This window comes from Hordeum vulgare, chromosome 3H, assembly GCF_904849725.1.
Source record: "Hordeum vulgare subsp. vulgare chromosome 3H, MorexV3_pseudomolecules_assembly, whole genome shotgun sequence".
NCBI lineage: Eukaryota > Viridiplantae > Streptophyta > Magnoliopsida > Poales > Poaceae > Hordeum > Hordeum vulgare.
In genome coordinates this window covers 524,912,584-524,984,672 of record NC_058520.1, presented here as the reverse complement: position 1 = coordinate 524,984,672, position 72,089 = coordinate 524,912,584, and the positions used below count along the sequence as shown (strand labels likewise).

Below are 72,089 nucleotides of genomic sequence, written 5' to 3'. Positions count from 1 at the left end.
TAGTTCTTGACGGGGATTGATCCCTAGTATCCACTATGTTCTAGATTGATGTTGCTACTACTTGGCTATGCTTAATGCTTGTCACTAGGGCCCGAGTGCCATGATTTCAGATCTGAACCTATTATGTTGTTGCCAATATATGTGTGTTTTAGATCCTATCTTGCAAGTTGTAGTCACCTACTATGTGTTATGACCCGGCAACCCCGGAGTGACAATAGCCGGAACCACTCCCGGAGATGACCATAGTATGAGGAGTTCATGTATTCACCGCGTGTTAATGTGTTGGTCCGGTTCTTTATTAAAAGGAGAACCTCAATATCCCGTAGTTTCCATTAGGACCCCACTGCCACGGGAGGGATGGACAATAGATGTCATGCAAGTTCTTTTCCCTAAGCACGTATGACTACATACGGAATACATGCCTACATTAGATTGACAAACGGGAGCTAGTTACTTATCTCTCCGTGTTATAGCTGTTACATGATGAATCACATCCGTCACACTCATCCATCACCGATCCACTGCCTACGAGTCTTTTACTACTGGTTATCACTACGTTACTTTGCCTAGGCTTGTCCCTTGCCACCAAAGGGATTGGGCCACTTTGTTGCTGTTGTCACTACTGTTGTTACTTGTTACTTTGCTGCTGCTACTACTACTGTTCCTTACTACTCCGCTGTTACTTGTTGCAAGACTTTGTTGGCACCGACATCCCGTCAACAAGGCTTTTTACTGGCGCCATTGATACAACAGTTGGGAATAGTCTGCCTTGTCAACAGATCGTTTCTGGCACTGTTGCTATCATACTACTTTGCTACTGATACTTTTCTTGCACACACTAATCTTTCAGGTGTGGTTGAATCTGACACATTCAGCTTGTAATACTTGAGAATATTCTTTCGCTTCCCGTCGTGCGAACCAACAAATTTGGGTTGAATACTCTACCCTCGAAAACTGTTGCGATCCCATACGCTTGTGGGACATCAGCTAGCCCCTCCCTCCTCCTATATATACTAGAGGTTTTAGGGTTTTTGAGACACAACTTTAGCCACGTGCAACTCTACCCTCTAGTTCGTAGTTCTTCCTCTAGATCGGATTCCTGCGGTGCTTAGGCGAAACCCTGCACGAATAGATCATCACCACCACCGGCGCGCCGTCACGCTGCCAGAGAACTCATCTACTTCCCCGTCTCTCTTGCTGGATCAAGAAGGCGGAGATCGTCATCGAGTTGTACGTGTGATGAACGCGGAGGTGCCGTTCGTTCGGTGCTAGGTCGGGACGGATCGAGGGGTTGCAGTAATTTGAATCACGGAGAAAGTTCCACTACATCGACCGCGTTTATTAACGCTTCCCTCTTAGTGATCTACAAGGGTATGTGGATCTGATCTCCCTCTCGTAGATGATCTTCACCATGATAGGTCTTCGTGTGCGTAGGAAATTTTTTGTTTCACATGCAACGTTCCCCAACAGTAGCTTGCGTTGTAGCTCTACTGTTTTCAATATGTTCCTAGAGAAAATATAGTTGAAAGATGATAGTAGCAATTATGCGGACTAGGTCCGTAAACTGAGGATTGTCCTCATTGCTGCACAGAAGGCTTATGTCTTTAATGAACCGCTCGGTGTGTTGAACCCCAAACGTCGTCTGTGGATGTTGCGAATATATGACATACACGTTTTTATGACTACATTATAGTTCAGTGTGTAATACTTAACGGCTTAGAATTGAGGCGCCAAAGACGTTTTCAAAGTCACAGAACATATGAGATGTTCCAAGAGCTGAAATTGGGATTTCAGGCTCGTGCCCACATCAAGAGGTATGAGACCTCCGGCAAGTTTTTGGCCTGCGAAGTAAGGAAGAAAATCTCAATCGTTGAGCATGTGCTCAGATTGTCTGAGTACTACAATCACTTGAATCGAGTGGGGGTTGATCTTCCAGATAAGATAGTGATTGACATAGTTCTCCAAAGTCACTGCCACCAAGCTACAGAACTTCGTGATGAACTATAATATATCAGGGATAGATATGATGATCCTTGAGCTATTCGTGATGTTTGACACCGTGAATGTAGAAATCAAGTACGAGCATCAACCGTTGATGGTTAGTAAAACCACTAGTGTCAAGAAGGGCAAGGGCAAGAAGGGATACTTGATGAAACGGCAAACCAGTTGCTGCTCTAGTGAAGAAACCCAAGGTTGAACCCAAACCCGAGACTAAGTGCTTCTGTAATGAGGGGAACAGTCACTGAAGCGGAACTATCCTAGATACTTGGTAGATAAGAAGGCTGGCAAAATCGCCGAAAGTATATTGGATATACATGATATTGATGTGTACCTTACTAGTACTCCTAGTAGCACCGGTGTATAAGATACCGGTTCGGTTGCTAAGTGTTAGTAACTCGAAATAAAGGCTACGGAATAAACAGAGGCTAGATAAAGGCGAGGTGACGATGTTTGTTGGAAGTGTTTCCAAGGTTGATGTGATCACCATCGCACACTCCCTTTACTTTCGAAATTAGTGTTGAACCTAAATAAGTGTTATTTGGTGTTTGCATTGAGCATGAACATGATTGGATCGTGTTTATTGCAATACAATTGTTCATTTAAATAGAATAATGGTTATTTTATTTGCTTGAATAAATATCTTCAATGGTTTATCGAATCTCGATCGTAGTGATATACATGTTCATAATATTAATGCCAAAAGTTACAAAGTAGTAATGATAGTACCACTTACTTGTGGCACTGCCGCTTGAGTCATATTGGTATAAAACACATGAAGAAGCTCCATACTGATGGATCTTTGAGCTCACTCGTTTTTGAAACGTTTGAGACATGTGAACCATGTCTATTGGTGTAAACGCATGAAGAAACTCCATGCAGATGGATCGTTTGGACTCACTTGATTTTGAATCACTTGAGACATGCAAATCATGCCACATGGGCAAGATGACTGAAGGCCTCGTTTTCAGTGAGATGGAACAAGATAGTAACTTATTGGAAGTAATACATTTTGATGTATGCAGTCCAATGAGTGCTGAGGCACGCAGTGGATATCGTTATGTTCTTCCTTCACAGATGATTTGAGTAGATACTCGTATATTTACTTGATGAAACACAAGTCTGAATTATTGAAAGGTTTGAATAGTTTCAGAGTGAAGTTGAAGATCGTCGTGACAAGAAGATAAAATATCTATGATATGATCGTATAGATGAATATCTGAGTTGCAAGTTTGGTACACATTTAAGACAATGTGAAAATTGTTTAACAACTAATGCCACCTGGTACACCATAGTGTGAAGGTGTGTCCGAACATCGTAGCAACACCCTATTAAGATATGGTGCATACTATGATGTCTCTTATCGAATTACCACTATCATTTTTGGATTATGGATTGGAGACTACAACATTCACTTTAAATAGGGCACCATGTAATTTCGTTGAGATGACACCGTATGAACTATGGTTTGGAGAAACCTAAGTTGTCGTTTCTTAAAAGTTTGGGGCTGCGATGCTTATGTGAAAAAGTTTCGGCCTGATAAGCTCGAACCCAAAGCGGATAAAAGCATCTTCATAAGATACCCAAAATAGTTGAGTATACCTCCTATATCAGATCCAAAAGCAAAGTGTTTGTTTTAGGAAACGAGTCCTTTCTCGAGAAATATTTTCTCTCGAAAGAATTGAGTGGGAGGATGGTGGAACTTGATGAGGTTATTGAACCGTCACTTCAACCAGTGTGTAGCAGGGCGCGGGAAGTTGTTCCTATTGCGCCTACACCAATTGAAGTGGAAGCTAATGATAGTGATCATGAAGCTTCAGGATCAAGTTACTACAAACCTCGTAGGTCGACAAGGTCACGTACTGCTCCAAAGTGGTACGATAACCCTGTCTTGGAGGTCATGTTGTTGAACAACAATGAACCTACGAGTTATGGAGAAGCGATGGTGGGCCCGGATTCCGACAAATGGCTGGAGGCCATGAAATCTGAGAGAGGATCCATGTATGAAAACAAAGTGTGGACTTTGGAAGAACTACTTGATGGTCATAAGACTGTTAAGTATAGATGGATCTTTAAAAGGAAGACATACAATGATGGTGAAAAGTTACTATTAAGAAAGCTAGACTTGTCGCAAAGATGTTTCTGACAAGTGCAAAGAGTTGACTATGATGACACTTTCTGACTCGTAGCAATGCTAAAAATATGTTGGAATTATGTTAGCAGTTGCTGCATTATTTATGAAATCTTATAGATAGGATGTCAAAACATTGTTTCCTCGACGGTTTCCTTGAGGAAAGGTTGTATGTGATACAACCAGAAGGTTTTGTCGATCCTAAGGATGCTAACAAGTATGCAAGCTCCAGCAATCCTTCTATGGACTGGAGCAAGCATCTCAGAGTTGGAATATACGCTTTGATGAGATGATCAAAACTTTTGGTTTTATACAAAGTTTATGAGAAACTTGTATTTCCAAGGAAGTGAGTGGGAGCACTATAGATTTTTTGATAAATATATGTGGTTGACATATTGTTGATCGAAAATAATGTATAATTTCTGGAAAGCATAAAGGGTTGTTTGAAAGGAGTTTTTCAAAGGAAAACCTTGATTGAGCTACTTGAAACATTGAGCATCAAGATCTATGAAGATAGATCAAAACGCTTAATAGAAATTTCAATGAAATGCATGCCTTGACAAAGTTTTTGAAGGAGTTCAAAATATATCGCTGAAGAAGGACTTCTTGGCTATGTTGTAAGGTGTGAATTTGAGTAAGACTCAAAGATCGAGCACGGCAGAAGAAAGAGAAAGGATGAAGGTCGTCCCCTATGCCTTAGCCATAGGCTCTAAAGTATGCTATGTTGTGTACCACACCTGATGTGTGCCTTGCCATGACTCTGTCAATGGGTACAAAGAGTGATCCGGGATTGAATCACTGAACAGCGGTCAAAGTTATCCTTAGTAACTAGTGGACTAAGGATTTTTTTTCTCGATTATGGAGGTGATAAAAGAGTTCGTCGTAAAGGGTTACGTCGATGCAAGCTTTGACACCAATTCGGATAACTCTGAGTAGTAAACCGAATTCGTATAGTGGAGCAGTCATTTGGAATAGTTCCGAATGGCGCGTGGTAGCAGCATCTATAGGATGACATGGAGATTTTTAAAGCACACATGGATCTGAAAGGTTCAGACCCGTTGACTAAAAACCTCTCTCACAAGCAAGATATGATCGAACCCCATAACTATATGGGTGTTAGATTCATTACAATCACATAGTGATATGAACTAGATTACTGACTCTAGTGCAAGTGGGAGACTATTGGAAATATGCCCCAGAGGCAATAATAAATTGGTTATTATTATATTTCCTTGTTCATGATAATGTTTATTATCCATGCTATAATTGTATTGATTGCAAACTCAAATACATGTGTGGATACATAGACAAAACACTGTCCCTAGTAAGCCTATAGTTGACTAGCTCGTTGATCAAAGATGGTTAAGGTTTCCTAGCCATAGACAAGTGTTGTCACTTGATAACGGGATCACATCATTAGGAGAATGATGTGATGGACAAGACCCAAACTATAAACGTAGCATATGATCATGTTATTTTGTTGCTATTGTTTTTTGCATGTCAAGTATACATTCCTATGACCATGAGATCATGTAACTTACTAACACTGGAGGAATGCCTTGTGTGTATCAAATGTCGCAACGTTACTGGGTGACTATAAAGGTGTGCTATAGGTATCTCCGATGGTGTCCTTTGAGTTAGCATGGATGAAGACTGGGATTTGTCACTCCGTGTGACGGAGAGGTATCTCGGGGCCCACTCGATAATACAACATCACAAATAAGCCTTGCAAGCAATGTGGCTAAAGAGTTAGCCACGATATCTTGTATTACAAAACGAGTAAAGAGACTTGCCGGTAACGAGATTGAAATAGGTATGTCGACACCGACGATCGAATCTCGGGCAAGTAACATACCGAAGGACAAAGGGAATGATATACGGGATTGTGTGAATCCTTGACATAGACCTCAACCGATAAGATCTTTGTAGAATATGTAGGATCCAATATGGACGTCCAAATCTCACTATTGGATATTGACCATAGAGTGTCTCGGTCATGTCTAAATAGTTCTCGAACCTGCAGGGTCTGCACACTTAAGGTTCGGTGAATTTCGGTATAGTTGAGATATAGGTCTTGGTGACCGAAGGTTGTTCGGAGTCCCGGATGAGATCCTGGACGTCACAGGGAGCTCCGGAATGGTCCGGAGGTAAAGATTGATATATAGGAAGTCCTATTTTGGTCACCGGAAAAGTTCCGGGCTCATCGGTAGTGTATCGGGAGTGCCGGGAGGGTACCGGGGGACCACCGAGAGGGGTGTGACGACCCAAGAGGCTTATGGGCTGTGAGAAGAGGTGGACCAGCCCCTGGTGGGCTGGCCGAAGCCTCTCTCAAAGGCCCATGCAGCTAGGAGAAGAGATAAAAGGTAAAACACCTTTAAAAGGAAGGGAAGGAGGAGTCCTCCCAAAGTAGTCCACCTTACCACAAGGGAAGGAGGAATCTTCCTTGGTTCGGCCGATCCCTTCTCCTTTGAGGTTTTGAGGGTTTTTGAGACACAACAATCAGCCACGTATTGCGCTCTCTCTAGATCCGTTTTTCCTCTAGTCTAGTTTCAGCGGTGCTTAGATGAAGCCCTGCTGGACTAGCTCCACCACCATCGCCGTCACGCCGTCGCGCTGCCAGAGAACGCATCTACCTCTCCGCCCCCTCTTGCTGGATTAAAAAGGTGGAGATCATGGTCGAGTTGTACGTATGCTGAACATGGAGGTGCCGTCCGTTCGGCGCTAGATCGGGACGGATCGTGGGATGGCGATGATTTGGATCGTGAAGGCGTTCCACTACATCAATCGTGTTTCTTAATGCTTCCGGCTTAGAGATCCACAATGGTATGTGGATCCGATCTCCCTCTCGTAGATGATCATCACCATGATAGGTCTTCGTGTGCGTAGGATGTTTTTTTGTTTCCCATGCAACGTTTCCCAACACATCTACTAGCAAATCTCATAGTGTCTCCCCTAGGCCCAAAGACGGTAATGTGTCATGTAGTCAACATTCACATGACACCACTAAAGAAATAATAACACAACACATCACTAAAATATTGAACGAAACCCAACTTCACATGATTACTTGTAACATGACTTGTCTCATGTCCTCAAGAACAAACTAAACTACTCACAATTCATATTCATGTTCATGATCAGAGGAGATAAGTACATGATTAATAATCTGAACATATAATCTTCCACGAAATGAACCAACTAGCATCAACTACAAGATGTAATCAACACTACTAGTAACACACATGTGACAATCTAAGGTTTGAGACAAACAATTAATAGAAGAGATGAATTAGGGTTTGTAGTGGGAGACGCATTGACCCAACCAGGGATCGATGCCTGGGGGAGAAGCGGGGTGCAGGCCGCCGACGCCGGTCTGGAGTGGGCGCGTATCGGTTGTTGCCGATTGAGGTGTGGGCGGGGTGTGGCATCCTGGATCTGGCCCACGGTGGTGTTGTACCGGGTGGGTGGGCGGTGGAGGCGGTGGTGGACGACAGGTGCTGGTCGGAGGCGGGGGAGAGAGTTTGACGACACTTCTAGGGTGATGGGCAGCGGGAGAGGTGGCGATGGCCATGGTGTGTAGGGAGGTGGTCGGAGCATGGAGGAAGATGCGCACGAGGAGAGAAAAGGTGAGGTAGTGCGATCTATGGGAGTTGAGAGAGGAGTGGTTGCATTGGACGCAGAGTTTCTGCTCCCAAGCTCAAATGGACCTGGTGAACAGTAAAATTGTAAACAATTCAAAATAAATTAAAAAAATCTGATTTTTTTGAACAACATTGAGAAAAGTTCTAAATGCGTGCAAAAATTCGGCGCGAAATAACATTCCTATAAGGCGTGGCAAAAAAAATCGATACTCTAAAAATGCGCATTTGTAGAACAACTTAGAACTTTTATTAATGTTGTTCACAAAAAAAATCAGAATTTTAAGATTTATTTTGATTTTGTTTCGAGTTTACTGTTCACCAAGCTCATATGATCTCGGGAGCAGAAGGCACTTTTCGAGTCGGATTCATTTTGTTTCGGCACGACCAGATGTCCAGCACAAGATCAAGATCCTACGGCTGAAAAGGGTGTGTGCTCATGAGCTCTAAAAAGTACAGCTTTTAAAATTTAGGTAAGAATTTATATACAAATATGTTCTTCTTCACTGCAATTTCTAATCCACAAATGATGAATCTCTATAATGTGTGAGTATTCTTCAACAAGAACTAATTTTGAATACATAGTCATGTAATATCAACAGTAATGTTATATCTACGTAAGTCTTATTACATACCTTACTGATGAACTCTTGTGAAAAGTTTTTTTTTAATAAAGACACCCATAAAGGCATCTTAGATCTGATTAATATCGAAAAAAACAAAGACCAGTACAATAGATAAACAACTAAACATAGAGCGACTAGTATAAAATAAAATTAGATTAAAAAGAATACTAGTCTTCTTCTTTCTGATGAAGAGTTTTGATTTGAAAAGAAAAAAAAGTAGTGAAACTGAAGGGTACGTGGGGATGGGGTGCGGGATTAATCACGGATGAAAAGTTTGATTTTAGTAACACGTGTACTCCCTTTATGTCTAAATAATTATACTTGAAGAAGCTAGTCTAGTTTTCTTTTATATACTACAATTATTTAGGATCGGATACCCGGCCCATTAGACTCTGGTTCGGTCATCTGTACAACCAGCGGAGTGGTGGAACCCTCACTTGCACCGTTGGTCTCTGAAGAAGGCAGCAGTCTAGAGAGATCTGCCATCCAGCCAGTCGTCTCCTTGAAGCCACGGAAGTCGACTTGCCGAAGAAAATCGAGGCGCAGCTTCTGCTCTCTCCAGTTGGCCGGACACTTGCACCAGCACACTGCTGCGTCCACGCACGCGTAATCATGCTCAAACCTCTGGAATAACAAATAACAAGTTTATGCTGTGTTAATTCATCATACCAGTCACATGCTAACTTAACCAATTGTGTGCTACGTACTAAGACTCAACTTAGGACGAACTTACTTTGTCACTGACAAGGATGGTAAGCCTCTCTACGTACTTGCACCTAGAGAGTAGACTTGCTATACTGGCTCCGTACGCGTGATGATCCATCATGGTGACCACCGTTAGTTCAACGACACTGCTAAGCTCGGGTACCGATACCATCAGATCCTCGTACTGTGCCAACGACGCCTCGTCAAGTACACGAACAGTCTCCATGGGCTGTCATGGACATGTCAAAGCATACACTTACTCATCTTTACACAAACGAGACGACGACAACAACAATAACAACAACAAATAATATATCATTAACTAATAACTTGGCATGCATATATACCATCGAAATAAGTTGGATGAGCTTTACCAAAACTGTTTTTCATACTTGATTGAGACTTAACTTGTGAAGTCGATCTGAGACCTAGCCGAACCCTTAGATTAGTACGTATGAATCTCAGGATCCAAACAAGTGCTACCGCAATAGTGGATTGATACACATGTCATTTGTGGAGGGTACTACTTACATCGCGGGCGAAATTCCATAGGCTGACATTTAGGCAGCGGACGCCGGTGCAGTGCCGAAGAAGCCATACGGCAAGTTTGTTGTGATAGCGGTAGGTATCGCCCACCCAAGCGTGGGTCACGAGCGCGAGGTCAAGGTGGCGAACCGTGGCCAAGCTGTCCGCGAATTCGATCCTGCTCGGATGCATATATGCGCTGCAAGTCCAGAAGAGGTGCTCCAGTCGCGGAGTGCGGAAGCTGGCCACCTTGCTGCCGTCGTGCACTTCATTGCATCTAACCTCCGGGGAGAAGATCTCGTGGATGCTTAGGCGGCGAAGGTTGCGCGACGACACCTGCAGCTGCCGGAGTCCGCCGGGGCTTCCAGAGGGCGGGCAGGGGAAGTGCAGATCAAGATCCTCTAGGGCGTCGTTGGAGAGCCTGAGGTAGTCCATGTCCCCGCAGATGCGCAGGAAGAGCTTTCTAAGGCGAGGGCAGCAGGATGACACCAAGTCCGAGAAGCGGCTACCGTCGAGGCGTAGAGACTCGAGGCTCAGCTCTGTAAGCGAGCTGGGCACCAGCGCAGCGGATACCGGCGGCACTCTAAGAGTTCCGATGCCGTATAAGGAGAAGTCGAGGGACAGGGCCGTCGTCCTTCCCCCGGACGGCAAATCCAGCACGACCCGGTCGCCGGCAGACGCCGACCAGAAATCATTCGGTGGGAAGACGAAGCTGATGCTGGTGCTTCCGTGGACACGCTCCATGGCCTGCTGGAGCCACACGTTAGCACGGGCAATGTGCAGAGGATGGCTGACGGATATCTCGAGTACATCGACGTGCACGTGCTGGTGCTGGTCGTCATGACTGCCGGCGAGCACCTTCTCCAGCGAGCCGGCGAATCCTGCGGTCGGTCGCGTGTCGTCCGAGAAGGCCAAGGTTGGGACCTCGATCCAGACACGCTGCCACCGCCGCGAGAGCACGCCCGTGCGGACAGCATCCTGGGTGGGGATGAAGCTCAGGATGTTGTGCAGCAGGTGGTCGGGGAGGGTGCTGATCCTATCCTCGTCGTGGCTCACGCCGGGATCGGCACACTGGGTTGATATTTTGGAGCCCATATATATGTATATTATACTGTCCAGCGCACAACTAGTTTCGTACTGTATATATAAATATAATGACTAGAGTCAGGGTATAGGAAGGCTTGCAGAGTCGGAGTACAATGCGATTTGAACTAGTTCTGCCTCCAGAGTTTGTATCAAATACGGAGTACACTATGTAATCGTAAATTTACCTAGATCTTAAAAGTCCAACGTCACTTTTTTACTGACTAGCAAAAGGGCCCGTGCGTTGCAACGGAAGAAACAATTATAATCTTTAATGATGCTGGACATATTATGTTCTTAAAATTTTAACACATTTCTTGAAATGCATGAACATTTTTTGAATTAGCAAACATCTTTTTCAATCTCACTCAAAAAAATATACCTATTTTTTTTTCAAAATCATGGGATTTTATTATTTTCACCAACATTGTTCTCAAAATTATGAACATTTTTCTGAATATGCGAATATTTTTACAAAAATCCCGAACATTTTTTGAATTCACAAACATTTTATATTTTCTTCAAACTTTTATTTCAAAATTCTAAGTTTTATAAATTACATAAATTTTCCAAAGTTCTAAATTTTTTAAATTAAAAAATGGAACAGAAAAATGAAAATAAAAAAGAGATTAAAAACAGAGGCACGAACTGTTTTTAAGATTTTTACACGGACTTTTGTTTAAAATCATTGACTTTTTTATTTTATGGAAATTTTCTCAAAATTTAAACATTTTTCAAAGCTCCTGAGTAGTTTTTTAATTCTCAAAACTATTATGTTTTTTTTAATATTTTATTTCGAAATTCTCAGTTTCTTAAAATTGAAAAAATTTATTTGAAGTTTTAAATTATTTAAAGTAGAAAACGAAATGAAACGGAAAAGAAAAATTTAAAACTAAACTAAAAAAAACAGATGCCCACGCATGGCCCGGCCCAAACAGGTGTGCTGCATTTTTTCCAATGCCCAGGGCGTAATATAGGAGACGCCTACATGGGCCGGCCCGGTCCGGTGATTTTTCTGTTTTAAACGTTTTCTGTTACTTATATGTGGCATTGGTGAGTAATTTTAGCCAACTTTAGGGGCAATTTCAATGACGTATGGCAGAAGCAATATTTGCTTTATTAGTAGGCAAAGATTCGGATCTGACGCTTTGTTTGCCTTCGGATCGCTGCTCCCTAATTCACCACGTCAAAAAGTTTAGTTGCGTGCTCTTGACGTCCACGCGCGAACGCTCCCGTGCTCGTTGTAACAGGAAAAAAGATTCATAATCTTTAATGATCATGATCGTATGTTACTACATCATCAAAATACACTATCACTCCTAATTTTACGTAAACATAAACATTTTTTTAACTCATCCACATATTTGAACTTCTGAACATTTTTCAAATTTGTGAACACTTACAATTTTCGAGCATTTTCTAAAATTACGAATATTTCTAAAATTCATGAACATTTTTTCAACAATTTCCTTGATTGGCGAAGATTTGTAGAATCGACGAACATTCTTTTGAAAATTGGTGGACCTTTTTTTGAAATTCGCATTGGCGAATTCATTTTTGATTTAAAAGACATTATTCTAAAAGCATGATCATTTTTCATATTAACATTTTATGAATGAATAACTATTTTGTAAGTCATGAACAGTTTTTGAAATATTTAGGATATTTTTCCATTCATAAACTTTTTTTGATTTGGCGACATTTTGTTCAATTTCATTAATATTTTTTCATACACGAACCATTAAAAAACCTATGAACACTTATTTATTTCTTGAGCATTTTTTTCATAATTTGGAACATTTTTCAAATAAGAAAACATTTTATTAAAAAATCACGAATAATTTATAAATCCACAACCATTTATGATTTACAAAAAAAAATACTTCAAAATGCACATTTAAAAAAATGAATATTTTCTAGTCCCAAATTATTTAAAATATAGAAAATGAAAATGGATTAGAAAAACATAAAATAAAATTTAAAATTTAAAAAACAGGACACCCAGACATGGGCCCACCCGAACAGCACATTGTGTGTTCTCCCAATGCATAAAGGCAGTTTAGGAGGTCATTACATGGGCTGGCCCAATCAGGGGATTTTCCTGTGTGAAACGTGTTTTGTCATTTATAGGTGGCATTGATAGGTAATATTTTGCAACTTTGAAGGTAATTTACAATACGTATTGTTAGAAGCAATAGCCCATTTATTATTATTTATATATTTAAGTGAGTTATAAGTAGGTGTAGCATTTTCTTTTCCATTTCCTCCAGAAAATCCTTGACCTACGGGTCTTTACGTGACTCTTAGGTGACACATAGGTTTTTTGTCTTCGGGCATGTGCAATGCTAACTCTTAAATCGTTCATAACTATCTGTACCACGCGGTCTGCTCTTGTTGTATTGATGAAGTAGTATAGAGTACATAGTTGATCTACATCGAGATTGGATGTTGTAGTCTAAAACCCTAATCGTGATGAACGTAATGTGCCCTACGAACTATGGCCCTCTGGTTTATATAGATACCAGGGGCTAGGGTTACCTAAAGTCGGTTGCATTCAGAAAGGAATACGTCGATTACTTCATCGCCTTGGATTGTAGCCAAGTCTTTGGAAGAGTCCGCCTTGATCTTGTTACCTCTAGGGGTGGTCGAACGGCCCGTGAATCTGGCCCAATGGGATAGATAAGTGGCCCGAGGACCCCCTAATCCGGGATGTGCGACTTGCGGAAACGTCTTACCTCGTTGGAGGGACGTGTTGCATGTTATATAGAGGGGCACCGAATCCCTGGATAGTGCATACATGTTTAAAGTACATCTTGAAGATCAAGGAATAGATATAGAGTCTAATCTAGTTACAACCGAAAGGGATAGAGAAGTTTTAAAAGTTTAAACTAGATTCTATCTTATCTCTACTAGACTCCTTGAGGTACAAGTCATGTAAGCCTGAACCTGATTCTATCATGTTCGACACCCTCCCTTAATCACAACGGTATCAGGTTGATATTATGTTTGAAGGCTTCAAAGCTTCTGGTAGGCAAGGCTTTTATGAACCCATCAGCCACTTGATCACTTGAACGAATGAACCGAATGTCCAGCATTTTGTTTGCCACTCTTTCTCTAACAAAATGAAAATCTATTTCAATATGTTTTCTCCTGGCATGAAACACTGGATTGGCAGATAAGTAAGTTGCACCAAGATTATCACACCATAAGCAGGGAGCTTTAGAGCTCTTTATACCCAACTCTTTTAACATAGATTGCACCCATATGATTTCAGTTGTTGCATTTGCCAATGCCTTATATTCTGCTTCAGTGCTTGATCTAGAGACAGTGGCTTGCTTTCTGGCACACCAAGATATAAGGTTAGGTCCAAAGAAAACTGCAAAGCCACCTGTTGAGCGTCTGTCATCTAGACATCCTGCCCAATCTGAGTCTGAGAAGGCACTCACAAGAGTAGAAGGTGACTTGCTGAAATTCAATCCAGTGCCCAAAGTATGTTTCACATATGTGATTATACGCTTTGCAGCAGTTAGGTGAACTGTGGTAGGAGCATGCGGAAATTGATAGACTTTGTTAACAACAAAGGAAATATTTGGCCTTGTAAGTGTTAAATACTGAAGAGCACCTACTAGGCTTCTATATTTTGTGTTGTCATCTCAACTGAGAAGTTGTCCTTCCATAAGTGACAATTTCTCTATACTAGACAATGGAGTGGGTGTAGGTTTACAACTTACAGTCCTGCCTTTCTTACCAAATCTGTAGCATATTTTTTCTGAGAAAGGTGAAGTCCACCATTGTGTTTCTTCACTTCAATTCCTAGGAAATAATGAAGTTCACCTAGATCCTTAAGAGCAAATTCAGCACTTAGATCTTTTAATAATCCTGAAATTGCTTCATCAGAAGAGCTTGTGACAATAATATCATCAACATAGATGAGAACAAATATGGAGGTATTAAACTTTGTATAGATGAACAAAGAGGTGTCTGATTTTGATGGAACAAACCCAAGTGTTTGCATCTTTTTACTAAGTATGGAATATCATGCTCTTGGAGCTTGCTTCAGCCCATATAGTGCCTTATCAAGCTTGCATACCAGATGAGGTGAGTTTTTATTTTCAAACCCAGGAGGTTGCTTCATATACACTTCCTCTTCTAAAACACCATGGAGAAACGCATTCTGTACATCTAGCTGTCGAAGGCTCCATCCTCTAGAAATAGCTATGGACAGAACCAAACGAATCGTGGCAGCTTTAACAACTAGACTACAAGTATCCTCATAATCTATTCCATACCGTTGTTTGAAGCCTTTTGCCACAAGTCTTGCTTTATAGCGATAAATGGTTCCATCAGATTTCTTCTGAAGACCCGTTTACACTCAATGAGATTTTTACCTTGTCGTGGATAAACCAGGTGCCATGTTTTATTTCTTTGCAGGGCCTGATATTCTTCACACATTGCCTTTTTCCATTTGTCATCAGCCAATGCTTCTTCAAGTGTAGCAGGCTCCTTTGATTCACCTGTAGAGCATACTAGACCATGTTTTGTCATCTGTTTATAATTAATTGGCTGGATTACCCCTTTTTGCAACCTTGTACGTCGAGGAGTGGAATGAGAGTCCTGCTCGTGCACAAAAGATCCACCGGTTCCTGCAGCAACCGATTCCGAGGCAGATCCTGTCGTAGTAGGCGGCTGATCGCTGCTGGGATCCTCTGTGGCGAAGCGCTCAGGTGTTGGTGAAGCAGCGTCCGTAGAAGATCCGGGGCGGTTGGGTTACTCATCATTGGCTAATGATGGCGTGGGTCCGCCCGCCCTTGCATCTGTGCATGCACGCACCGTGCGGCTGGAGGAGCGATGCGTGTAGTGCCGTGGTTGGCCCGAGAGGCGCCTGGTTGGAGGCGGGCGTGGTTCTGGCGCTCCTGCCGTGGGCGCGCCGTTGTCGCCTGGCGCGAGGTTGTTGTTGTCTCCTAGAATGGTACCCAAGGCAGATTCTCTGCACTGCTGCACGCCGGATCTCGAGGGGGGTGTGCTCCCTGGATCGCGACACATGCGATATAGCTCGTTTGAGCTAATTTCTTCATGGATCTGATAGCCGTTTTTGTTGCTGGTTGCTGCAATATCATCAGATAACTCATGTGTGGAGATAAGAGGGTCAGCCAATATATGATCATCATAGTTATTAATGCCCCCTTGATCATAGCTAGAGAAGATATATGGAAAAAGGAGAATTTCCTTTTGAAGGATAGCATCAGCGTTTGGGTGAAGATCAGAGAAAGGGAACTTAGTTTCATCGAACACAATATCCCCTGGAGATGTAGACACGACCAGTGGATATGTCAAGGCATTTTACTCCCTTGTGTTGAGCACTATACCCTAGAAAAACACATTGTTTGGAGCGGAACATGAGTTTTCTATTGTTATAGGGACGGAGGTTGGGCCAGCAGGCGCACCCAAAGACACGAAGTGTGGTGTAATCAGGTTTAGTATGGAGAATACGTTCTACTGGAGTTTCTTTGTTGATCACACAACTAGGAAGCATGTTTATGAGATGAACTGCAGTAAGAAAAGCTTCATCCCAGAATTTTAGTGGCATTGAGGCATGAGCAAGTAATGGCAGACCAACCTCAATGATATGGCGATGTTTGTGCTCAGCTAAACCATTTTGTTGGTGAGCATGATGACAAGATACATGATGGGAGATTCCCAAGGTTTGGAAGAAAGAATTTAACTTCTCATATTCCCCTCCCCAATCGGATTGGACAAAAATGATCTTGTTGTTGAATTTTCTCTCAACAAGTGCTTGGAAGTTTTTAAAAACTTGGAAAACATCGGACCTACGTTTGAGAAGGTAGATCCATGTAAATTTTCTATAGTCATCAATAAAACTTACATAGTAAGTGTGTCTACCAACCGAACTAGGGGCAGGGCCCCAAACATCAGAAAAGATTAATTGTAAGGGTTTGATGGAAACACTCGTAGAGATTGGATAGGGTAACAGATGACTTTTTGCTCGTCGACAAGAATCACAAATAGTTTCAACATTGCGCTCACCAACATGTGGGAGGTTATTTTTCCTAAGCAAAGTATTGATTAAAGAAAAATAAGCATGTCCTAATCTATCATGCCATCGTGTGGTGGAGAGCTTGGCAGCACCAAAGGCTTGTTTATTGAATCTTGGACGCTCTGGAATCAACGGATAGAGCCCTCGAACACATCTACCTCGATAGAGAATTTTCTTCGTGACCTGATCCTTGATCAAAAAGAAGAAAGGATGAAATTCAAGGAAGACATGATTGTCAAGAGCAATTCGATGAACGGAGAGAAGACTTTTATTGGCACGAGGAACATGCAAAATTTTCCTAAGATGAATTTTACGACGAGGGGTATTAAAAACTGAGTGACCTATATGATTGATCCTCATACCTTCGCCACTGGCAGTGTGGGTTTGATCCTTGCCGCGATATTTTTCCTTCATGGTCACCTTTTCAAGTTCATTAGTGATTTGGTTTGTGGCTCCACTGTTGACGTACCAATTTGTGTCGACCCCATAGGAACCATCGGCAGCAGCATCAACTTTGTCGTCGTCTTGAGATGAGGCATCGTCCTCATCGTAGCGGAACCAACACTCCTTGGCCGTGTGCCCTAGTTTGCCAGAGATCTGTCAACGAGGAGCATCCGGGCGAGAGCGATTGAAACCACCGCGCTGTCCTCGATTGTTGGTGGAGGGGGAACGGCCGCGGGAGTTGGAGTTGCTGGTGGAGTTTCTTCCCTTGCCACGAGGGAGTCCGCGAGGAGGAGCCTCCACGACTGCGGGACGCAGCGTTCGCGGAGGATTTGAATCTGCCCGAGTTGTGGAAGAGGGTCACGCGCTGGTCAAAGTTGCTCATCATGGAGAAGAGCTCGTCCAAGGTGACCAGCGTGACACGGGCGTCGAGGGCAGATACCACAGACTGGTAATCCATGTCCAGTCCGTGGAGGATGTACGAGACGAGTTCATCGTCTGGGATTGGCTTGCCGGCGGTGGCAAGTTCATCAGCAAGTCCTCGCATATAGGCGAAGAAGGTGGCGACGGATTGTGTCCCCTTTTGTGCGTTGATGAGGGCCGTGCGAATGTTATTCACACGGCTGAGCGACTGCGATGAGAACATGCTCGCGAGAGCCGTCCAGAGCACGCCTGCAGTGGTGATCGCACTCACCTGGATAATCACCTCTTTTGAGAGGTTGTTGAGCAGGTACCCGAGAACCTGGTGGTCCTCCCTGACCCATATTGGGTGGAGAGGATTTGGCGTGGAGGTGGCCTTCCCATCTTTGTCTGTGGAGACAAGAGTTGCGGCCGGCTCCAGCGAGGATCCGTCGACGTATCCGAAGACGCCGGCGCCTCGCAGCTGTGGCACGATCTGTGCGCGCCATAGGACATAGTTTGTGCGGGTAAGTTTCTCCGTGATCTGGTCATTGAGGTTTGGTTGGGAGGATCCGGAGGAAGACATGGCTATAGCACTAATGGTGTTTTGAAGCTAGATGCTTTGGAGGAGGAAGGGCTCTGTATACCATGTGCGACTTGCGGAAACGTCTTACCTCGTTGGAGGGACGTGTTGCATGTTATATAGAGGGGCACCGAATCCCTGGATAGTGCATACATGTTTAAAGTACATCTTGGAGATCAAGGAATAGAGATAGAGTCTAATCTAGTTACAACCGAAAGGGATAGAGAAGTTTTAAAAGTTTAAACTATATTCTATCTTATCTCTACTAGACTCCTTGAGGTACAAGTCATGTAAGCCTGAACCTGATTCTACATGTTCGACACAGGACTCCCTCACGGGGCGCCCCAATAGTACACACAAGCCCTTGGCGCCTCTCTCTCTCTCTCTCTCTTTCTTTCTCTCTCTCTCTCTCTCTCTCTATCTCTCTCTCTCTCTCTCTCGTTACTCCGTAGCTCCTCCGTTCCTCGTTCTAGTAGTACTTGGCGAATCGTGCTGGACTAGCTCCCACACTACCTCCACCACAACGTCGTGCTGACGGAGAACACATCTACTACTCTGCCCTCGATCGCTGGATCGAGGAGGCGGAGACATCATCGATCCGCACGTGTGTTGTACGCGGAGGTGTCGTCCGTTTGATGCTGGATCACGATCCGATCGTTATATACGCTTCATCAATTACGTTATATACACTTCTGCTTAACGATCTACGAGGGTACGTAGATACACTCTCCCCTGTCGTTGCTATGCATCTTCATAGATAGATCTTGGATGTTCGTAGATTTTTTTTTGTTTTCCATGCAACATCCCCCAACAGGTAGGTCGGTTGTCGATACGCCAAATACTAAGATGTCCTTGAAGTGTATGTCAAGTGTTTAGTAGCTTTCCATCTTATGCACAAACAAGTCCTGATACTTCGTCCGTCCTTCACGCGATGACAGCAAGCCCTAGTTCGGCCCGTACGGGTTAATCGCCCCAGGACGGTACCCCTAGTCCGGGACACCCTCACATAGGAGGACCCTCATGCATGTTCGTGTTATTTCGAATGGATTTACGGGCTACAAGAAGCTTATGCTCTTGGAAATCAAATTTGACGGGCTTTTGAATTTTCATACACGAAAAAAGGTTCATCTTATGTTTAGTACATTTCTTGTAAGAGCTCAGATGTGAAGAATCGGTGCATTAAAATGTCTCAAGATTGGGAATTCAAATTCTATGCCCGAGATTGCACAATGTGTTTGGGTTTCCTTCTAGACCTAGAGACATTGATGGTCACACAATTACTGCTTGTATTTATTTCTTGAAGACAAATATAGGTATGATTGAAAATTGTTCTCACAGCTTGAAGCCAACAGAAAAGCTTTTAGCCAGAGATATAACAGAGCTATGAAGTGAAGCTAAAAATACATGCTTTAGGGTGGCATGTGTTATATTTAATAGATGATGCCACGACGCGTTGCTGCAAGAAACTTGCTAAAAGAATCACGAAAGTTGTTGAAAACATATATAACTTATAAAAAGCAAATGTAATTTTAGAAATGAAAAATGAAATATAAAAGGTATAAAAAGAGAGAAAAAAATACAGTAAAAAGAATGTCATTTTTAACAAAAATGTGAATGTCAACTATATATGTATGGTACATGCGACCAACACATATATTATCAATACAAAATCTAATGTAAAAAGTAACTTAAGATTAACATGCATGAATTAATGACGTGGTGCTTGCATGCATAGAGTAATGAAAAAACAATATAATTTATGACTTACATGCATGAGTTGCTCATGTGGCATACTTACATGTCTAGGAAAAATAGCTAGTGGGTTGTAGCTATTTAGAAATAGAAGATTATGGATCATTTGGGAACACCTTCTAAACATGACTGCACCTTCGTTGATTATTGGGAAGCCCTTTGTAGGATATGGGCGGTCACACTTGGCAGTCGAGGTATTCGCTCCTCGATATTGTTATTTGAGCCCTCGTTTCTGCGCCTTGACTCCACAATGTAGCACTTGTAGGTCGAGGTCGACTGCCACCAATGTAGAGACATCACGGCATGTGGCCTTTTTGTATAAACTCGCCAATCTCCTCCTCCACGTGTTCCTCTCCCGATGGCTCTCTCGAAGATAAGTGTGGGATCTTTAACGTTGGGGACGAGATGGGTAGTGAGTGGGTTCAAAAAATGAACTTCTTCCGGATGCTCCAAGATCCGATCTGGCATCGAGATCGAGAGAATCGGCTCGTGCTACTCTCAGATCTGATGAGATGACAAACCTTGGAAGACCAGCTCTCTACGGGAATCTGTGGGGTACTCCATGCAGCTAAATCATTAGATTCGGCATGCAGGGAAAGTCTTGACATGGCCAAGGTGTCTAGTTAGGTCAGCGATGAAGGTGGCGACGCCAAAGATGAACATCTGCTCCAGCATGACGGTCACACCGGAATAGATCTGAGTGTTGATTTGAACTCCCATCAAGTCACGACTTTCACCTAACAAGACATGCATGGGCCACCATCGTCGAAGCTAAGTCCAACAGATCCCTCGGTAGGGTGTCCTATCTAGGCGAATTGGCTGGATGGTAACAAGAAGCAAGGATTTACCGAGGTTCTCACTCTCATGATTGAGATAATACCCTACTCATGGTCTTGTATATTGCGTTAGGGTGTGTAAAAATTACAAGAGAATACCAAGGTATTATGAGTTGTCATATCGACGAGCATGACCTCCGCCTTATATAAAATATCGGGGTTCCTAGGGCTACATATTCTAGTCGGCGACATCGATGGAGATAGAGTCCTCCACGACTATGGTATTACGTCAAGTCTTCGAGAGTCTGCATATAATCCGCCATGGGTCGACCATTGTGTCTCACGATGACCTAGGGGTCCTCAGCCTTGCCCACAAGGCCATGAACCGACATGGTGAGAGACCCCTCAACAGGGACACCATCATGTAGGATGGGAAAAATTGTGGGATGACTATTCTTTAGTTGTAACCTAGGCCATTAAGGCCCACTTCAACTAAAATACGAACCCAGATACAATTATCCATGCAACACCAAATGAGAGCAATCAAGTGGACACTAGCAAAAATACCCGTACTTTACAACAGATGATAAAAAATCATATGTGTCGAACATGATCAATTTCAATACGATGATCTCAGCCAACTGACGACCTGATTCTAAGCCATGCCAGCAAAAGAGAATGTTTAAACTTTGAAAACTAATCTTGTGGACTTGGCCATGAGGGGCACTCTCTCGCTCAGCCACACCTTACAAGACTTAGGGCCAGTTCTTTTGCTAGTTTTTTTGGGCTTCTAGAATAAGCTGCCCCCTACCCAGTTTATTCTAGAAGCCCAACTAAAAATATTTTTTTAGAAGCCTCAGAAAAATATTTTTAGTTGGGCTTCTAGAATAAGCTAGGTACGGGGCAGCTTATTTCAGCTTATTCTAGAAGCTACGAAAAGAACTGGCCCTTACCAGCTCACTCAAACATAGATGATGCCCACCCTTTAATTATGCATCATGCATGTCAACCAACAATTCCCATTCAATACGAATTCCTTGTTTAACTATGGGAGATGACAATCCCTCCTTTTATTTATGGATAATACACATTCTTCCCGTTTAAGCAATGCCCGTGTGTCAGACTCATGTAATCCCTCGTATTTAATTTCTTCATGGCAGCCCCACAATACCGTGGAATTAATACCTTCCGGATTTTCACATCGTTAATTCTCGAGATGGCTTGTTGATACTCCCAAGTAATTTGTGTACATATATAAATCGGTAGGTTTCAATGTAAATCAATTGTGTATGGACAACGCTAGTCGAGAATGCTTGCAGAAGGCCCAAATATATTATTGTACACGTTTATTGGGCCGATAGAAGTAGTATTATATAAAAAAACCTCTTTCCAATAAGAAACAGTTGCTAGCTGAGTTGGTTGCGCCTGCTTTTTTATTTATCTCATGTAAAGGGAGTCGCGAGTTCGCTTGTCCTCAAGGAAAATCCTATTTGCCGCTTGTTGCGGCGAACCGTCACGGCTTTGCACAGGGGGCAGCTATGCTCCCGACGAGATGGGTCGGTCCAGTTCCAGCAGATCGCCCCGGTTTTGGGAACCTTCTACAGGTTCACACCCGTTTCGAAACTTTTAGAAGGTTCCTTGAACTGGATTTTTTTTATCTATTTCCTTTTCTTTTTTCTTTTCTGTTTCTGTTTTCAAAAATGTTCTGGATTTCGAAAAAATGTTCTTCAAATAAAAAATGCTTTTCAGAAAATTTTGTTTTTTCAAAATTTGTTCTCAAGATGCAAAAAATGTTCATAATTTCAAAAATTGTTCACATTTACGACTTTGTTCTGTATTTTACAAAATTGTTCTCATTTCCAAATTTTGTTCTCAAGATGCAAAAAATGTTTGTGCTTTTAAAAACTTGTTTACGCTTCCAAATTTGTTCGCGCTTTTCATATTTGTTCTCCGTTTTAAAATTTTATTCTCAAGATTTTAAAAATGTTCGTGCTTTAATAATTTGTTCTATCTATAAAATTTGTTCTCCGTTTTAAAAAAAATCAGAAATGTTCGCTCTTCCAAATTTATTTGGGGGTTTTAAAAATTGTTCTTCCTTTCTAAATTTTGTTCTCAGGATTCAAAAAATGTCCGGGCTTTAAAAAATTGTTGCGCATCCAAAAAATTTCTCTGATTTAAAAAACATTCGTGTTTTAAAAAATGATTGAGAAATTCAACGTTTGTTCCTTTTGATAAAAAAAAGGAAAACAGGAAGAAAAACGAGTCAAAAAAGGAAATAAAGAAATAAAAAAAGGAAAAAAGAAACAGAAAAAATGGAAATTATCCAATTTTTATAGACAAAAAAATCAGGGGCGGCCCAGTCGAACGACCCCTGTGCGTGGGAGCGACCCACTATCGCAGCGAGCGGCAGGTAGGAGTTTCCCTCCTCGATGACACTTACTTTATTTTTTAATGGAATATATCAGATTTGTTAAGCCCATATATGGGGCCCTAGCCGAGGCTGGTAGACCTCCACGACGACGTATGAAATGATTTATCTTATTGGACCTCCACAGCGCATGGGCTGAGAATGACATACCAAAGGTTTAAAGATTACAGGCCACAACGCACTCGAAAATTGACGCAACATCAAGTAGTAACAACTCGTGCATAATCATCTACGACTTGTCCAAAGAAAAATCTAAGCGGAACAAAATCAAGAATATCACTTTGTTTTATTAGTAGGTATCTTTACTATTAAAGCAGGATGTGCCGTCGTGATGGTTCAACCTCCCGGATGGTTAGACCTCGTAGCGATCGATCCCACCTCGCAAGAAAGAAAGAAAAAACATCTCGTGGATCCACCTCCCACGTCTCCTCTCTTCTTCCTTCCCCTGACACAATCGCCTCCCACGTCTCCCCTCTCTCCCCCCCCCCCCCCGCGCTAGCCGCCGCTCGGTCGCCCGCCCCCGCCCCCGCGCGCTCTCGGCCGCCCCCGAGCCGGGCGGGGCGCCGCGCCGCTGCGCCCGTCCAAGTGCGTGCACCGGGAGGCCCTTGAGGCACATGGAGCGGAGGTTTGCACAACCAGCCGACTCGGAGGTTGCGGTCGCGTCGCCTCTTCTTCCTCCTCCTCCTCCCCCAGCACGCGGCGTCGAGACCCCGGCTCCTCCGCCCAAGCGTCGACCTGCAAGGGTTGCGCGACCATCTTCGCCCCCTTCGCCCCATCGGGATTGGAAGGATGTGAAGGCCATGGCTCCTCCGCCCAAGCCCGAGTACTCCGTTCCCCCTAATTGGCATCGCACCGCGTACAAACTTCACAACCGCGTCGTCAGGGATACCAGCAACCGCAAGCCCGCCCCGAGTCGCTACGGCAACGGGTAATCTACATCTTCTCCCTACTGTGTTGCATGCTTTCGATTGATTTCACTGATCGATGTATGTATTGTATATACTGAAATGAATCTCCCTAATGTGTTGCATGCATGTTGTGATTAATTTGGTCGATGGATAGTACTGAACCGAGGACAATGATGCTACACTGTTTCTGTGGAGTTTGGTCACATTGATTTTGCTATTATGCTGACCACATGAGCCAAGCATCAGAGATAGGACCCCCTTCCTTTGCCGGTAGCTTTGTTGAACAGACCAGCAGTAGCATTTAGTGATAATAATTGGTGTAAATGGGAGTTGACATAGGAGTAATTTCAACTATGCAATCAAATACTGCAAATGTTACCTGTATATATGTTGCGTGGTGATAGGTTCTGTCTTTTATCTAATGTAATTCTGTATTCTTGAACACTTGGTTCATTTGTTTCTGCATACCCTGCTTCCCCTGGCACAATGTACTGGCACGTGCTTCTCCGTCAAGATCCCCTACTACGAGGTGTACATGGAACGGTGCTATGACTTGCTCGAGCCCAAAGCAAAGGAGATCATGGCGTTGGACGACAACCTTGGCAACCTGCAGCTCAAGGGCTTGGCTTGGGTAATGCGTTGGCGCTTGGTCATCCTCGAATGTCCATGTTTGCTGATATGTAGCTTCTGCAGCACACTTACTGTTGTCTTTTCTTGGTTTCAGGCCCCTGTGCGATCAGCGGAGGAAATTCAGGAGGTCTACTCGATAGGTGTGTAGAGTAGAAAAGCCGCCCACACAGGCCTGAATGATGTCTCATGTAGGAGCCATGTTGTGCTCTCTCTCTCTCTCTCAAGGTCACTAACGATAATGTCAAAGGGAAGCTTAACTTCATCGACTTGGCTGGTATGACTCCCTATAATAAGGTGCATAGAACGTATGAAAGCTTTACATTTCCAGTTTAAGATCATGCCATGTTCAATATAAAAACATTTGTGGAATGTGCATGCAGAGTCGTCATTGTTGCTGTAAAAAGTGCAATGTCTTTTGAAGATTAATAACATATAATGTATTATATATTAACTAGAGTCTTTATATTTTGTAGAAGCATGTTATATTCAGCAAGTTATTTGTAAAACCGAAGTGAGAGAGAAGTGATATGGTAGTTAGGATAAATTAGCAATAAGAAATCAAGTATTCCAACTTCTTTCAATTATATTATGCTTTGATAACTTGCAAAAAAATATTATGCTTTGATAAATAAATTTCTAGCAATTTGGTTTCTACTAGAGCAAGTATGGTTTCGGCAAGGAAATTATGGAGCATCCAAGCAAGTTCTGATTTATACTGGATCTGACTAATTAAATGTCGTTAGTTGTTTACACTCTATTCATGGAATGAGAATTTGTTAATACTGATGTTCATAATATAATGCAAGTAAATTGGCCCTCAAGTATCGATGATTTTTTAGTTTTTGTTTATTCCTGTGGCCTTGCAATATTCTTGTGATAAATGCGTGGAGTTGTTGTCTGTACATGTGATTTCTTCATCTGATAGTGTAGAGATCATGCTGCCCTAGAACAACTCCTGATGGAAAGTTCTTATTCTTCCTTACCTATATTGACCTAGAACAAGTCCTGATAGGCAGGTGAATTTCTTGCCCTCAAAGTTTTGTTCTATTTAGTAGCATCCGGTGTTCAAAACAAATGTGAACTGGACAAGATACAATTTTATTTTTTCTTTTTGGATGAGCTGCACACAAGTATGTGTATACCTTCTGCATGTTGCATGAAATGTTCCCACTCCATTGTAACCCTTAGTATTATAAGATTATTGATGATCTAAATTAGTTTGCTTAAATCTGCTTGTACGTTTAGGGTCTTTTGATTGCCTAATAATGCACCTGGAACACAACTTAAAAAATAGAATGCATATGGAATTTCTCTCTATCAGCTAGCCATTTGGTTCTTTAATCCATCCATAGTTATATTTTTAATCCGTTTTTGTGCTTTAGCTATATTATTGATTTTTCTTATTTCCTGAATACAAGTCTTGTAACTTTTAGGACTACTACACATGAGTTTGAGCCATCGAATTGTACTGCTACCAATTTTGTGTCACTATATCATTTTTTATACTCTTGGTGTTCAACATGGCAAAGTTGGATTTTTTTAATTTCCCTTCTGGAGGTTTTTGCACTCTGTTCAATATTTTTTCATATAAGAATCACTTTAGCAGTACCATATCTAATACAATATGTAGCAGACGTAGAGTTATGCATTTCGTAGAGACTACAATAATAAATTGGTGAAATTAGTTTGTTCTCTGATGTATGCTAGCTTAACTTCATCTGCTTTTTAAATTATATCACATTTTACCCCACTACTTGCGGCGTCAATTAACACACACATGTTTCTCTCAGAGCCAATATCCTCGCATTGTTACTAAGGACTTCTTGCCGCTTCCAAGCAAAGGACAAACAGGGAAGGATGGGTGGTTAGTTTCTCTTAACTATTCTTGTCTTATTCTTGGAATACCAATGGATGGTCATTTCATTTTATGCCATTTTAAATACTAGCTTCACCTTTATGCTTTATTGATCCAACTATGTCAGACTTGACTATTTCATATAACTTTTTGAAGTCTAATGTTGTTATTTTTGAATGTGAAGGTACCCCCAAGCCACGGTGATGTGTTCCCCTCTTTGAACAACAGTGGAAAACTTGATACCTTACTGTCACAGGTGAGCACAAATGACTTCACCTTCTAAGTAGGTGAACAGATTAATTTGACAGATTGATTGGTCGCATACAACCTTAGTATCCAAATTTTGTTTTTGGACACAGATTAGTTTGCCCTTGTGATCGCATCTTCATAACATGTTTTATTTTTTAAGTTCACAAAAAATCTATGTAGTGTATGCTTCTTATGACTTAAATTATAAGGTCGCAAACCAGTTACAACCTGTACTGCTGTACATCATCTGTAGGGACTTGCTTAACAACAAAAGATAAATGAAGAGTTCACTTAAATTCTTAAAAAACTTCGATTACAGAATCCAAACGCTTTCGTATTATTGTGCTTACTATTTTGCCAATCTTCTCTCAGGGAAAGGAGTATGTCTTCGTGGTGAACTCAGACAACCTGGGTGCTATAGTTGACATCAGTGTCCAAATATGATCAGATTTATTGATTTCCAATCTGGTTCTTTTACCTTTTTAGTGTTACTTTGTGGCATAAATAGGATCCTTAACAACCATCACAGAGATATTAAACCACCTGATCCATAACCAGAATGAGTACTGCATGGAGGTTACTCCAAAAACATTGGCTGATGTTAAAGGTGGTACCCTCATCTCGTGCAAAGGAAGGGTGGAAGTACACTAATAATTTCCTCCTGGTTTGGTATTAGCTTTTAATTACCTTTGCTGATAAGCAAACATAGAAAGTAATGACTATAGTGTAATTTGCAAGATGCAATGTTAATTTTGAACCTTCGTGACATGAATCACTCAATGATTTATCTCTATTACATGCAGCTCTTGGAGATTGCCCAAGTCCCTGAAGAACAAGGCCAATGGTTGAACATATAAATCTTTTTGAATACATTCTTTTGTAACTCTCAATCAGTACTACATTGTCGATTTATACTTAAGAGGACCAGAGGGCAAAATCCAATGCAAGGCCCTACACATACCTGCCCATCTAGCGCATGGATGTGATTTGAGCAATTTTAGGCCATTAAGCATCATCTTCGCGCAGTCCCTACCCAAAAGGAGCAACTATATTTTGTTTTCTCGAATGTGATATAGTGATATGTATTCACATATTTACAGGCGCATTGATGTATTTGTATAATTTTAATTCAAAAACCACAAAATTAATCTAGAATAAGTTAATTTTTGTGTTTATAATCGTGCATCCACCTTGGAAAATACTTTTCCGTTCACGACGAATGAGTCTTCCATTGGGAAAGGCAGAGTCTCATTCTCAAGCCTCGCGGGAGGGTGTAGGCACATTTTTTTTCTCTCGTTGCAACGCACGGACCTTTTTGCCCATTTGACAATCTTTATAAAAGCTACAAAAAAAAATTCTTGAAATTTGATACTATACAATCAAATTAGATATCATCGTAAATTTTAATCTCTCGCGAGACACAGGGATTGGAGGTTTCCTCTCGAGAAGATGGATGAGAGAGGACGATGAGATGTATTTATCTACCACTTTAGGACCATGAGATATCATATGTGCATAGTCTATTCCTCATGTCACATTACATTTTTCTTGATACACACATTTTGTTATCCCGTGGCAACACACGAGAGGGATCGCATACTTTTAGGAAACCAAGTAAAGAAAGAGTGGAGAGAAAACTGAAGTTATATTTGGTGTCGCCAAATAACAATAGTTGAGATTACCTTCAGGAAGAAATTCCAAAGTATATAAAAAAGCAAGGAGTATCAAGCTTGTAAAGTTATATTTGATACTATCCTTTGCAGAATACAAGTCATATTCGTTTTGTCTCAACCCAAACTTGTTTAAGTTTGAGTAAGTTATTAGAAAAATAATATCATTCAGAAATTCAACTCGTCTCTTGAGAGCAGATGCTCCTGCCCATCAAATACGTTTCATTCAAATGTCAACCATTTTTTAAAAATCTGGATGTCCTCATTGTCACACCCAAATGCTATCTGCAAATTTTTAGGAGAAAAGATTAAGCATGTTGACGTTTGAGGAAAATAAAATCAAACGTATAATGTTACCTCCAAATGGTATGCTTAATTTTGTTTTTTACCGACAAAGCTCCGCTATCCTTTTTTTGCATGAGAACTGTCAAGCACGCTTGTTAGACTAACATAGACATCCAAAAAGAAATATTTATTTTAAATTTACTGTTAATTCGGGAGCATATGCTTCCTACAGCCAGAACGACCCTCCTCGTCGATGCCAAATAAAACTATACTGTAAGAACTTATTTCTTAATGCACGTGATGATATTGATCTGATATCATTGATGTTGATTTGTGTGAACTTAATTAACAAGTTGGAATTAGGACAAACCTAATATAACATATGATGCGAGAAAATATATTCGAGTGACGTGAGGTGGTTGCGCCTATAGGGAAAGTAGATGCAATGCTACACACACGCAGAGTCGCCACGCCCTCTAGCAAAGCTAGGGTTTCTTTGTCTCCTGCCGACACCGTCAGAGGTTTGCCTATTCTCCGATGGCCCTAGGGCCATGGGACGACGGTAGATCCTGGCACTTTCTCATGGGAGGGCTCCGCTTTAGATGTTTCTTTTCATTTTGTTTGTGAATGTGTCCTGCTTAGGAAGACGAGATGACGTCGGTTCGTTGAAGATAGAATAAGATGCTCCCCGCCTAACCCTTGTTCTGATGGCGTGTCTCTTTAGAGAGCATTTGGAGGGGTGTCTCGGTGTTTGCCTTTGGTGAATCTACTCGGATCTGTTCTTTGTTCGTCTATGTTTATGTGTCTTCAGGTTGGATCCTTTCAATCTACGCATCGCTTCATCGGTGGTGGTTGTTGTTCTGGTGCGCTTGTCCTATGAAGCCTTAGAACGATGAGAAATTAAAAAAATGCACCTTATATTATGGATTTTTATAAAAAACAAATACACCTTATATAGAGAAACGGAGGAAGTATTAATGAATATACATCATGTTGGATATACACTTCCAAATAAGAACAATTATTTGACTCATCTGTTTCTTTTGTCCAGTAACAACGTACGGGCATTCAACTAGTAGATATAGGTTATGTTTGCACCACATGGCATGCTCCAACGCTGCCATGTGGAGTGCGATAGGCACTTCTTGCACCGGGAAGTTTTATTCGGGGTTTTACTTAAGTTTCATCTTTATTTTAGTATTTTGATATTTTTCCTTTGTTTTTTTCCATCTTTATGGTATTTTATTGTTTCTTCATTTTTTGTATTTTTTTGTATGACATAAATGTAAAAAGCACATGGGTATGAACCACAGTTGTGCTTCCGCGTGAAGTACAATTATGCTTCGCAACTGAAAGCACAACTATGGTTTTAGAAAAGGTGAAGCATGAGAATTCAACATAGTTGTAAGCATAATTGTGCTTCTCTGATAGAATGAAGCACCCATGTCGTTCTGCGTGAAGTACAGTTCTGTTTCTGCATGGAAACACAACTATGTTTTCGCCTCAAGTACTTTTTTTTATGGTTCTGGTTTATCTTTTGTTTTTTCTGCTTTTTTCAGTGTCTGCTTTTTGATTTTGATTTTTTTTCAAGTTTCTGTATTTCCAGTCTTCGGTTTATTATTTTCATTGTATTGTTATTTATATTTTGTTATGCTTTTACTGTTTCTGGTTTATTCTGTCTTCGGCTTTTTTTGCGTGAAGAACACATGTGCTACATTTCTGATAAAATTAAGCACCCATGTCGTTCTGCGTGAAGTACAGTTGGGCTTCTGCCTGGAAACACAACTATGTTTTGGCCTCAACTACAATTTTTGTTTTTGTTATGGTTCTGGTTTATCTCTTGTTTTTCTCCTTCTTTGGGTCTCTGCCTTTTTATTTTGATGTATTTTTTTTCAAGTTTCTGTTTTTCCAGTCTTCGGTTTTTTATTTTTATTTTCTCGGTCTTCACTTTTTTTATGCTTTTTCTGTTTGTGGTTTATACTGTCTCCGTTTTTTTCACGTGAAGCACACATGTGCTACAGGTGTGAAAAAAGCACGAATGTGCTTCCCAAAAAATAAGTGAACTACACCTTATTATTGTTTGAAGCACATTTTAGTCAGTTTTGAAGCACGGATTAGTACATTTAGGGGCACAGATTTTCCCAAAAAATGTTCACCGAAACCTATCAACATTGATCTAGTTTTGAAGACCTAGACGCAAGAAACACAACGGTGAAAACGATTTGTAATTTTGACATACGGGTCGAGTGATAAATCATTTTGAAGAAACGAATTTAAGAAGATAGAAAAAAAAGCACAGACATGCAATCTACCATTCTCAAACGCAAGGTGTGAAAACGCACCAAAACTCTAAGGTTGCGATAAGTGGTGTACATGCCCACTCGTTACCACGAGAGGAGGTGGGATTGACCCAAGGGGTATCCCCTAATTAATTAGTGATTTCAAGTCTGAAACCTCAATTTTGTTTCTACTTGATAAATCATGCTGAATTTGCACTTTATAAACTTGTGATAAATCATGTACTACTCATTTCAATAATAACAATACGTTAGGGGTGACCATTCGCTGCGTGATTCAAAAACTACATGGTTCTAGATGGAAACTACTGAAATGATGTCAAAATAGCTATTGGCAAAGAAGTGGATGTAACTTGTGAAGTTTCCAGAGTACCATACTTGAGCATGTCAAGCCAATGCAATCACCCACCGTTCACCAAAGTAAAATCAGTTTGAAACGTCAGGTGTGCGTTGGAAGAACTCATCAAATTCGTGGAGAAAAGAGAAACATGAACTGTCTGCTATGTACACAAACAATCTAGCGACATGATTTCACTGATGCTATGTACACAACCTAAGCGATTCAGTCCTGGGTCTTCAGAATGTGTAAAGAATTGCAGCCAGCATGGTTATTGGTCCTCTTTAAACAACATTACCTACAATGGAGTGGAGCAGTTCAGCAGTTAAAATGTTTGACAAGATTTTTGCCAGACCAGATCAAATACCAATTAATGCTTCCCTTCTCAGGTGAAAATAAAAAGGTTTTAGGTAGAAGTTTAATACCTTGGCACAGACCGCACAAGATTGACTTCTTTCCATCCACTCATAAATGCAACTAAGATGAAAATTATGGTTGCACTGAAGCACTATCTTTGGATTCTCGTAATTATACTCTGTAAATAAGAACAATCAGAAGACAAGAGCAAACAACTGTGCACAAAGTACAAGGATATTACTCCCTCCGTTCCTAAATATAAGTCTTTGAAGAGATTTCACTACGAACTACATACGGATGTATATAGACATATTTTAGAATGTAGATTCATTCATTTTGCTTCGTATATAGTCCGTAGTGGAATCTTTAAAAAGACTTATATTTAGGAACGGAGGGAGTAATTCAGAGTTATGGAATGCTACATTTGTTTTCCTTTACCATTGCCAGAGTAGATGTATTCACGTGGCAGCAATTTGATAAAATGGTACAAACTACTCCCTCCGTCCCATAATATAAGAGCGTTCATACGGAGGGAGTAGCTATCAATGAGAACTGGTTAATTAAGACATATTCATTAACAACAATGATTAAATATGTATATTTTTGCAACTGATACAAGAATGTTTCAGATGCTCTCTTTCTCGTGTACTAGTTTATTTAATCATTGTGGTATCATATTCATTGTGTAGTCCTAAAAACTGTAGTATTTTCAGAATACTTGGAAAATAGTGAGCTATCAAAGAGGGCTTATATGCGAAGAACTGTAAATTGTAAATCCCACTGAGCGAAAAGATAAGATGCTTCAATTCTGAGTTGAAGGAGTTGTAAAACAGGTAATTGTTTTCACTGACCTTCTAGGCATATTGGACAGTCATCCTCACAATCAGAAGGAACACAGACTTGAGCTCCCCCGACTTTTCTACCTCCCAACTCAGCTTTCAGGGACGGTCCAGCAGCCTTCTCATTGGCACAAGTTGATCTAGTATCAGCATCATTGCTTTCTTCAGGTAGATTAGGTTTCTGGGACTGCGTTGAAGCTTTGTCATTTCCTGACACCAGCGGGTGGTGCTCCGTTTGATGTCTGAATTGAGGATCATCGTAAGGCAAAGGCCTAGGAGGGCAGCGGAAGGTGTTCATTGAATCATCCTGCCGTGAACCTGCAGGAGGAACCCTTCCCTGAACAGGCGCAACCCGCGAAGGCGCTCTTGGACGAGCAGGAGCGCCCTGTGGAAAAATAGAACATTTAGATGATATACTAGTGCATAGCAGCTGATTGAAACAGAAGGTCCAGACAGAACATGCAATTATAATGAACAAATGTGACACCATTTAAGTATACCAAACTGTATAATAATACTGTAATAATTTTCGAGCTACATGGACCGGCCATTTGTAGTTCGGTCTTTATAATATCTTACTTATTCAGTACCGAGTTGTCCAGTTCCAACTTCTGAGAATAGCAGCTCTGAACTGACTGTCAAACAAGTCCCAGTGTAATAAAACTGGATAGGCTCCATGCACTCTTTAATTGTGTTGCCACATCAGTTTTCTGTCTATGTGGCACTCTTAGCACATGTACACTATGGAGCACTGGGAAGGGCTCATGGTTTATCTACTAATTTACCGTTGGCGGTAAAAGTTACGCAATTAAATGAACACAATAATGAACATTTGCTATATTGAGGGCATAACTTTGGTATTGATGAACACAATAATGAGCATTTGCTATTCCCTTCGCATCGAACAGATTGCAATCCCCGTACTGCCCGTCACTGCAATGTGATCCTGGGACACGACTAGCGCATGGGAGGATCACGAACACAGAAAATTCACCCACCATCTGCCACTCGGCAACCCAATTTTCAGACATTTCATCAACGCCGTGACTAAATTCGTCACATACTCCTATCTATATCACCGCAAATACACCAAATAAATGCCCAAAAAAGACGGTCAAAACAAACAGATAGGCAGAGGCGTACCGAGTTGCGATGGCTGTTCAAGAAGGGCCATGGCAGGCAGCAGCAGCCAGGCGCGTCGTCAACAGGGCCGCGGAAGCAGCACATGATGGCCCCCATCGGACTGAACTCGTCCCCTGCAAACCAAGCGGAGGAGCCAGAAGCACCGGCCTCCCAGTTTCTCCCTCTCGCTGCCCGGCCACCGCACCAGCACTTGGAAGGGGGCAACGCCGACGGTCGGAAGGAAGAAGCCGATCGGCGGCAACTTATTTATGGAATCGGATCCCGCCGCCGCCTTGAATCCGGGCCGGTTCCTTTACCCCTCGCCGCCGAACCTGCGAAACAACCCAATTTACGCCGCAAACTTAGGCCCTGCGCCGCCGGTGAGAGGATCGATAAAAAACAAGAAACAGAGTCACATCTTCGGTGGCGCCGGTAAATTCTGCCCCCGCTGCCGGTACTCAAGATGGAATCGGGTTTTCCTTTTCTACTGCGAGTTCATGAGGGAGAAAAGGCGGACCTTTGGGGACGGGCGGAGCTGCTAAACCCCCACGCAGATTGACGGCGGTGGGTACAAGTACTAGCGGTAGGTGGTACAGGCAGTGGTAACCGAACTCGGAAGAATCGGGGGGGGGGGGGGGGGGGGGGGCGGATAATTGCGATCGCGGGGTGGGGATTGCGGTTGGAGATGGAGGCGGATTGGAGAGCGAGCGGGGGCGGCTAGGAGATCGGAGCTGGCACGCAAGGCATTGCGATCGGTTTGCTGTTGCGCCGAACGCGCGAGCGGCGGAAAGAGAGAGATGGAATAAAAATCTCCTATTGGTGGGTTTTGTTTACGGGATTAGCGGTGCCGGCTGGTAAGTGGGGGTGGATGCTGACTCTGATTTCCCTGGCGGACCACCGCCGCTGCTTTTTGCAAAGTCCCTGTTTTTTTTTTTTTTTTTTTTTTTTTTTTTTTTATGTCTCGAGGAAGACTCTGCTTTTGAAAGATTTCGGCCCCGTCTAATGGTGTGCTTTTTTACATAGACTTTGATACGGCATATCGTAAGTCTACAGGAAGTTTAATTAAGATGTGTTGTGATGGACATTTTTCACATACTTTTTGTTGCGCGAACTAAGTTGTGGTTGGATGGTTAGGGGACATTGGTATCCTTGATCCATCAAGTTCAAGTTTCGATGCTCGCATTATTCTTGTACTAGCAAAAGAGCCCCGTGCGTTGCAACGGGAGCAAACCATACAACACGTTTAAACTAATAATCATGACTTGACATCTTTATTTAAATTTACTGCATAAATAGAATTTTAAAATTGTTAAATAAGTAAAATAATACCATATTTAGATTGTACGCATCATATAGATTCAAATTACATTACAAATATAAATTTAAAAAATTAAATAGGTAAGATAATACATTATATTTCGATTCAACACATTTTTTGAATGAAAGTTCATATGTAATAATTTAAAATTAGAGTTACAGTTTAAAAGATATAATTTTTTAAAATATTTGTTAATTATAATTGGACCGTGGATTAATTAACAACATGGATCGGCCTCGTTATGAAAAAATAGATTGTACGCTATTGATTAAATTACAGCATAAAAATAATTTTAAAATTGATAAATAGATAAAATAACATTATATTTAGATTGTGCGCATCACTATTGATTAAAATTACATTATAAACATAATTTTCAAAAAATTAAATAGATAAACTAACATTATATTCAGATTCTACATATTTTTCTAATAAAATTTCATATATAATAATGTAAAATGAAGTTACCGTTTAAAAGATATGATTTTTAAAGTATTTTGCACTTGTAATTCAACTATAGATTAATTAATTAAAAACTGTAGTGGTGTTTTTGAAAACATATGGAAAACGATTGGTTTTTTACTCAAGTATGTACTACGGGTTTATTTTATGAAAATCGAAGGAGGTTTCTAAAAAATTCCGAAAAACGATTCGTTCTCTCGCTTAATTATGTACTGTGGGTTAATTTCGGGAAATCACGGGGGTTGCCTGTAAAAAAATACAAAAACCGATTCGTTCCTCACTTAAATCCGGACTGCGGGTTGATCTCGGGAAACTCCAGGGTGTTTTCTGCAAAACGATCACAACGGACGACAGAAGCACTCCGTGCTTTATTATTAGGAAGAGATTTATTTTAGAATTTTTTATAATGCATATTTAGTGGAAGGAGACGTTTTCGTCGACGTCAAGGTGTCTACGGTGATTACATAAATTTCAAAATGATATGTTAACTCAATCTATCAAAGATGCCCATAAGGATAGGATGTACGTGTGTGCATTAATATAAGTGAGTGTATGCGTGAGTATATAAACGCTTGCATCTGTACTGTGTTTAAAAAAAACTTTTTATTGCCATGGCAAGTAGAGTATCGTGTTGTGCATAGTGACTTGATAATGATTTTTTCCATGCAACTTAATAAATCATATTGTCGTGCTTAAGTGAGATGTGTTTTGCCATGGGATTTTTCAAATCTGTTTTGCATTTCATTTATTATCTTAATTTTAAATTACTTGTCGTATCTATCACTAAAATATGTCTAAGCGAAGTAACCAAAGACAAGTAATTCAAAACAGAGGAAATATTGTTCCGCAATGGCAACTCTGATAAACCATGTTTCAATATTAAATTACTATGACCATGGCAATTGTGTTTCTTCTTTTTTGTGTGGTATGTTTTTTTTTTCAAATGATGATTACAATCTTTTTTCCAAAAGTTGTCATGTTGTTTTACACAAAACAAATTCATAAAGTTCCCATGGTGACCATTTTTATACATTTATTTTGTAAATTTGCCATGTAACTAGTACAAAAATGATATTTTTTTCGTGGCTTTTTTTTTGTAAAATTCCATCTGAGCACTTCAAACTTTTCTTAATTTTGAATCCAAAGTTTAGAAATTTTGCAACAATTTTCCATGTTTTTTTCCTTTTTAAAGGCTTTTCCATGCTTTTTTTGATAACACATTTCCCCCTAAAATTTCCATGTCTCTTTCTTTTACTTTTACTTTAAATTTTTACGTTGATTCGGATAAATAGAAACTACATGGTAAATTTAATTGTATGTACTCATGCCAGGTTCGCCATGTGTCTATGGAAAATCTATTATATGTAATATGGCAATTTTATTTAAAATAAAATGCAAAGAAATCTTCATATACTATGGCAAAATTCATATCACATACTTCGACCATGGCTTCCTGTAGATAATAATTTTGTTCTTGTAACATGACAAATTTAGGACAAAAGTCCTCAATGTTTTCATTTGTCATAGGGTAACTTTTAGTTTTTTTTGGGGGGGGGGGGGGGAATTGGCACAAGACAAATTTTATATCATTTTTTTTTCTAATTAGCACATGACAACTTTTATGTGTGTTTATGTGTGTTCTGCTCTACGCATGAGTCTGTTAGATTGGTGGAAAAATTATTTTATACTAGTTAAATGCCCGTACGTTGTCACGGGACAACATAATAATGCGACGTTGATGTCCTTATGTGGGTTCAATCTTGATCCACTCCTTTTGCTCAAGATCTGCTCCTATCGTTCTACTTCACACCATATAATTTCACTTTAACATGATAAGCTCCCGCCTATGATGCTACGACAAAAGTAAACCCGCATTGTCGCTAGGGACAAGTGTATAGGTCTGTTGTCAACAACTTAGTTTTTTCGCCCAGTGTTGTCATTACTGAAGCACTTTAGCTATCCCTATTTATGGAATCCTCAATTACTACCACCAGAAAGGGAATGTGACCACTGTTTTAATATATTTTTTCTGAATCTTATTTCAATTTTTTATTTTCAAAATAGAACGGTAGAATTCTGACACTACATAAGCAGCTCAATTCCACCACACTTCGCTTTCATGGACTTCACCCAAGCCCACACATCATTCTTCAGTAGAAGGTCGGTTTATATTCAAGTTTGTTCATGCAAATTTTAGAGAAAGTAATTTGAATATTAAATTGAAGGAGTGGCATTATCAAGGTTATTTAGGGTTTAGGGTATAGGAGGGGAGAAGGAGAGGCATGTGTACGTTTTCAACCTACAGCAGATATCTGGATAACAAACTTGTATGAAGGCAAACATGATATTGCATCTTAGTTTCGTGAACTATACCGGGTAATACAGAATACAACATAAGAAAATTCAACTGAATGTAGAGAAAAAATAGAACCCACCTGCTGCTCTGGCCGTCACATGCAAGCAGCAAAAACTATGCATAAACCAAGATGTGGTGGGCAACACAAGTAAGCAAATAAAAACCTACATTTTGCATAACCATGCATCGAAATCCAATTGCTAGAAAGGCAAATGTCATAGATCTTACACCTTGATCGAATAAGCTTCTCGCAAGAACAACCCTAATAAGGACCAAAAAAGAATCTACTAAAAGTATTATATATTAACAATTAAGCAACCACCAAACCTTAAAGGTTACAACTCTTGTCCAGTGAAACACCCTTTGCCGGACATAGCAGAACACTCGGACAATTTTGTTAAAGAAAAATAAAATCATATACAATTATTATATACAAAATCTAATCCATTGCCACCGCCTCCTCCCGTCCATTGCCACCGGCAGATCTCCTGTTGTCCGTTGCGTCACCATCCATTGTCCCACCGTCCGTTGCCACTCGTTGGCCCCTCCCATGGGAGAGAAGAACCTGGGGGTGCACGGTGCAGCAGTAAGGGCAATGCAAAGGCACAAACAATGTGATGTAGTTTCAATAAAAACATGTCGCATGCTGCAAAAGTCACAATTAATAGACATGACGTGGTGTTGTGAGGACTATTTTGTGTGCCAAAAGAATGTGTCCGCACTTTGCACTAATGAACATGATAGTTCATAACTTAGTATCAGCAGCGAATCAGATAGTAGATGTGTGTGTTTGTTCTAGTTCTGACAGTAAAATATGTTTTACTCGGCAAAATGCACGTCTAATTTGCAGAAAGATTGGAAAACGTACCTGAGAGCAGAGGATGACCTCTAGCTCCATGGTTCAGGAAGAGCCTGAAGTGGCTGGTCAGGCACCGCCAGTTTGGCGCTTCCACTGCCACTCCTCTGCTCGAGTGTAGCCACCGCGCCGGAAGACCACTGTATTGGAAGTGACCCACCGACTGTCACCCTTGTTAAAGCCTGATTTTTTGTTTGCAAGATTCTTGTATTCTTGTAAAAATAAATAGGAAGATTGTGTGATAACTTATAGTGAAAAGGCAAACCTAGAATCTCTAAGAACATGCAGATACTACTGGATTACTATGGTTGTTGAAGTCACAATGCAAATTAACTCACCTCTTTATTCGGTTGTTGTAGTTTTGAATCACATACTTCTCCATGCGCCATGTGATCTGGGTAGTTCAGAAGGAGGAAAATGTGAGCATATGTTCCAATGGGAGGACCACCATGAAAATTTATTTTGTGTATGCTTACTGGTAGATGCCGATGTCGGCTTTAATGCGAGCATATGCTTACCTATAGATGCCAATAGCAGCAATTTAGATGAAAAATAGATGGTGGAAATTAGGATTTACTTATGCAACTTGATTCAATCACACAACTTACATACTTGATGATGTCAATTGTTGCCTAGACAAATCAAAACTGAAAAACTACTAAAAAATAATTGGAAAATAATGAAAGTGGACATGAGTATTTGCTACTAATATATGAAAACCACATAAATAAAACTTAGATTACACGTCGAGAGTAATTGCAAACTGCAGATAAATATTTAACAGCTAGAATTTCAGCCGTGGCATCTTAACAATGAAAAATCAACAGACAAATTAGTAGCACACATGGAACTAAATCGATCAATCAGACATTATTAGGGGGGTGAAATCCTAATAACTGACCACTGTGGCATGAATCGTTTGTGCGTGATAACAGATCAAAAGATGGCGCACTCAATGATACATGCGCAAGAGATGGGAATCATCACATACTCCCTCCGTTTCTAAATATAAGACATTTTAAATATTCCACTATAAAATATATACGGATGTATATATATAGACATATAATAGTGTATAATTCACTCATTTTACTGCGTATATAGTCTATAGTAAAATATCTACAAGGTCTTTTATTTAGATACAGAGGGAGTATAGTTTAACTTGAACAAACCTCAACCATGAGGAAATAGGAGCACTGCTCCTTGCCTTGAGCGCCTGCTTGCTTTGGTTTAGCACAAATTAGCATGTTTTAGGATCAAAATATTGGTACCTGAAACAAAAAAGAAAAATGATAGGACATTGTAAGCGGCAACGTCTTAGGAGCAAAAAAATCAGATCATCATAAGAGCTTCCTAGCAACACAATCATACCTACAAAGGGGGTAATATTTTCTTCGTCATACAAATTGAAGGCATGTTTTTTAAGTCAAGGCACATAGGAAACAGAATGGAGGCACAATAATATACATGCATAATTAAGGGACCTCATATTTAAAGATCAATATAGCTGAAAATAAGTTGATCACAACATTAGAAATCTAGTGGTGCAGTCGCATGCAGCTATAGGACGTGATAGTGCAGCAAATCATCTAGACATTTAATTAATCTGCAGTTGTAATCATTTATGTTAGTGATTATGTGCAATCAGTCGATTACATATTCCACAATCCACATACAGGTCAAGTATAAAAAGATACCTCACTCGGACCACCATTTATAATTTCTAGTACATTCCTAGGGACGGCTAGGATCTACATATCCTCTTCCGGTATCCTCCAAGACCAAGAGAATACTGGTGGATTTCGTTGAGCACCTCCATTACACAGCAAAGTAAGTAAATCCACCCATGGGGCATACCAACGGAATGAGCTTGGATTAACTTGACATGACGCTAGTCCAGTTACCTTGCTACTATGCTTGCACGCCACTTTGAGTTGATGGTTCTGCCTTCTCATGCTCTAACTTTCCAAAAGCATGTAGTACGAATCAGCATGATCACCGTTACTCGGCACTTCAGAAGCCATGTACCGCTGCAATAGATTTTATAGATAGCCAAGAAAGATTCAGTGCTTGCTTGTCATGGTAATTCTCAGAACAACATAAATTTTGTGATTGATTAACCTGACATGACGCTACAGGCCAAGGTTCTATAGAATCAGAGTAATGAAGGGATGATGTTCAGAGGCCACACCTTAAAGAAAGCCTCAAATACTTTGGGGGGATTGAACAAAAACACAACAGAAAGCCTCTCGGGGTAATGGTTCTGCAGGATATTCGCACTGTCTCTGGCAGTCTTTATGGGGGTTGCATTGGCCAGTGTCCATCCTGTGAAGTCTATCAACCACACCATTTTGTCTAGACCCTCATCCCTCAGGCAGGCTGAGAACTGCATTCTCCAGGGTATATATAAGATACCGCAACTGCCCCTCATGAGATGACGTATTCTGAAAAAAAATTATATGGGTGAATTAAAGGATAACGAAACTATAGGCCGCCAAAAACGGCGAGTTCTTACCTGCTTTGCAGGTCTCATAATAACGACGACTCTCCCCTCTCTATCTGCGAAAGTTGCCCTGTACATTTTACCTGTTTCTGCTTCCACAGAAACATCAGGCTGGAATGAAAAATGAAAACAATCAGAAGAGCCCTTGGTTACTTGACCAAGTTCTGAGAAAGAAATCACTTGAGCATTGCAGGGAAGGAAAGCACATATATATTTACCCAGCGAATATCCTCAGGCCTGCTAACTGCCCTCCACTTGAGACTTTCTTCCAACATTTTTCGAGATTTATCAACATTCCAGTTGCGTGCTTCGAGATACCTAGCCAAGCATGCTTCACTGCAATACTTCTCGCCACGGGCAGACATAGGCCCAAGTGCAGCTCTCAGTTCGTTGATCTGCTCACAGAAGATTGTTACATGAGAAAATAGCATATATGTTTAACCAAAGACGCAGATACCAAGGGTGGTTTTCTCTTTGACAAGAAGTAGTGTGCACCGATATTTCTCAGCTTACGGGGTACGACCGAACTGGAAACATCTAAAGAATTCATAAAAGAGCTCCTGTAGGTTCTGGTATGGAAGGGGGCTATGTTGTATCATACTATCAATGACAAGATACGTTTGTATCAAAGCACATGTAGAAAAGCTTATGTGGTCAGACATTTCACACTCCTAAAAATGCTACATTATGGGCTTTTGTGCAAAGCTGAATTTCATTTGATCTATGTAAGATTTGCATCATAATAGTTTTACAGCGTAAACCAAACGTGACAAATTTTCAATTATTACCTTTGCTTGTCGCTGCTCAGAATCATCTTAATTGAAATGAGAGGTCTGCTTCCTACGGAACATGATGTCTTCAACTTACCGAGGCTTCAACCTTCAGATGTGAAATGACGATAAATTAACACACATATTAGATGAGTAAATAATTGAATACAATTGTATTTTCTATTTGACTAAACGTGAAAATAAGTTCATCATGACTTTTGAGAGGAAGTGGTTTCAAATCTGACAAAATTGGTGTGAGTCAGAGGTCATGTAGTGAGATTATTAATATTATGTCTGGTTTTCTTCCTATTACAAGAGTTCGCAAATAACATTAGAAACGACAATTAAAATTGGACAAAAATGAACATGATGTAATTATATTTTTAGTCTTCTACTACAGAATGTTGTAGAATGAACAACACGAGTCGGCCATTTTGTGTGCCAATGCAAACATTACCACACTGTTAGTGCGAGGTCTTACCATCCTGATAAGTCTGAATGAATCATAAGTAGACCACAAGTATTTGGACCCATTTGAGCAAGCATAAATAAGCCAATTTGCTCTACCTACTGCCTGTGTCTCCGAAAAAGGATGGGTGCATCTTCCCCTTATTTTCTGTCGCCCATCAATTGAGCGGGTCGGGCAGAGCGTCGTGCAGGTCGGCGAAGACGCGGGCCCCGACGGCGACCTTGTGCAACGAGCCGCCGAAGCGGGAGGAGATGAGGCGGCCGAGGTCGAGGCCGGAGACGATCCCCGACGGCACGGCCTCGAGGGCCTCCCGGTGCGCGCGCTTGGATGGGCGCAGCGGCGCGGAGCCCCGCTCGGCTTGGGGGCGGCCGCGAGCGCGCGGGGGCGGGGGCGGGGAACCGAGAGGCTAGCGCCGGAGCGGGAGGAGATGAGGCGGCCGAGGTCGAAGCCGGAGACGATCCCCGACGGCGCGGCCTCGAGGGCCTCCCGGTGCGCGTGCTTGGACGGGCGCAGCGGCGCGGCGCCCCGCCCAGCTCAGGGGCGGCCGCGAGCGCGCGTGGGCGGGGGCGGCGTCGGGAATGGCGGCTAGCGCGCCGCAGCCGCCGATGCCGCGATTGTGTCAGGGGAAGGAAGGAGAGGGGAGACGTGGGAGGTGATTGTGTCAGGGGAAGGAAGGAAAGGGGAGACGTGGGAGGTGGATCCACGAGATGTTTTTTTTCTTTCTTGCGAGGTGGGATCGATCGCTGCGAGGTCTAACCATCGCGGAGGTTGAACCATCACGACGACAGATCCTGCTTTAATAGTAGAGATTAATTTCAAATCTTCTGGTGGTCTCATTGACTAGAGCATGGCACCCCCTCCCCCCTCCCCCATGGAAAAATCCACAAGTTTTGCCTTTCGCAATTTCACCCTTTCCGAGGAGAGTTCGGTGGTAGCATAATAATTGAATCTCTAGCTCGTGCATGTCAAATATTAGTAGTTTGTTTGCATGGCAATTTCACACATAGTGTCATTGCAACTTTTTAGCAAGACAACTAGTTCGTTGATGTGAAATTTCATTATGTCTACCATTATTGACATCCCTAGGAAAATTAACTTCATTTTCCATGGAAATTTATCTTGTTCAGGACATATTCCATCACCACATTCATTTTTTATTGTCCACACACATGAAAATTGAATTTTCTTGCCCATGCATATCACCCATGATTTTTTGCGTGGATATCAAGTGGCTTCCATGCGAAAATTTCTCCCCGAATTTGTTTCATGATTTTCCCTTGAGAAACCAATCCAAACCATAGCTAATTTATAGAGATTTTGTAGTGGCTGCGAGGGGGCAGTGGAATTCCTAGAGTTGGACCAGTGAAGTTTTTTTACTACAATTTTTCAATCAAAACCATAGCTAATTTATAGAGATTTTGTAGTGGCTGGGAGGGGGCAGTGAAATTCTTAGAGTTGGATCAGTGAAGTTTTTTTACTACAATTTTCCAATTTGATTCATGGAGGTGGTGATGCATAGAGGAAGGATCTCGTTCTGGCAGAATCAGGACCTTCTTGCCGATGAAGAAGGTCGGGAGTGGGGAGCTGGGGAACTCATTATGCAAAATGGATTCCTAGTAATGAGGACATCAACATCATTGTTACACCCATAGCCCCAGCTGTTGTACATACTGGACCAGTTACTAGAGCTCGTGCATGCCAATTGAATTACCAACTACTTTTGTTTCTTGGAAATCCTTCTAATGTTCATGAACATATGATGCTGCCTAAGTTAGATACTTTTATTGTACTTATGAATGAAGGACCTAGCATGGACAAGAAGGATATCCGTTGGAGCAGGATCAAGCATGGATAAGAAGGTGCACGCGCGGGAAAAACAATGTTGCTTACACTCGTGATTTTCGCACTTTGAAGCCACCATAAGGAGAGCATGAAGGCTTGGACGAAATATTCAAGACGCCACTTTAGAAATTTCGTCCATAGGCTATTATAGGTGTTGCGCCACCTTATTTTTGGGCTAGGCCCATGCAATTTAGAAATATCATATTATAGGCTATTTTTAGAGTCTGTATGTGTGGGGAAACTGAGTTAGGGTCACAAAATTCCTCCTCTATTCCCCCATATATACAACCCTTAGGACACCGTTTAGACTTCGGTTTTGTTTAGATTACAAGTTCGCCATAGATGCAACTTCGCTTTCTTCGTTTGTGTTCCACGACCAGACAAAGGCTTCACAGAACCCCACTTTTATCAATAAAGCTTTCCTCTTATATTCGCAATATCCAAATTGCAACCATAGTTTCTTGCTTGTTCTTCGTTTGCGTGCAGGAAACAAACCCTCGTGGTCAGGTTAATCGTTCTTCGGCATGGTCAATAACCTCTCGGAGTTGGTTTAGCGATTGCTAAGGTGCGACGTCCTCACACGTTTTTAGTTGGATTGTCAAAGTCTACTCCACCAAAACGATAACCACCATCTCGTCGAAAGACAGGGACAACTTTACCTCTATCAAGTGGTATCAGATTACCAGGTTGCTCGGTGATATTTTACCATTTTTTGTAGTTAGATCGCATATGTTCTTCATATCTATAGTACTCGTAAAAGCCACAAAAAATTAGGGTTAGATCATCATATCTGAACCAATCTGAGCCTTTGCGTAGTATTTTCAGTATTTTGCTTTGTTGAATTTGCGGTTACATCGTCGTGTCGAGTTACATCATCGCTGCTGCCATATACCACCACCACGCCACCATCATCATTGATGCCATATATCAACACCACATATCCACCACCAATCCTAGTCCGAGTCCTTAACGTATTAGGTTAATTTTGAGATCGTCTTGTTTTCGGTTTCGCGTTTCCTTACGTGAGTAGGTTTCGGAAAAAAAAAAATCCTCGCACGCTTTTTAGAGCACTTTTTAGGCCAATAATTCGAAGGGTGAGTTTTTTCCCCATCATGTTGTTAGGATTTTTAGAGAGTTTTGAGACACTCGCCACCATAGTGTTTTTTGTCGCAATTTTTGGTTGTCGTAGATCCGAATTGCTCCAGAAAAAATATTCAAAAAAAATCGTGCTTATCCTGTTTTTAGTCCTTCGAAAGAGTTTTGGGACACTCGTCATTATAGTGATTTTCCGAAGAAAAAAAAGAGCGTAAAAAAACCCAAAGAAAATCGCAAGAAAGAAAGAAAGAAAGAAAATCAGAGTGGCTCTTCCCTTGATTACGTGTAGCATCGTGAATTTGTTGGTGTTCTAGGCTTGCGTCTCTAGTACGGTCTAGCCTAGGACCAGAACGGTAACCTCGTTGAGCGTCTTTTCAACTTTGCATCTCTGAAGTGATTATTGCTAACCTTTTTTGCTACCATATTATAAGCCTTCCCAGCTCCACATACATCTACATCGTGTGTTTGACATCACCTCATAATCGCTCTATCCAAGCTTTGAGAGTTTTGACTACACCGGTTGCCGATCACCACCTGCTGCTGTGTGACGCCCCGGTAGTTAAGCTAGAGTATCATCACCCTAATGTGCCATGTCATTAAGTGAACTAAGCCAAATTTCCATGTGATAATATTAAAGTCAATTTCAAATTTAAAATAAAGTCAAATAAATTAATTCTTCAAACATAAAAAAATTATTCCTCGCGTTGCAAATAATCCATTGTTAATTATGGTGGATGTCACAACCCAAGTTTACCATGTGTTGTTGCATTGCATTGAATGTGGTCCTTTCTTGTTTTGTCACTTTTGCTCCTCCTCGGTAGATGATGGTTCTCATGTTGAGATCGTTGACACCAATGACGACTCATTGTTATCATCAAAACTGTCATGCAAGCAACCCCCCTTGAGCATATTTGTAAGTGCATCTAGTGCCCCTTAGTGATTTTGGTGGTTTGAAGACTTATAGGTTAAGTATCTAATGTGTTTATAAGTGTACATAGGATCTATAAGCCATTGAGGAGTTTGAGATATTTGAAGAATATCGACCCCTAAAAATGTATATCTTCAGTTGAAGAAATTGGTCTGAAGCTGAAGAAATGAATCACGAGGAATCTGCGATGAAATTGATATTCCTCGTGAAGACACTGATATTGAGAAGACCGGTGGTTCCTGAAGAAAATCATTCTGAAGAAATTGAAGCGTGAAGATTTACGTTTTCTGTTTTATTTTCTTCGCATTTGATGAATAGGAACACCGTACTGTTAAAAGGGGTCAAAGTAACACTATGGAATGAATTTCCTCATGATGCTCAACCCAAGCCAAATCCTACCAAAAGCCTCATGTGAGGAATATGAGTGACATGAGGACTCTCATAATTGAGGGTCCTGACCGTTTCAATAACCACGCCAAGTCACTAGTCTTATCCACTCCAACGGTCATATTATTTAAGGGCATTAGTGTCAAATCATATCGGGATGCTCCCAGGCTATAAATAGCCGCCCCCCACAACCACTAGCTGGTTGGCTGCTCCATTAGAAACTGACACTTGTCATAAGAGCAACCCAAATTCCTCAGAGCCTTCGAGAGTAATTCATCAGTGAGGAAATACACCACCCACCTAAACCACAAACCAAACCTAGTGATTGAGCATCACTGAAGAAGTTGTTCCTGTGTGGGACTGAAGCCTTTTACCTTTGAGGATTGTGCATCCTTCGGACGGTTAGGCGTCATGGTCTAGAGCAATCCAGCAGTCAATTGTGGATCGCCGGGTGACCGAGTTTGTGAGGGTTTGGAAGTCTGCCCTGAAGACTTACCACGAGTGTTGGGCGAGGACTGTGTGTCCTTAGCTCAAGGAGAATACGGTAGGGACTGTGTGTCCCGGGACTGGGTGTCCTTTGGTTTCAATACCAAGCCGCTCCAAACCAGATGTACAACTGTCACAACAGTTGGAACTGGGTCATCAACAACTGTCTTCACCAAGAACCGTGTTCTAATTCCTCAACTCTTTACTTTCTCTGTATTATGTGTTGATGACTTTCACTATGACTGTTTGAAGAATTTGCTGAAGACTTTCTCTGAATTTCCTCAACCCCAAATTCTTCACTTGAGTTAATCATCATCTGTATTCTGCGTGCCTGCTTACTGTGCAATCTGTTTTCACATTCTTCACTTTGTAATCCTGCTATTGTGAAAGTTTGCACGTCTGATCCGTAATTGTTTCCGCTGTAAGTTAGTCATCAGTGAGGAATTTCCTCAAAAGGAATTTCCTCACCGATGAAATTCTAAAAATCTCCTATTCACCCCCTCTAGTCGATATAACGCACTTTCAATTGGTATCAGAGCAAGGTACTCCCTTGTTCTTTGTGATTTTGGTTTAACCACCTGGAGTTTTAGTTATGTCGACTGCAGGCATGTCCAAGGTGACAACACCATGTCCCACCTACGAAGGGAAGAACTTTCCTTTCTGGAAGAACAAAATGCAACTGCATCTGCAAGCTATTGACAATGATCTCTGTTATATTGTGGAAAATGGCGTCCCCCTCGTTTCTGCCAGTGTCACTGCAACTGATGTGAAGAGATTCAAGCAACTCGATTCTCAAGCGAAGAACATCATCTGTGGCTATCTGAGCCCGGGCCAGTTTGGAAGAGTAAGTGCTTTGGGATCTGCAACACTGATCTGGGAGAGTCTGTGCAAGGTAAATGAAGGAGTATCAACCCAGCGTGACTCTCGTGTTGATATTCTTCGCAATCTCTTCAATCGCTTCAAGAGACATGACAATGAATGCTGGCAAGACACCTTTGATCGCCTCACTGATATATCAAATGAACTGCAAGCACTGGGAGCTCGAGACATCACTGATCACGAAGTTGTGAAGAAACTGCTGAGATCCTTGGATCCTTCATTTGACACTCTAGTTCTGATGATTCAAGAAAGACCAGACTACAAGATGCTAGATCCAGCTGATATTCTTGAAAGGCTAAATACTCATGAATTCCAGCAAGAAGAAAAGAGAGATCTATATGGACAAAGCTATTCCAGACCACGTGCACTGAAGGCTAGAGCAATTTCCTCATCTGAAGAAGAAACAGATGACAGCAGTTGTGACCCTGAAGAATTTGGACAGGAGCTCGCAATGCTTGTGAGGAAATTCCAGAGATTTACACGCCGAGGTCAGTTCGGTAAATCATCAAGAAGAGACATGAGGAAATCAGAATCTGCATCTGAGGACTGCAAGAAACGGACCTGTCACAAGTGCAAGAAATCAGGTCATTACATTGCTGATTGTCCCCGCTGGGGAAAGGAATCAAAGAAGAAGAAATACAAGGATGACAGTTCTGATGACTCGAAGAAGAAGAAGAAATCTTCAAAATCCTCATCTTCAAAGTCCTCTTCACACAAGAAGACTAGCTTCAGAAAGGCTCGGGCACTTATTGGCAAGGAAATGGATTCCGAGGCAGAATCAGAGGAATGTGATGAAGAAGAAGGCTCTGGAGAAGACTCAGAATCCGGACAGGCTAGTCTTGCACAAGCAAACAATTTCATCAGCAAGTCAATCTTCAATCTCGAAGAAAATGATTGCACCATCCATACTGATGACTATGCTGATGACTTCGCTCCAACCTATTGCTTCATGGCAAAAGGTTCAAAGGTATCAAATAATGCCTCCTCCTCTGATTCAAGTGACTGTGAGCATGATGATTACAAAAAACCCAGTTACAGTAAACTTGCCATCATTGCCACTAAACAACAAACTGCTCTGGAAAAGCTTCAAAAACTGCTAGACAAAAGTGATGATCTGTTGAATGATGAAATGAATCTTAATCAAATCCTCGCTGATGACATGAAAAATCTTCAGTCTAGATTTGACATTCTTCAGGATCGTTATGATACACTCCTCACTGATCATGAGAAGCTTTCCTACGAATTTCTTCAAAGGAAGCTTGATCTTGAGAAGCTGAGGATGTCTCATGATGATCTTCGCATGGAAAATGATTCATTACTAGCTCAACAGATCAGCGCTAGTCAAGTTGAATTTATTCCTCCGTGTCTTAAATGCATTGAACGTGAAACTGCTAATTCTTCACCAGAATCATCAAATGCTACAAATTCTTCAACTACACCTGTTGTGTCTATTTCCTCACTTGAGGAAAACACAAATGTTACTGATGAAAATGCAGGGTTGAAGGAATTGTACGTGACAGGCATGTACAAAAGTCTCAAAGGACACCAAACCCTTTGTGATGTGCTCAAAAAGCAGATCTTGAACAGGAACCCGAGGAAAGAAGGAATCGCCTTTGAGAGGAAATTAAATGCTGATGGAACTTATTGGAAACCTGAGCAGTATCCCAAAACCTCATGGGTTGCTGCTACTGGGCCTCCTTTTGATCCATCTAATCTAACTGGCTTCTCATGTGAATTATCCTATTCCTCGGATGAGTCATTTGTTTCCAACTATAAACTGTTCAAAAATCAATCCGGTGAAGTATTTGCTCGATATGTTGGAACTAAATGCAAGAATGGCCCTCCTCTGAGGAATATCTGGGTTCCCAAAAGTTGTCTTGAAAATCTTCAAGTGAATGTCCTCATGACACCACCTCTGAAGAATCTGAACCCCAGATCAAATTCCTCAGGAGGACCAAAGTCTTCAAGAGGATCAAAATCCTCAACTGGTCAAAACTATGCTCGTACCCGTGCTTATGCGTCTAACATGCAGGGAAACTACAAGGAATATGAATATGAGCGCTATTCCTCAAATAATTATGTTCATAAATCCTCAAACCAGTTCTCTGCATACTCATATGAGTACTTTAACCCCCCTACTGTTAAGATAAGTGCATTAGCTTCAATGCCACCTTTCTCATATGGTGCTCGCAGGATGATGAATGCTTTGCCACCCCTTCAGATGTGGGTGGTGAAGAAATCAAACTAATCACTTCTGCAGGTCAGGTCTCCAGATGAAAATCATCATTTGAAGAATTTGCTGGAGACCTGAGGAAATGCTTGATAGGACGCAAGCTAATGATTGATGAAATAGAAATATTTCACACGTCCTTACATTTCTGTTATGATGAAATTACTGAACTGATGAAATTAGTATCATATTCTTCAAATCTGAAGCATATGAGATGGTAAGCTGTACTAATTCATCTGCAGGGTGACAAACCCAAAAATACTGAGTGGGTTCTCGATAGTGGCTGCACACACCACATGACTGGTGATAAAAGCCTACTGATGAATATGCCACTAACTCCATCACCTCTGAAGCAAATCACATATGCTGACAAAGGTAAAAGCAAGGTACTGGGACTTGGCAAAGTAGCTATTTCCAAGGATAGGCATATGGCAAAGTGATGCTTGTTGAATCCCTTGGTTTTAACCTCATGTCAGTCTCGATGCTTTGTTATCTTGATATGATTGTTATCTTTGGTAGATATAGATGTGTAGTCATCATGGAATCTGACAGATCCAAAGTCTTCGAAGGTGTAAGAAGAGGGGATTTGTACATTGTCGATTTCTCTACAGGTCCTCAACCAGCCACTTGCTTACTAGCAAAAACCTCAGAAGGATGGCTGTGGCACCGAAGACTAGGTCATGCAGGCATGAGGAATTTGCACACGCTTGCAAAGAAAAAGCATGTCATCGGCATCGAATCAGTCAAATTCCTCAAGGACCATCTCCGCGGTGCTTGTGAATTTGGGAAAATGACCAGATCCAAGCATCCCTCTAAAACCATCATGACTACTACACATCCATTCGAATTGCTTCATATGGATTTATTTGGACCTACTCACTATGCCATACTAACCAATGCAACATATTTATATGGCTTCGTCATAGTTGATGATTATTCCAGATACACTTGGGTGCATATCATAGTGTATAAAACTGAAGTGCAGGAAATCTTCAAACGATTTTCTTCAAGGGCGTCGACGAACTTTGGCATCAAGATCAAACATATCAGGAGTGATAATGGAACCGAGTTCAAAAACACTGGTCTTGATGATTATCTTGATGAACTTGGTATTACTCACGAATTGTCTGCTCCTTATACTCCTCAACAGAATGGTGTCATCAAAAGAAAGAACATGACTCTGGTTGAAATGGCAAGAACTACGCTTGAAGAGTATCAGACTCCTCGTCGCTTCTGGCCTGAAGCAATCAATACTGCATGCCATATCATCAACAGGGTATATCTTCACAAATTCCTCAAGAAAACCTCATATGAACTCCTCACTGACAAGAAACCCAATGTAAGTTATTTCAAAGTCTTCGGTGCAAAATGCTGGATTAGAGATCCTCACCATAGCTCAAAATTTGCACCTAAGGCACATGAAGGTTTTATGCTCGGTTATGGAAAGGACTCGCACACCTACAGAGTCTTCAACAACTATCACAACAAAGTTGTTGAGACTGTAGATGTGCGGTTCGATGAAACTAATGGCTCGCAAAGAGAGCAATTGCCTTCTGATCCAGAGAAGTTGTCTCCTGAGGAAGCGATAAATCTTAAGCCTACTGAAGACATTGTCCCCACTGAGGAAATTGGAGAAGAAATAATTCCCATCGCTGATAAAAACCAAGAAGATGCTCCTGAGGAAATTGCAACAACACCACTTCCTCAGCCCAAACAAAATCCTCAACCAGCTCATCCAAGGATTGCAAATGAAGTAGAACTTGACAAAATCCTCAACGACATCAACGCGCCAGGTCCTCTCACTCGCTCAAAAGCTTCACACTTAGTTAACTTTTGTGGGCATTTTTCCTTTGTATCCATCACAGAACCCTCAAAAGTAGCTGAGGCTTTTCTGGAACCGGAGTGGATCCAAGCCATGCAATACGAACTTCTTCAATTCAAGCTGAATGACGTATGTGAGCTCGTCAAACGACCAGATCCTCGCAAGCATAACATCATCGGCACCAAGTGGATTTTCCGAAACAAGCAAGATGAGGACGGTCAAGTGGTGAGGAACAAGGCACGACTTGTAGCCCAAGGCTACACCCAGGTTGAAGGAATAGATTTCGATGAAACTTTTGCACCTGTTGCTAGACTTGAAGCTATTCGAATTCTACTTGCTTATGCTAATCATCATAACATCACCTTATATCAAATGGATGTGAAAAGTGCATTCCTCAATGGTAAGCTTGAGGAAGAAGTATATGTTGCTCAGCCCCCAGGTTTTGAGGATCCAAAGAATCCAGACAAAGTATTCAGACTCAAAAAGGCTCTGTATGGCCTCAAGCAAGCCCCTCGGGCATGGTATGATACATTGAAGGAATTCCTCATGAAGAAAGGCTTCAAACCTGGTTCACTCGATCCAACTCTTTTCACAAAATCTTATGATAATGAGCTGTTTGTATGTCAAATATATGTTGATGATATCATATTTGGCTGTACTGACAAAAGATAAAGTGATGAATTTGCCTACATGATGAGTGAAGAATATCATATGTCCATGATGGGGGAGCTGAAATTCTTCTTAGGTCTTCAAATTCGTCAACAAAGCAATGGAATCTTCATATCACAGGAGAAATACCTCAAGGATGTTCTGAGGAAATTCGACATGCACGAATGCAAAGGTGCCAAGACTCCAATGCCTACCAACGGTCACCTCGGCACTGATGAAAATGGTAAAGATTTCGATCAGCAGGTATACCGTTCTATGATTGGCTCTTTATTGTATCTATGTGCATCTAGGCCAGATATAATGCTTAGTGTTTGCATGTGTGCACGTTTTCAAGCAAAACCGAAGGAATCACACCATAAGACTGTGAAACATATTCTTCGATACTTAGCTCACACACCAACACTAGGATTATGGTATCCCAACGGCTCCAATCTTCATCTGGTAGGGTATTCTGATTCAGACTATGCTGGTGACCGTGTGGATCGCAAGTCAACGTCTGGCACATGCCATTTCCTTGGAAGATCACTAGTTTGCTGGTCCTCAAAGAAGCAGAACTGCGTATCACTCTCCACTGCCGAAGCTGAGTACATTGCTGCTGGTTCTTGCTGTGCTCAATTACTATGGATGAAGCAAACCCTCAAGGACTAAGACATCAACATGAAGAATGTGCCTCTCTACTGTGACAATGAGAGTGCTATCAAGATTGCATATAACCCAGTACAACACTCGAAGACCAAGCACATCCAGATTCGTCATCATTTTCTTCGGGACCATGTCCTCAAGGGCAATATCCTCATCGACCATGTGAAGACTGATGATCAACTGGCTGATATCTTCACTAAGCCCTTGGATGAGAAAAGGTTTTGCAAGTTGCGGTGTGAGCTAAATATCTTAGAGTCTTCAAATGTTTTGTAAAAACATGCACACATCCTAACACTTATGCAAAGTTGATGACTTAGATGTGCAACACATGATGAAACGGTTTTCTTCAAACGATGAAGAAAGTCACTCTGAATGTGAAGAAATTAACGAAGAAATTGATTCTCAGGGCCCTACGACAATTGTACGCGGCGTCTGTAATCAACATTCTTATATGGTGGGTAACGCCACCGCCCAATGTGAAATTCCTCAAGTTGATTTTCTTCAAATGATCAATTTCCTCACAATGCATTTTTCTTCAGAACAGTTGTTCTTCATTGTGATGATCTATTACAAAATCTTCAAAAACACTTGATGACTTTCATTTGCCTAGGTAGACTGTGATTTCTAGTCCTCAACAACATTCACTTATTGCTAATTCTTGAAGTTGAGGTTTCTGCTAAGTGAATGTGATCGGACCCGACTTTCCCTCTATGCTATACTTATCCAGTCTATTCAATTCTTCATATGCGTTCTACTTGAAACTTTGTTCAAAATCCTCACTGCATCCTTGTCAGCTGATGATTTTGTAACAAAAATCCTCAAATCCTCAAAAATTGTTTTCTTCAAAGGAACAGTAACTGAACCCCCACTTCCCACGATCAGATAACCACGATCTCCACTATCTCCATCGCATCGTACGGAAGCTACACGTCTCCTGCGGAGACGTAGAGGCAGGGGCTATTTGGTCTGAAACTTTCGCGCCAAACAGTAACTTTCAGGCTATAAATATGTCCTTATCCCCCTCGGTATCATCTTCTTCGCCTCATCGCTCTCCTGCCACAGCACACTCCACCGAACCCTAGCGCCACCACTGGTAGTCTTGTCGCCGGTGAGGAAGAGCTTCACTGCCTCGACCTTTTCATCGCCAGGATCACGCCGGAGTCGGACCATCTACGTCCGCCGCCGCCGTAGACGTCCTCTGCTGCCAAGTTAGGGTGCATTGGACACTCGACCGAAGAGCCTCTCCAACACCACTTTCTGTGTTCTTCGCTCGCACCTTCTAGGGTAAATATACCCCATTTTTACAGCAGATTAGATCTGAAATTTTTACCTCTCCCATGTGAAATCTGTTTTTCCTCAAGATACGATGTGCACATGATTCCTCAAACACTATCTATCACCACAATCATTGATGAACTAGCTAAGCATCTAAGATTTTCACGAGATTCCTCAATTGTGCAAATTTTCGGATCTGTACAACTCTGGAACCCAAGAACAGTATGCTTAGGCAAATTCCTCAACCACTGGTTATATTCCTCAAACTGTCAAACTTTTTCATTTTCCTCAAATCTGAGAACGCATATGACCTCTCCAAATTCCTCGCAACTATACTCTGTTCACAGGTACACACATGTCAGCTGATGAATCTCTCGGTTCTCATCACATTAACTCATTTGCAGCGTTTCTGGAAGAAACTCTTCAAGGCTCATCAGAATCCTCAAGAGTTAAAAATCATCAGCAAATTCCTCGTCTGAAGAAAATGGAGGAAGAAAGGAAACAGAAGGGAGGAAAGAAACTGGAGCAGAACACAGCTACTGATATTCCTGAGGACATATACTTGGACTATTGTATGCCTGATGAAGAACCTGAGACAATGACCAAGAGAAAGATTAGGTTGCAGAAGATTGAATGTAGATGGGCGAAGGAATGGAAGGAGTACAGGTTTGTGACTCCAAAATATGCGAAGAAATTCGCTTTGAAGCCTCCTGGCAGAAGGCCCCACTTGAGGATCATCAAGTAGCACATCCCTCAAGCCTTATGACACTTGATGACTACCCAGATGAAAAAGAAAAGCATCTGGCCAAGCTCAAGAAGCAAGCAGAAGCTGCAGTGAAGAAATTTAATGAATCCTCAGCTGCTGCCTCCGGTGCTGATCATTCCTCAGCAGCAGAAACTTTAGGCTCAGATATTACTCAAAAACAGTCTGCGCCAACAAAGCCAAAGGCTCCAAAGCCTCAAGAGAAGTCTGCACAGGCTTCTGTCACAAAACCCTCAGCTCCAAAACCCTCGGTTCCAAAACCGTCAACACCAAAACCATTAGCGCCAAAACCTTCAGCACCCATCTCAACTACACCAAAATCCTCAGCTCCACCTCCAAAGCCAGTACAGAAGAATGTCGTGAAGCCTACGACAGCAATGTTGGGGAACGTCGCATGGGAAACAAAAATTTTCCTACGCGCACGAAGACCTGTCATGGTGATGTCCATCTACGAGAGGGCATGTGTGATCTACGTACCCTTGTAGACCGTACAACAGAAGCTTTAGTGAACGCGGTTGATGTAGTGGAACGTCCTCACGTCCCTCGATCCTCCCCGCGAACTATCCCGCGATCAGTCCCACGATCTAGTGCCGAACGGACGACACCTCCGCGTTCAGCACACGTACAGCTCGACGATGATCTCGGCCTTCTTGATCCAGCAAGAGAGACGGAGAGGTAGAAGAGTTCTCCGACAGCGTGATGGTGCTACGGAGGTTGGTGATGATCTCGTCTCAGCAGGGCTCCGCCCGAGCTCCACAGAAACGCGATCTAGAGGTAAAACCGTGGAGATATGTGGTCGGGCTGCCGTGGCAAAGTTGTCTCAAATCAGCCCTAAAACCCCACTATATATAGGAGGAGGAGGGGGGAGCCTTGCCTTGGGGTCCAAGGACTCCCAAGGGGGTCGGCCGAACCAAGGGGGAAGGTCTCCCCCCCCAAACCGAGTCCTACTTGGTTTGGAAGGTGGAGTCCTTCTTCCCTTTCCCACCTCCTTTTTTTTCTTTTCTCTTTGATTTTTCTTCCAATGCGCATAGGGCTCTTTTGGGCTGTCCCACCAGCCCACTAAGGGCTGGTGCGGCACCCCCAATGCCTATGGGCTTCCCCGGGGTGGGTTGCCCCCCCGGTGAACTCCCGGAACCCATTCGTCATTCCCGGTAACTCCGAAAACCTTCCGGTAATCAAATGAGGTCATCCTATATATCAATCTTCGTTTCCGGACCATTCCGGAAACCCTCGTGACGTCCGTGATCTCATATGGGACTCCGAAAAACATTCGGTAACCAACCATATAACTCAAATACGCATAAAACAACGTCGAACCTTAAGTGTGCAGACCCTGCTGGTTCGTGTACTATGTAGACATGACCCGAGAGACTCCTCGGTCAATATCCAATAGCGGGACCTGGATGCCCATATTGGATCCTACATATTCTACGAAGATCTTATCGTTTGAACCTCAGTGCCAAGGATTCATATAATCCCGTATGTCATTCCCTTTGTCCTTCGGTATGTTACTTGCCCGAGATTCGATCGTCAGTATCCGCATACCTATTTCAATCTCGTTTACCGGCAAGTCTCTTTACTCGTTCCGTAATACAAGATCCCGCAACTTACACTAAGTCACATTGCTTGCAAGGCTTGTGTGTGATGTTGTATTACCGAGTGGGCCCCGAGATACCTCTCCGTCACACGGAGTGACAAATCCTAGTCTCGATCCATACTAACTCAACTAACACCTTCGGAGATACCTGTAGAGCATCTTTATAGTCACCCAGTTACGTTGCGACGTTTGATACACACAAAGTATTCCTCCGGTGTTAGTGAGTTATATGATCTCATGGTCATAGGAACAAATACTTGACACGCAGAAAACAGTAGCAATAAAATGACACGATCAACATGCTACGTCTATTAGTTTGGGTCTAGTCCATCACGTGATTCTCCTAATGACGTGATCCAGTTATCAAGCAACAACACCTTGTTCATAATCAGAAGACACTGACTATCGTTGATCAACTGACTAGCCAACTAGAGGCTTGCTAGGGACAATGTTTTGTCTATGTATCCACACATGTATATAAGTCTTCATTCAATACAATTATAGCATGGATAATAAACGATTATGTTAGTACAGGAATTATAATAATAACTATATTTATTATTGCCTCTAGGGCATAATTCCAACAGTCTCCCACTTGCACTAGAGTCAATAATCTAGCCCTCACATCATCATGTGAATTACATTGTAATAAATCTAACACCCATACAGTTTTGGTGTTGATCATGCTTTGCCCGTGGAAGAGGTTTAGTCAGCGGGTCTGCTACATTCAGATCCATGTGCACTTTGCATATATTTACGTCCTCCCCTTCGACGTAGTCGCGGATGAGGTTGAAGCGTCGTTTGATGTGTCTGGACTTCTCATGAAACCGTGGTTCCTTTGCTAGGGCAATGGCACCCGTGTTGTCACAGAACAAGGTTATTGGATTCAGTGCGCTTGGCACCACTCCAAGATCCGTCATGAACTGCTTCATCCAGACACCCTCCTTAGCCGCCTCCGAGGCAGCCATGTACTCCGCTTCACATGTAGAATCTGCTACGACGCTCTGCTTGGAACTGCACCAGCTTACCGCACCCCCATTAAGAATAAATATGTATCCGGTTTGCGACTTAGAGTCGTCCGGATCTGTGTCAAAGCTTGCATCGACGTAACCTTTTACGGCGAGCTCTTCGTCACCTCCATACACGAGAAACAACTCCTTAGTCCTTTTCAGGTACTTCAGGATATTCTTGACGGGCCTTCCAGTGATCCACTCCTGGATTACTCTGGAACCTACCTGCCATACTTATGGCCAGGCTAACGTCCGGTCTAGTGCACAACATTGCATACATGATAGAACCTATGGCGGAAGCATAGGGGACGGAGCGCATATGCTCTCTATCTTCATCAGTTGCTGGGCACTGAGTCTTACTCAATCTCGTACCTTGTAAAACTGGCAAGAACCCTTTCTTGGACTGTTCCATTTTGAACCTCTTCAAAACTTTATCAAGGTATGTGCTTTGTGAAAGTCCTATCAGGCGTTTTGATCTATCCCTGTAGATCTTAATGCCTAGAATATAAGCAGCTTCTCCTAGGTCCTTCATAGAGAAACTTTTATTCAAGTAATCCTTTATGCTCTCCAAAAACTCTACATTGTTTCCAACCAGCAATATGTCATCCACATATAATATTAGAAACTCCACAGAGCTCCCACTCACTTTCTTGTAAATACAAGATTCTCCAACCACTTTTATAAACCCAAATGCTTTGATCACCTCATCAAAGCGTTTGTTCCAACTCTGAGATGCTTGCACCAGTCCATAAATGGATCGCTGGAGCTTGCACACCTTGTTAGCATTCTTAGGATCGACAAAACCTTCGGGTTGCATCATATACAACTCTTGCTTAAGGAAACCGTTAAGGAACGCCGTTTTGACATCCATCTGCCAGATTTCATAATCGAAAAATGCAGCTATTGCTAACATGATTCTGACGGACTTAAGCATCGCTACAGGTGAGAATGTCTCATCGTAGTCAACTCCTTGAACTTGTGAAAAACCCTTTGCCACAAGTCGAGCTTTATAAACGGTCACATTGCCGTCAGCGTCCGTCTTCCTCTTAAAGATCCATTTGTTCTGAATAGCCTTTGCGGCCCTCAGGCAGTACTTCCAAAGTCCACACTTTGTTCTCATACATGGATCCTATCTCGGACTTCATGGCTTCTAGCCATTTGTTGGAATCTGGGCCCACCATTGCTTCTTCATAATTTGCAGGTTCATTGTTGTCTAGCAATATGATTGATAAGACGGGATTACCGTACCACTCTAGAGCAGCACGTGGTCTCGTCGACCTGCGTGGTTCGACAGAAACTTGAACCGGAGTTTCATGATCATCATCATTAATTTCCTCCTCAACCGGCATCGCAACGACAGAGGTTTCCCCTTGCCCCGCGCCACCATCCAGAGGGATGAGAGGTTCGACAACCTCGTCAAGTTCTATCTTCCTCCCACTCAATTCTCTCGAGAGAAACTCCTTCTCGAGAAAAGCTCCCTTTTTAGCAACAAACACTTTGCCCTCGGATTTGAGATAGAAGGTGTACCCAACTGTCTCTTTTGGGTAACCTATGAAGATGCACTTTTCCGCTTTGTGTTCCAGCTTTTCAGGTTGAAGATTTTTGACATAAGCATCACATCCCCAAACTTTAAGAAACGACAACTTTGGCCTTTTGCCATACCACAGTTCGTATGGTGTCGTCTCAACGGATTTTGATGGTGCCCTATTTAAAGTGAATGCAGCTGTTTCTAATGCATAACCCCAAAATGATAATGGCAAATCGGTAAGAGACATCATAGATCGCACCATCTCTAATAAAGTACGATTACGACGTTCGAACACACCATTACACTGTGGTGTTCCAGGTGGTGTCAATTGTGAAACAATTCCACATTGTCTTAAGTGAGCACCAAACTCGAAACTCAGATATTCACCCCCACGATCAGACCGTAGGAACTTGATCTTCTTGTTACGATGATTTTCAACTTCACTCTGAAATTGCTTGAACTTTTCAAATTTTTCAGACTTGTGCTTCATTAAGTAGACATAACCATATCTACTCAACTCGTCAGTGAAGGTGAGAAAATAACGATATCCGCCGCGTGCCTCTATGCTCATCGGACCACACACATCGGTATGTATGATTTCCAACAAGTCACTTGCACGCTCCATTGTTCCGGAGAACGGAGTTTTAGTCATCTTGCCCATGAGGCATGGTTCGCACGTGTCAAGTGAATCAAAGTCAAGTGACTCCAAAAGTCCATCGGCATGGAGTTTCTTCATGCGCTTTACACCAATATGACCTAAGCGGCAGTGCCACAAAAATATGGCGCTATCATTGTTAACTCTAACTCTTTTGGTCTCAATGTTATGTATGTGTGTATCACTATCAAGATTCAATATGAAAAATCCTCTCACATTGGGTGCATGACCATAAAAGATGTTACTCATAGAAATAGAACAACCATTATTCTCTGACTTAAAAGAGTAACCGTCTCGCAATAAACAAGATCCAGATATAATGTTCATGCTCAACGCAGGCACTAAATAACAATGATTCAAGTTCATAACTAATCCTGATGGTAACTGAAGTGAAACTGTGCCGACGGCGATTGCATCAACCTTGGAACCATTTCCTACGCGCATCGTCACTTCATCTTTCGCCAGCCTTCGTCTATTCCGCAGTTCCTGTTTCGAGTTGCAAATATGAGCAACAGAACCGGTATCGAATACCCAGGCACTACTACGAGAGCCGGTTAAGTACACATCAATAACATGTATATCAAATATACGTGATTTTTCTTTGGCCGCCTTCTTATCAGCCAGATACTTGGGGCAATTACGCTTCCAGTGACCCATACCCTTGCAATAGTAACACTCTGTTTCAGGCTTAGGTCCAGCTTTGGGTTTCTTCGTCGGATTGGCAACAGGCCTGCCGCTCTTCTTTGAATTACCCTTCTTTCCTTTGCCGTTTCTCTTGAAACTAGTGGTCTTATTCACCATCAACACTTGATGCTCTTTACGGAGTTCAGACTCTGCGACTTTCAGCATCGCAAACAACTCGCCGGGAGACTTGTTCATCCCTTGCATGTTGTAGTTCAACACAAAGCCTTTATAGCTTGGTGGCAGTGATTGAAGGATTCTGTCAGTGATAGCTTCTTGCGGGAGTTCAATCCCTAGCTCAGCTAGACGGTTTGAGTACCCAGACATTTTGAGCACATGTTCACTGACAGACGAGTTCTCCTCCATCTTGCAAGCATAGAATTTGTCGGAGGTCTCATACCTCTCGATCCGGGCGTTCTTCTGAAAGATAAACTTCAACTCTTGGAACATCTCAAATGCTCCATGACGCTCAAAGCGACGTTGAAGTCCCGGTTCTAAGCCATACAAGACTGCACATTGAACTACTGAGTAGTCCTCCTTACGTGCTAACCAAGCGTTCTTAACATCCTGATCAGCCGTAGCGGGTGGTTCATCTCCTAGCGCAGCATTAAGGACATAATCCTTCTTCCCACCTTGTAAGATTAGCTTAAGATTACGAGCCCAGTCTACAAAGTTGCTTCCATCATCTTTCAACTTAGCTTTATCTAGGAACGTATTAAAATTGAGGGTGACTGTCGCGTGAGCCATGATCTACAACACAAATATATTCAAAGTGGACTTAGACTATGTTCAAGATAATTAGAGTTTAACTTAATCAAATTACTCGCTAAACTCCCACTCAAAAAGTACATCTCTCTAGTCATTTGAGTGGTTCATGATCCACTTACACTAGCTCAAGTCCGATCATCACGTGAGTTGAGCATAGTTTTAGTGGTAAGCATCCCCATGCTAATCATATCATCTATATGATTCATGATCGACCTTTCGGTCTCATGTGTTCCGAGGCCATGTCTGCACATGCTAGGCTCGTCAAGCTTAACCCGAGTGTTCCGCGTGCGCAACTGTTTTGCACCCGTTGTATGTGAACGTTGAGTCTATCACACCCGATCATCACGTGGTGTCTCGAAACGACGAACTGTAGCAACGGTGCACAGTCGGGGAGAACACAATTTCGTCTTGAAATTTTAGTGAGAGATCACCTCATAATGCTACCGTCGTTCTAAGCAAAATAAGGTGCATAAAAGGATTAACATCACATGCAATTCATAAGTGACATGATATGGCCATCATCACGTGCTCCTTGATCTCCATCACCAAAGCACCGACACGATCTTCTTGTCACCGGCGCCACACCATGATCTCCATCAACGTGTCGCCATCGGGGTTGTCGTGCTACTCATGCTATTACTACTAAAGCTACATCCTAGCAAAATAGTAAACGCATCTGCAAGAACAAACGTTAGTTATAAAGACAACCCTATGGCTCCTGCCGGTTGCCTTACCATCGACGTGCAAGTCGATATTATCTATTACAACATGATCATCTCATACATCCAATATATCACATCACATCGTTGGCCATATCATATCACAAGCATACCCTGCAAAAACAAGTTAGACGTCCTCTAATTTTGTTGTTGCATGTTTTACGTGGTGACCATGGGTATCTAGTAGGATTGCATCTTACTTACGCAAACACCACAACGGAGATATATGAGTTGCTATTTAACCTCATCCAAGGACCTCCTCGGTCAAATCCGATTCAACTAAAGTTGGAGAAACTGACACCCGCCAGTCATCTTTGAGCAACGGAGCTACTCGTAGCGATGAAACCAGTCTCTCGTAAGCGTACGAGTAATGTCGGTCCGAGCCGCTTCGATCCAACAATACCGCGGAATCAAGAAAAGACTAAGGAGGGCAGCAAAACGCACATCACCGCCCACAAAAACTTTTGTGTTCTACTCGAGAAGACATCTACGCATGAACCTAGCTCATGATGCCACTGTTGGGGAACGTCGCATGGGAAACACAAAATTTCCTACGCGCACGAAGACCTATCATGGTGATGTCCATCTACGAGAGGGGATGTGTGATCTACGTACCCTTGTAGACCGTACAGCAGAAGCGTTTGTGAACGCGGTTGATGTAGTGGAACGTCCTCACGTCCCTCGATCCGCCCCGCGAACTATCCCGCGATCAGTCCCACGATCTAGTGCCGAACGGACGGCACCTCCGCGTTCACCACACGTACAACTCGACGATGATCTCGGCCTTCTTGATCCAGCAAGAGAGACGGAGAGGTAGAAGAGTTCTCCGACAGTGTGACGGCGCTCCGGAGGTTGGTGATGATCTCGTCTCAGCAGGGCTCTGCCCGAGCTCCGCAGAAACGCGATCTAGAGGTAAAACCGTGGAGATATGTGGTCGGGCTGCCGTGGCAAAGTTGTCTCAAATCAGCCCTAAAACCCCACTATATATAGGAGGAGGAGGGGGGAGCCTTTCCTTGGGGTCCAAGGACTCCCAAGGGGGTCGGCCGAACCAAGGGGGAAGGTCTCCCCCCCAAACCGAGTACTACTTGGTTTGGAAGGTGGAGTCCTTCTTCCCTTTCCCACCTCCTTCTTTTTTTTCTTTTTTCTTTGATGTTTTTTCCAATGCGCATAGGGATCTTTTGGGCTATCCCACCAGCCCACTAAGGGCTGGTGCGGCACCCCCAATGCCTATGGGCTTCCCCGGGGTGGGTTGCCCCCCTGGTGAACTCCCGGAACCCATTCGTCATTCCCGGTACATTCCCGGTAACTCCGAAAACCTTCCGGTAATCAAATGAGGTCATCCTATATATCAATCTTCGTTTCCGGACCATTCCGGAAACCCTCGTGATGTCCGTGATCTCATCCGGGACTCCGAACAACATTTGGTAACCAACCATATAACTCAAATACGCATAAAACAATGTCGAACCTTAAGTGTGCAGACCCTGCGGGTTCGAGAACTATGTAGACATGACCCGAGAGACTCCTCGGTCAATATCCAATAGCGGGACCTGGATGCCCATATTGGATCCTACATATTCTACGAAGATCTTATCGTTTGAACCTCAGTGCCAAGGATTCATATAATCCCGTATGTCATTCCCTTTGTCGTTCGGTATGTTACTTGCCCGAGATTCGATCGTCAGTATCCGCATACCTATTTCAATCTCGTTTACCGGAAAGTCTCTTTACTTGTTACATAATACAAGATCCCGCAACTTACACTAAGTCACATTTCTTGCAAGGCTTGTGTGTGATGTTGTATTACCGAGTGGGCCCCGAGATACCTCTCCGTCACACGGAGTGACAAATCCCAGTCTCGATCCATACTAACTCAAAGAACACCTTCGGAGATACCTGTAGAGCATCTTTATAGTCACCCAGTTACGTTGCGACGTTTGATACACACAAAGTATTCCTCCGGTGTTAGTGAGTTATATGATCTCATGGTCATAGGAACAAATACTTGACACGCAGAAAACAGTAGCAATAAAATGACACGATCAACATGCTACGTCTATTAGTTTGGGTCTAGTCCATCACGTGATTCTCCTAATGACGTAATCCAGTTATCAAGCAACAACACCTTGTTCATAATCAGAAGACACTGACTATCGTTGATCAACTGACTAGCCAACTAGAGGCTTGCTAGGGACAGTGTTTTGTCTATGTATCCACACATGTATATAAGTCTTCATTCAATACAATTATAGCATGGATAATAAACGATTATCTTGATACAGGAATTATAATAATAACTATATTTATTATTGCCTCTAGGGCATAATTCCAACAAGCAAGCTCCAGCTCCTCACTCCCAGGTGCAACAAGCTCGGAGACAAAGTCTTCAACACCACTTGTGAAGACTTTGGCAACTACTGAACGTGCACCTCTGCCCAGCCCCAACAAAATCATCACAGTCCCGTCTGCATCAGAGGGAAGTGATGAGTATGATGATGAAACCCTGCAAGCCATCATCAGAAACAAGCAAGAACGGGTAGCACAAGCATTAGAAAGTGCTATTCCTCTGGCAATGGAGCCCAAGGTCCTGCTCGACTTCATCAATGTATGGTATGAAGACCCAAACACACCCATTGGTGATTTGAAACTTCCTCCTGGCATCAGCCACATGGTGGCCACCTTCATAAACGAAGCCAAGTGGAAGGAACAGAAGGCCAAGCAGGCAAAGATTGCAAAGGCCAAAAAGGAGAAATTCCTCACGCAAAATCTCCTCAAGCTGACTCCTGAAGCACTGGTGTCAACCCAGGCAGAGCTGCAGGTCTTGACTGACAAGTGTGACAAACTGTCAAACCGCAAAAGCACCAAGCGCAATTTCATCAAGCTAGCCACTAGTGTTGTTGATGACTACAACAAACGACACCCACAACCAGCACCAACTCCTCAGCCCCTGGTTGAGCAGCCAGAAGATGCATCGCCTGATGAGGAGGAAATTCCTCAAGCTGAGGAACAACACCAAGAGCGCCGTGCTGATGAGCCGGTCATTGAAGAAATCATCACCGAGACCGCTACTGATGAAATTGCAACCCCTGATGCAACTGCTCCTGATCCAGCTGCTTGATCAAAGTAGGCTGATGACTCTGTTCCAGCTGGTTCCTCACAACTAGTTGAAGAATCTGCAGAAAGAACACCTTCACCAAAAGCTTCAAAGGTGAATAAGATAATCCCGTCTGCATCAGACACGAAGAAGACAAGAGCTGCTGAGAAGGAAGCAAAGAAGAGAAAAGCTTCCTCAGCAGAAGAAAAGATAGAGGCAAAGCGCCTCAAAGAAACTGAAGAATCTGCCCCTCTGGACCCGGTGCCTCTAAATGTTGCACCTTCATATGAAATGGTCGTCATTGGTGACCAAACTACAGGGCAGATGAGGAAATGAAGGATGTCGCCTCTGAGGAACATACTGATGAGGAAATTCAGATTGATGACAGTCCTCAACCTCATGTTCCTTAGACAGAGACTACTCAAGCTTCAGCTGCAGCAGCTGATGAAAATGCCTCTGCCACAAAGCCAGCTGAAGAAAAACAAGCTGATGAAAATGTCCATCCTGAGCAGGCTCCTCACTCTGAATAGGCTGACCAAACTCCTCAAGCTGAGAAGGAAGCAGAAATTCCTCAGCCTGCAGCTCAGCCAGAGCAAGAAGTTCCAGCTGATGAAATTCCTCAACCTAAGGAAAATGCTGAAGAAAATGTTCCCGCCCCTGACAATGACTACATTGTGCTCAACCCAGAGACTGCCATGGTTGTTTCCCTTCCCATTCCTCAGCACAATATCAAGCCAGTTCAGCGCCAACCATTCTCGAAGCGGCCAAAGTTTCAGAAAGAAAATTTCTTTGAGGAACGCATGTATTTCATCGGAGAGAATCCTTATGACAAGCCTCAAATGAGGCATCTGAAGTTTTGGACAAGGACTCAGATGAACTACTATGCTTCTGTGCTCTGTGGACGCAACAAGATATTCCAGCACATGCACATTCCTCATGATGAGCTTGAAGAAATACCCTGCATGGAACCAGTCCTCAGTGTACTCCACGATGCAGGTTTGCTCCCTATGTGCTGAGATATATCAGACTGGAATAGTGAACTTATTCTTCAGTTCTATGCAACTCTGCACATCTCTGGCAACGCTGATGACATCAACACTTGGGTGTTCGACTGGATGACCCAAAACACTCACTACAAGGCTCCCGCATCTAAACTCCTCAGAGAACTGCCCGTACCAATTCCTTCAGATGGGGCAGTGAAGCTTTATGGTGAGCGTGAGCTGCCAAATGGAATGATGGAAGTCCTCATGAAGCCTTTGGCTCCAGGAAAACCCTCAAGAACCACATTCCTCGTCCATGAGCTCAAGTACACACCCCGGTCTGTCTACCGCATTCTCTGCAGTGTGCTCGCGCCAATCAAAGGCCATGACGATGAAGAATATGTTGTAGGCCTCATGAAGAATATCCTCTTCAACATCATTCACGGTATTCCTATGAATATCCATGATTTCTTCTTGAGGACTTTGGCTGACAATGCAATGTGCCCCTATGATCACAAGATTTATGCACCATGGATCATGAGATTCCTCAGGACAAGGACAGACATCAACTTCCACGCTGATTTCCAAAACCATGTTGGTTATATGCCTCCTATCCGGGTCAAGAAGAAGACTTTCGAGCCCATTGAGGGAAAAGGAAAGTCTGTGATTGACGAAGGCAGCATGCCCCTTGATGGCCATTTTAAAGAACCAGACGCTTATTCTTCATGGGACGATACTGAGACTCGTCCACCCAGCCCTGTTCCTCCTCGCGTGCTAAACACCAGAGAGCTTCTCCTCAGTCTTCATCAGAAGGTGGATCACAACCATAAATGGGTCAAACGCCAGTTTGGTGCCATTTTGAAAACCCTCACTGAAACCTAGAACTCTGTGAAGATTAATCATCACTATCTGCATGAGGTTTTCGATCGCACCTGGGCTACGCTTGCACATCTGAAGACCCAGACTGAGCTTGAAGAAATGAACTTTGAGCAGGACTTTGACTGGTCGTGGCCTCCCAAGAAGAAGTTCAGGCCCATTCCAGTGCCAGACCTTGAAGACATCTCCTTCTCTTCATTCCGCACCGCTGAGTCTGATGAGGCACAACTCGACACCGCAACAGGCCCAAGGAAGAAGACTACACCCAAGAAGCGTCAAGGATCTTCATCAACCGCCAAGAAATGAAGTCTTCAAGGGCGTTAGTCCTCAGTTTGTCCCTTTTTGTCACTTGATGACAAAGGGGGAGAAACTTGAGAGTTAATCTTCAAACGGGATTTATTTTTGGGGCCTATGAACTATATTTAAGTTACAAACTCTTGGCTCTTCTGAAGTTTTTATGTAATGAGTTGTAACTTAAGCCAGATGGTGCTCTGACGCTTTTGAACGTTTTTCTTCGCATGCTTATTCCTCAAGTTTTAATGCACGCATGCTGGAATTCGCCAGATACCATTTTCCATCATGCATCTTCATTTTCTTCATATGATATTCTATATGTATGCATGATTTACAAGATTCAGGGGGAGATCTCCATGATATAAATCATCAATGTGCATCTGCTATAAAAGCAGAATCCTCAAGGTATGCACATCTTCAGGGGGAGTCTATGTGAATCTTGTCTTCAAATTCCTCAATTGAGTATTTACACTCCACATTTTTATTCCCTGTTGAAGACTTAACCTAATTGTCATCAACCACCAAAAAGGGGGAGATTGTAAGTGCATCTAGTGCCCCTTAGTGATTTTGGTGGTTTGAAGACTTATAGGTTAAGTATCTAATGTGTTTATAAGTGTACACAGGATCTATAAGCCATTGAGGAGTTTGAGATATTTGAAGAATATCGACCCCTAAAAATGTATATCTTCAGTTGAAGAAATTGGTCTGAAGCTGAAGAAATGAATCACGAGGAATCTGCGATGAAATTGATATTCCTCGTGAAGACACTGATATTGAGAAGACCGGTGGTTCCTGAAGAAAATCATTCTGAAGAAATTGAAGCGTGAAGATTTACGTTTTCTGTTTTATTTTCTTCGCATTTGATGAATAGGAACACCGTACTGTTAAAGGGGGTCAAAGTAACACTATGGAATGAATTTCCTCATGATGCTCAACCCAAGCCAAATCCTACCAAAAGCCTCATGTGAGGAATAGGAGTGACATGAGGACTCTCACAATTGAGGGTCCCGACCATTTTGATAACCACGCCAAGTCACTAGTCTTATCCACTCCAACGGTCATATTATTTAAGGGCATTAGTGTCAAATCATGTCGGGATGCTCCCAGGCTATAAATAGCCGCCCCCACAACCACTAGCTGGTTGGCTGCTCCATTAGAAACTGACACTTGTCATAAGAGCAACCCAAATTCCTCAGAGCCTTCGAGAGTAATTCATCAGTGAGGAAATACACCACCCACCTAAACCACAAACCAAACCTAGTGATTGAGCATCACTGAAGAAGTTGTTCCTGTGTGGGACTGAAGCCTTTTACCTTTGAGGACTGTGCATCCTCCGGACGGTTAGGCGTCATGGTCTAGAGCAATCCAGCAGTCAATTGTGGATCGCCGGGTGACCGAGTTTGTGAGGGTTTGGAAGTCTGCCCTGAAGACTTACCACGAGTGTTGGGCGAGGACTGTGTGTCCTTAGCTCAAGGAGAATACGGTAGGGACTGTGTGTCCCGGGACTGGGTGTCCTTTGGTTTCAATACCAAGCCGCTCCAAACCAGATGTACAACTGTCACAACAGTTGGAACTGGGTCATCAACAACTGTCTTCACCAAGAACCGGGTTCTAATTCCTCAACTCTTTACTTTCTCTGTATTATGTGTTGATGACTTTCACTGTGACTGTTTGAAGAATTTGCTGAAGACTTTCTCTGAATTTCCTCAACCCCAAATTCTTCACTTGAGTTAATCATCATCTGTATTCTGCGTGCCTGCTTACTGTGCAATATGTTTTCACATTCTTCACTCTGTGATCCTGCTATTGTGAAAGTTTGCACGTCTGATCCGTAACTGTTTCCGCTGTAAGTTAGTCATGAGTGAGGAATTTCCTCAAAAGGAATTTCCTCAGCGATGAAATTCTAAAAATATCCTATTCACCCCCCTCTAGTCGATATAACGCACTTTTAATATTTATGTAAACCCACTCTCTCGCTTCTGCTCTCTTTTACTACATTAGGACAACAACGATTAAACTGTTACATGTCTCGGTAGCTCAACCATTCCTTTGCATGACATGTATTTGTCACAGTAAATAGTTGAAACCACTTAGCATGAGTAGCAAAAGCTTGATCCTTGATGTGCCTACTCATCCATGCTTCCTTACTATGCCTGCTATGCTTAGAGTCGTGTCGGGTTGTGTTCATGTCGTACTGTGCGAGAGTAAAGTGTGTGAATCCAATTTGGTAAAGGTAGCAATGAGAGGTCATGTAGGAGTACATGGCGGTTTGTCTTATTGGGGCCGTCCTTAAGAACTGAGTTCTGTGTATGTTATCCAAGACAAGATACTACCACACATTGGGATACTGAATTGACCCTCTCAGCTTATTAATCGACTAGATCTATGTCCAGGAGTTGCAACTAGTTTCTGGTGCTTGTAGGAAAAGTGTTGGCGGTCGTGTTTAGCTCTGCCCAACGGGGTAGGCTTCAGTGCGGTGGATACACAGTGGCATGGTGTACCAAGTGGCACCCGAATGGTGGGCTTGTGGAACCCCGTGCACATTGTTTGAGGCCGTTGAGGAAACTTCGGTCGGACTTCCTTGCGGGTTTAGTCTCAAATAGGCGATAAACCTGGACTAGGGTCTTATGTGGTTAATGGTCGTGGCCGACACCCACGCCGGTGCTTCCGCTTGAAGGTTACCGAGATGCATGACGTGCATATGGTGATAAGTGGTGAGAGAGTGTGTGAAGAAGTATACCCCTGCAGGGTGAATTAATCTGTTTGAATAGCCGCGTCCTCGAATATGGACTACTTGGAAACATTATCTGTTACGTAGACAACTTGAAACGGATACTCTAAAATCTGCAAGATAAGTGTGAGTGCTATGGATGGCCTTCTCGTAGGGAGACGAGAGTGGATCCATAATGGTGTATTGTTTTGGTGAATATGTGGACTCATGTGCGTTGTCACACCTCAAAGAAAGTGTTCGTGGTCGTAGTACAGGTTAGCCAAGAGTCAAAGCTGGCTTGCTGCATTTAAACTCCACAACCCCCTTTGTTTTGGTGAATATGTAGCTAGTTCTGATGTAAGTCTTGCTGAGTACCTTTGTACTCATGGTTGCTTAATTATGTTTTGCACAGGAGACCTTAATCTCACTAAAGGTTTCTACGCGATGAGTTTGATATTGATCGGTCATTGTAGCTTTCATTGTAGCTTTCGAGTAGGGTCATTGTAGCTTTCAGGCTCTTCTAGTCGTTTTTAGTAGATGTCTGTACACAGACATGTAACTTCCGCTTGATGTTAGTATGCTTTGAATGTTGGGTCATCTGACCCCCTATGTTTGTAGCATTGCATTATGTTGGCTCTTCGAAACCTTCTAAATAAATGATATGTTGTAGAGTCATGTTGTGATGCCATGTTGTATGTACACATATCGTGCATATTGTATGTATGTTTGAAATGCATTGGTATGTGTGGGATTCGACACCTAGTTGTGTGCCTTTAGTAGTACTCTTTATGGGGAAATGCCTCTTGTGCTTCCACCGAGCCTTGGTAGCTTGCTACTGCTTCGAACACAATTATTGACCAACATGTATCCTTCTTTTCTGTTGTGTCTGTCCCCTCTGGGAAATGTCATGCGGTGTAATGGAGTCCCTGTAGCTTGCTACGACTCATCTACACACGCTATTGACCGACACCTGCTTTGCTGGGTTATGTATGCATGTCCCTGTATGGATGTGCTACTTGGGTTTATAACTAGTCATGTCGACCCGGGTTCTCTGGCATTTGAATGCTGGCGACATATACACATACGTGAGCCAAAAGACGCAAACAGTCCCAGCCCACGTAAGGTGGAAGCCATGGGGTTAACCATGTGTGAGGCCGCAAAGTGACGTTTTGTGTTACAAGCTGGGTTCTTATGACTTAGGATTGAGGTCCCCACAGCGTTGGTATCAAAGCTTGACTGCTTGTAGGACTACCAAGCCAAATTGGTCGATGTTGAGTCTAGAACTGCTTTAGTTATATAAGGGAATTGATTGTGGAAGGGAACGTAAGGCTCTTTTACTCCTTTCCTTGTGTCATTCTTATTTTGAGGCACCCTCTTCTTTACTCTACACGGTTTAAGAATTAGGCTTTCTCATCTATCTATCAGGATGACGAGTTACTATGCTGGAGACTTATAGGAAAGTTGTGGTATTCCTGGATCGATGTCTCCATAGGAATTCATTGTTATGTTGTTAGTTTTCATGCAGGTTGCCTCATATTTCATGCCCGTACAGCCGTTATGTTGTCTGAGTTATCCAAGAGTTAGAAAATGAGATGCAATTGCAAATTCCTTCCTCCTATTCCCGGTGTCTTTGTCACAACCCTAGATTGTGTTTGTTGTTTTTATTTTTGGTTGCATGAGAAAGAAGCCATGCATCATGCTAAAATTCTTTTGAACCCTAAATGGGGGTGACCTAA

The 72,089-nt window shown here is 42.3% G+C and overlaps 1 protein-coding gene, 1 long non-coding RNA gene and 1 pseudogene across 3 annotated transcripts; 1 reads left to right on the top strand and 2 right to left on the bottom strand.

The window, feature by feature from the left end:
• The first annotated feature begins 26,770 nt into the window (after positions 1–26,770).
• On the top strand, positions 26,771–27,413 carry LOC123444692. The gene is made up of 3 exons (XR_006631020.1): positions 26,771–26,789; positions 27,155–27,212; positions 27,312–27,413. It is a non-coding gene; the product is annotated as an uncharacterized LOC123444692 (long non-coding RNA).
• Positions 27,414–31,348: 3,935 nt separating this feature from the next.
• Positions 31,349–34,314, bottom strand: LOC123444690 (E3 ubiquitin-protein ligase At3g02290-like). 2 transcript variants are annotated; one of them, XM_045121498.1, is made up of 5 exons: positions 34,207–34,314; positions 33,711–34,021; positions 32,580–32,952; positions 31,797–31,906; positions 31,349–31,669 (listed from the first exon to the last, which is right to left on the bottom strand). In XM_045121498.1, the coding sequence occupies exons 2-5, from the start codon at positions 33,804–33,806 to the stop codon at positions 31,643–31,645; spliced, it is 606 nt and encodes a 201-aa protein (XP_044977433.1). In that variant the 5' UTR covers positions 33,807–34,021; positions 34,207–34,314; the 3' UTR covers positions 31,349–31,642. The 2 variants fall into 2 exon arrangements, with proteins under 2 accessions (XP_044977433.1, XP_044977434.1); XM_045121499.1 differs by having other exon boundaries at positions 34,106–34,267.
• A 6,522-nt stretch (positions 34,315–40,836) lies between these two features.
• On the bottom strand, positions 40,837–42,035 carry LOC123441966 (annotated as a pseudogene).
• Between the last annotated feature and the right edge of the window lie 30,054 nt (positions 42,036–72,089).

Coding starts and splice junctions, on each gene's coding strand:
- LOC123444690 (XM_045121498.1), bottom strand. CDS start 33,806: ATGGGGGCCATCATGTGCTGCTTCCGCGGCCCTGTTGACGACGCGCCT. Junction 32,953..33,710: donor TGAACAGCCATCGCAACTCG/GTACGCCTCTGC, acceptor ATTTTTCCACAG/GGCGCTCCTGCTCGTCCAAG. Junction 31,670..31,796: donor CTTGTGCGGTCTGTGCCAAG/GTATTAAACTTC, acceptor ACTCCATTGTAG/GTAATGTTGTTTAAAGAGGA.